Raw genomic sequence first — 72,089 nt, 5'->3', positions numbered from 1 at the left:
ATCTCTTTATTTTGATTTTCATACATAAACTAATGGGAGTGTGAGTTTGAGAAACACGCTTCTCTTCTTTATTACACTCTCTTACACTCTCTTTTTTATTTAAAAATAATTACCACATGACACTCCACATGACAAAACACTCCACCTTAATAAAAATTAAATAAATTATTAGTATTAGTTAAAGTTAAAGATTGTAGTCCCAAAAAAAGAAATTATTTTTCTAAAAAATAAAATTTAAAATATTTTTCTTACCCCACTCCATCACCTCGTCCCACCGTACATACCTCCAATTACACCCCCACCCCACCCCACCCCCAATTTTTTAAAAATATTTTCGAATTTCTTTCATAAAAAACTTTAAAAAAAGATGCTTACTTCATCTCCCTCCCCCCCAACCCTCCACCCCCCTCCTTCCAATTTTTTTTTAGATATTATTTTTAAAAAAACTTATTTCACCCCACCTAACCCTCTGCTTCTAAAAAAAATTTCTCGTTTTGTCTTAGATGTATAAATATGTTTTTAGGAAAACATTTTCTACCCTTGCTGTAAGATTTTTAAAAAAATAAAATTTTCATTTCAATTATATTCGGTACGCAGGTAGAAAAAAATATTTTCCTAAAAATATATGTATATATCTAATATTTTTTAAAAAAAGTGGGACCAAAGGGTTAGATGGGGTGGGGTAGAAAAAAAGTAATATTAAATATTTTTTGGGAAGGAGTGTGTGATTTTTTGGTGGGGAGGGGCGTTGAAATAAGATTTTTTGAAAAAAATAAAGTTATAAAAGATTTGTTTTGAAAACAAATGGAGGCGGGGGTGGGGGATTATCGAGAGGTACAGGGGAGGAGGTGGTGGAGTGGGATAAGAAAAATATTTTTAATTTTTTTTTGAATAATGATATTTAATTTTTAACATATACTAATAATTATTTATTTTTTATCAAAATGGAATGTCATGTGACAAGTTTCTTTCAAATAAAAGAGAGTGTATTACACACACCACTAAGGTGTGTTTATCAAATTAATAAGTGATAATTTAAGTATGAAACTCACACTCTCAATAGCTTAAGTATGAAAATAAAATAAAAATAGCTTAGATGTGTTATTAACATTTAACTCTAAAAAAAACATAGATGGAGAGTTATAAAAGGAAAAATTACATAAGAAGCCAAATATGTGATATGTATGTGGTATACATAATTATAATATAAAAGAATTATGATTCATAGCAATAGTTAGAATTTTATGGTAAATTTCTCTTTCCCTCTCTCCCTCCCTCGCCCTCCTCTCTCTCTCTCTCTTTGCACTCTTTTTTGCCTCTCTCCTCTTTCTCTGCACTCTCTCACTCACCTCCCTCCTCTTTCTACCTTCTCTCTCGCCTCTTCTCATCTCTCTGCAATACAAATACAAATGATAACAATCAATGATACAAATGGTAACAATCAATGATACAAATACAAATGATAACATAAATACACATGGTAACACATAAATACAATACACAAGGCTACATATGAATACAAATGTACATGAATATAAATACAATTTATTATGAATTACAACAACAATACAATTGTATTCAGTTGATAAAATTGTATTCGTCGATACAAATTATAGTTGGATACAAATTGTATTCGGTTAATATAATTGATACAATTGATTAGCATCAATAAATTAAATACAATAGTCTTTGATGGAACTGTATTTATTAATACAATTAATTTTATTTGTGACATAATTATCAACAGATATATAATTATCGATCAGATATACCAATCAATTGTATCTCTCTCGCCTCTCGCCTCTCGCCTCTCTCTCCAAGATCTCACTCACCCCTCTCCTCCTTCTCACAAACCTCGCTCACCTCTCTCCTCCTTTTAGTAACTAGGTTTTGAGACAAATTAATTGTATCAATTATATTCATTCGTGATACACAATTATCGATCAGATATACAAATCAATTGTATCTCTCTCCTCTATCTCTCTCTCCAGATCTCACTCGCCTCTCTTCTCCTTCTTAGCTAAGAATCGTAATTAAGTAAATTATAGCTAAGGAGTCTAATTATGTTTCTAGTCTTAACAATTTTTGACTCGTAATAAAATGGATAGCAAGAAAAAGATTGTTAGAACTAGAAATCTAAGGTGTACACGGATGTCTAATAGAGTAGGAAGGTGGAATTAAGTAGACTAACAGAGTATAGAGAAAAATAAGATTATAATATAATAAGTAAGAACATTATTGTCACAACCTAATCCATCGGGCCGTGCGGACACCTACTTTAACACTTAGACAGGAGAACCCTTACAGAAATAACATGCGGAAGTTTAACAATTACAAAATAGCAGCCTAAAAAGTCAGGAATACACCATAATTGAATTTTTAAAACTCTAAGGTTTATTATCAGAAATATACTAACACCCATAAAAATACTAGTCTAAACAGATACAGGAGCTTCTAAAGATACAAAGTTTAAATAAAGTAATGACACAACTCCCACCATAAGAAAGGAAGAGTAGAAGCTGTTGGAGAATCATCTTTGTCTTCACTTAAGAAACATCACCGACCCTGTAATCAGACTATGCCAAGTGGCATAGCAAGAGTAGTATCAGTAAAAACAATACGTATTGGTAGGCATCATCGGTCAACCCGATACCCACTGCATAATATAAAGAAATCAACAAGAAAAAAACATGCTCTTAAGGAAATACATCGCCAAACCTTTATGAACAACTCGTACTATTCTCGATAACTTCATTAAATTCATTCAAGCCTAACCCTCATCCCTTCTAGTTGGTCCACTGCCAACTCTAATACAAATTAAGGCCTAGCCCTTCTATCACATATAGGAGTTTTCAAACTATGGGCCACTACTAACCTTGTCTAACAAGTCTACTACCTTTAGCTTTCACACCAACACTTGATCTTAGAATAATTAACATCTCACTTGGAAGAGGTAAACATTTAAGGACCTAAGCTCCTATCTGGTTCGTATTGGCCCGCTTTGGCATGAACTAACCCGCTGTGGAGGCCTCGCCATAGCAGGATTCCTCCTGGCGGAGCGGCCTGGCCGGAGACAGTAACTCTAACTTCTCCCCCAATCCCCTTTTTCACCTATACCAACAGGACACCATCAATATCTGACTCTAAGTCATTAATATTACTAAACCACACATCAACTGCTCTCCATTTGTTTACCTATGACCTCATACCTATGATGCAGACTCATCTAGCAACATTGTATAATCCAAACATGCATATATAGAAGCACATTATCAATTTACCATTTCAAGAACAATATACAGTTTCACAGTGTAAATCTCAAATACAACAGTCAACATGGTAACACTTGGACCTTCGGTCCTTTCATATCGATTATTACACAGAATGAGTATATTCAACTATAATCAGATCAGTTTCTCTTTCATCATACACATAATCAAGATCAATTCACAGATGATAGCCACACAATGGTTCTCTCATGGAACCCATACCCCAACTATTAATTTATCGGCGTGACATCCGATTCAATATATGTGTTAAAATGTGATACCCAATTTAATATATATGTCTGAATGTGACACCCGATCCAATATATATGTCGAAACGTGACACCCAATTCAATATATGTGTCAGAATGTGACACTCGATCCAATATATGAGTCAGAACGTGACACCCTATCCAATATCACAATCACATACTTACGCAATCAAATAACATGTTCATTGCATGTTGTTTTTCACAAATAGTCATTTCATTAGTTTCATTTCATTTTATTTCATGAACATGCATTACTCAAATATTTCACATGAAACCGTCACTATGAACACACACACACACCTATATATATGGATCAATAGCCCCGTACTAGGTCCTCTTTGATTATCACAACATCAACCATATCAACAAGAAGTATTAAGGTTAATAATCAAGAATTATACTATCATAACTAGTCATAGCATAATCATAACCCACATAGTACATTCCTACCATAAACAACAATAACAACATATTCAACCATCTAGACTCCGTGTTCGAAGGCCTAGATATGAAATCTTCCATTAATCTACGATACATTATGCAATGGGAACAAATTTATAACAACTCAACTGAGACACCTAGCATACCTGGGGCCAAGCAACTGTTGCAGAAGTATGATCGCAAACCCTAACTCTTTTAGTGAAACTTTAACTTGTTCTTGATTTAAAATAATAGTATAATACAAAATCAATCACCAATGACCTAAATATTTTCAAATTATATACAAATCTCAAATTCTAGGCCAAACTCATAATTTTTCCACCCAAACTAGGATTTTTCTACCATTAATTCACCTAACCTACCAATTTCATGGTAACATTAGAGAATTGAGATAAATATATCAAGAACAACCATTCTTAAGAATAGCCCAAGGTCTTACATCCTAAAATCCTCATGAAATCAGATTTTTTTTCCACCTTAAAATGAATTCAAACCATCCCCTAAGGCCATAATTTTATTTTCTAAGGACTAAGGAATCAAACGAGTGTTAGATTGATGGATGGACTTACCTTGAAGAAGAAAATCGATGGAAAATTGAAGAAATCACCCCTTCCTTGCCCTAGCCCGACCTTGGACCAGTTTCGAGAGTAAAATAACGTTTTAGGTCTGAAAATAACATTTAACTGCATAGTCCGCCTTGGCGGTCCCGCCACAGCAGCTTCAGCATAGACAATGCTTAGTAAAAAGGCATGACTTTTTATTCCAAACTTCAAATGAGGCAAATTTGGTAGAGTTGGAAGAGTTTTAATTTGATAGATCATGTGACACCTAATTCATTATAGCCTGAGAGTTATGGTCATTTGAGGTTGACCCTAGTTTAAACTCAAGTCTGAAACTAAATCGAAAAAACACTTTCAACTTAACTTGGAGATAGGGACATCTTATGACCTTAATTCACAACTAATACACTCACGTACCAAGAAATTGATTCTAGTCTTATGACGAATGAGATTCGTATATTTTCACCACAAATATTTTTAGTAACGACGGATAAATCGTTATAATTATAAAAAGAAAAATAATATAATGTGATCATTCAAAATCGAACGTTTATGTGTTACGTATCAAACTGAACTTTTTGATATTGAATCTACTTTCAATTATTAAGTATCAAAATCAAACTTTTAAGAATACCGAATTGAATAGTACCAAACGTCCACCCACCCCTATGCTAGCCTAACTCTTCTTGGTTCAGTACAAAAAAGATTTTAGCGAGTTTAAAGGTTTTGTATAAGTAGTGCAATTAGAAGTAAATCTGTTTTTAAATTAGATGAATTCAATATTTAAATTTTTTAGTATTAAAAATATTATTTATAATTTTAAAATTATGAGCTAAAATCTATTTATTAAATTAATAACTTTTCACCATTGTAACTTCAATTGAAACAACACGTCTGTGCCTGCAAATTGCAGTTATTTAATGTGTAATTATTAATTCATTTTCTTCCAAAAAGAAAAAGAAAAAGAAAAAGGTAGAAGATAATTAAAATAAGAAATTGTAGTAATTAAAAAACAGAAACTTTAAAGTGCAAAGTCCACTAGCCACACGCTGCCTACTATTGTAAAGCCTAAAAGCTTCACTAGTATATGTCTATTGGTGTTTTAAAATGTGGGGGTGTGAGGCTAAGTTCATGGATCTATGGATAGCATATTTCGTGTATATTTAATTTTATGATTTTATTATTTTAAAAATAAGCAAAAGTAAAATAAATCTTAATTCTGCAAAATGAATTCAAATAAATCATTAATAATATAGAAAAAAAATATAAGTATTTGAGATTTTAAAAAAATGATAATAGTCGAGATAATTTCTAAAATAAATTATCATTCATTTGATCATTAAATTTTGGTATGGTATTCCGAAATTTACATATTGAAGAAAAAACATAGGTAAAAGGTATAAATGCACTCTCGAATTTGTCACGAAAAGTTAGTTACACGCTTAAATTATTGTGACGATCTATTACACATTTGAATTACTTAAAAGTAAATTTATTTCTACCCTCAAAGCTGACGTGGAAATAAAATTAAATACAAAATAAATAAGGTGCATTTGAGTCAAAATAACGTCAATTTGTTTCCCCACCCCCACCCTTCTCCTTCACGCTACTCTACATTTCTTCTCCTCTATTTTTTCTTATCACAAACACTCTTTTTCTTATGGCTAATGAGCAAAATAATTTTTTAATGGAAAATTTTTAAGAGAAAAAATAGAAAATAAGACTGAAGGATAGAAATCCACTGCAAAAATTAGCGAGGTTGTTCAATTAATTAGGTTCATTGCTCGAAAATATTTTCGACGAAATATCTAAAATTGGTCAATTCTTACTATTCCCATATCAAATTCGTCAAGTCAAGCAGTGATTATTCAATTTATTTTTGTCTTTTTGTTGATTGTGAGCATATGAAATAAGAAAATTCTTAAATTTTTCTTTTTCTGTGTAAAAGTTTCTGAGTTTTGCACAAAATCTATTTTTTTAGTGTATGTCCATAGATAATTTATGGTGCGCGGGCTTGATTTGTAATTTTGATGTGAATGCTAAAATTTATAGTTATGATTGTGATGAATTTCAATAGTGGTGATATGATTCCAATGGTGAATTTAGTCAACTTTATTATTATTGTTATCAATTTTTATGATGACAGTGGCTGTGAAAGATTCCGATGGAGAATTTAGTTGTGAGTGGAGAAATCTACGGTGGTGAAGTGAATTTGATGATTATGGCAACAATGGTGGTGATTTATTGGTGAGTTTATTGGTGTACCAGGAAGAAAAAGCAATTGGGTGACATGAATTATTTTTTTTGAAATCTGACATAATTATTGATGTGACAGTGACATGGTGACGACGTGATGCGAGTATGAAATATTTTCTCATTATGTGACTGATTGAATGTGTGTCAGGGTTGAAATTTCACTTTTAAGTAATTCTAGTGTGTAATAAGTCGTCACAATAATTTAATCGTGTAACTGATCATTCGCGACAAGTTCGATAATGAATTTATGCCTTTTCTCAAAAAAGATTGACATGTTAGCTTTTAGATAAGTCACATGTAAATGTTAGATCTCCACTTTCAAATCCTAACATTATAAATTTAAGACATCCAAATCAAGTCATTTATGTTTCCCATAATTAAAATATAATCATTTTCAAATTTGGGTTTGTTTGGGGGAGGAAGCATCACAACTAAAGTTTGATATGACAATTAATATGAAAATAAAATTGGATACGAGAATTTTACGTGAAAACCCCTCTAACTGATAGAGGGGAAAAACCAAGGGGTAGAAGGATCTCACTATTAAAATATGAAATACATTGCTCTCAAATACAAAGAGAAAACAACAATTAACACTTCTCTTACAAGGAACAACTACTAAAGAGGACACTCAAGACTACAAAATTTATCTTGGTGTATAACTCTCTGTCACGACCCAACCCCGTAGGCCGTGACTGGTGCCCAAATTGGGCACCCAAACGTACCCTTATCCCAAATTAGCCTTTTAACCGAATAAACATAGGTAGTGATTAGGAAAGATTGCTAAATAGATCACAAAAATAGATGTAGGCACGAGGGCCAATAGGTCATCACGAAACACACTCAACCCAAAACATATATAAAAAACCCACAACATAACTCTGTCTACAAACCTCTACAGATGATAGCATAGTCATATGACAGGACAGGGCCCCGTCGTACCCCTGACCAACAAATCCAAATATACAGAGATAAAGTCAGTACCAAAATACAAGCTCCGAACAAAGGAGCACTGTCAACGACGCAGCAAATATCCTAAACAGGTGGATCAGCAAATCGAACTTCGGTACCTGCGGGCATGTAACACAGCCCCCGAAGAAAGGGGGTCAGTACGAAAAATGTACCGAATATGTAAAGCATGAACTGTAATAAATAAAATCATAATCTGAATAGTATGTGCAGAAAACGATATAAATGTTCAAAATTTCAAAATACTTATCATAATCACAAACCATATATGCAAAGACATATGTCATATCCGGCCCCATGCCATGGGACTCGGTGAACAAAACGTGGTCGCCCTCCCGTCATTGGCGCCACAGCAAAGCATAACACCAGAGTAGAAAATATCTCCGTAACAGATCATATCATATCAGATCATATCATATCATGTCAGATGGCCATATCAAATCATATCACATCATATCATAGGCATATATGTACATGGCACAGCATAACTCCGTGGCACAACATACACCACAACCCATGTACATGTCATACCTGCCCCCTCATGTCGGGGCACGGCGGAAAAAATGCAGAGAAGTACGCTTGATAACATATCCTGGCCCAGACTCAGTGAAAGAGTGGTTACAGTATGCACGAGTAGAGTAGTGAGAAACTAAATGCAATTTAAAATATAAAAACATTTATAGAGACTCAATAGCTTAATCCTGATGACAAGTCATATAAAAGAAACTGAGCTATAATCATAGTGTACTTCTTTCCTATGTTACGATGGTCTATGTCAAAACAGTCTTTCAAAAATCATTTTCCATATTTCGAAACATAATATGGGGATCAATTGAATAATTGAAATAACTATCATTTAAAAATCAAGATAATAGTTATTTCAAGTAACCTTCGATTGTCTTTATGAATTATACTAAAGCATGAATTATACAAAAATAGGATGGCTAGAATCAAACTCATGTATCAAAATACAATGATATAATTTCTAGGAATTTACGAACATTAGCCATCCTAGCGTCTCTAAAAATATGAGTTTCTTTGAAATTTATACATTCATCGTCCGTTGATTTCATATGGATCATGCCAAAAGAAAGAAGAGATAGGCTTTACATACCTTTAGTGTTTATCCACACACAACATGTATATGCTGCCTCATACCAATATTAATACGTTAAGTGTTATGGCTAAGATATGAAAAGGCATAAAACGTTTTTATCGTTAGTAGATTATTTCAAACAAACAAAAAACTGGACAGCACCTCCACTTAAATTCATCACCCTTTTTCGAGTATATAAAAGTAAAACTGGATTTTAGAGTCTAAATGAAAGTTTTAGCTCTATCAAATAGCTTTCCAAAACATCTTTAATCAACCAAAACGGAGCTTTACTCAAGGAGTTATGCTAAATTTACTAACAGCAGTCTCATCCAAAAACGGATTTGCAAAACACAAAATTCTCGGCAGCAACTCCCTTATATTGCTCACTTTTTTTCCACTTTCAAATCAGTCATAAAATTTCCAAGCAACATCAATAATCACACCTTCAAATGCCATGTCAAGACAAGCCAAGACGATATTCAAAAATACTCCAAATCTGTCCATTTTAATACCAACACTAATCATGGGATTTTCTTGCTTCCAAGTCCATTTAATACAAGTTAATATCTTCATTATAACCTTATTGGTAAGTTAAGTCAGCCCACATTTATAACACTCAACAAAAATTCCAATCCACATACAACTACTACATCTTCCAATTATCTTTAATGATTCATAGTGTTAACGTTTTATTGAAACAATCCTAAAACAGCCCAACCAACATATAGTGCAACATATGACCTTCATTACCATTAATCTTCTAATCTCAACAATAACAATAACAACCTATCAAAATATCCCTTAACTACCAACATAAAGATGCTCAAAAACCTCATGAACACCTACCACAAGCCAAACAACCCACCTATAATTTTTACACCTTATTTCATACTATTTTCCAACAATTTTCGTGACCTATTGCAGCAGCCACACACAACCACAACATCATTCATTCATATGCAAGAAAATCATGTTAATATCACCACAAGTTCTACAACAACCCATAACAAATTCAACCTCAACCTTAACCATTTAATTCCTTTATTCTCATCACAAAATCCATAACAATAACAATCCAATACTAAGCAAAATTAATTCATTCTTTTCTACACCAAGCAGCCCCAAACGTCTCCTACCATGCCTCAAAATCAACACCCATAATTTCATTCATTCATCACTCATTTATCAACTCACACAAGCTTCAATTACCTTCAAGATGAGGGAAAAACGAAAAAGAAGATGAAATCTTACCTTAGGCTTTTATGACATAATTTGCTTGAAAACTTGAGGGTTGGTCAAAAACGTTTTTTTTTTGCTTCTCTAATGGATCCATCCTTGCTTCCATAACCTTGAATAATCACCACACTTAATCCCTCAATTTCTTCCTCACTCTCAAGCTTGTCCGCCTCTCTCTCTCTCGTTACTTCTCTCTATTCTTTCTTTCTCAAAAGCTTAGGAAATTTGGAGAAGATGAGGGCTTCTCTCTCTTTCTTGAACATTCTGGAGTTGGAACACGTTTTTGGCTGCTATTTTGGTCAAAATGAAGACCATGTGTGCTGCCCAAGGTGACTAGATGTCCCCTACTAAAGGATGGGCCAATTAGAATTGGCCATGTGGCAGTTGAGACTACTTTTCATCCCACTATTTAATTTAATTCATCTCAATTAATCTCAAATTCCACTTAATAATTCAACTATGGTTAATTAATCCCTAATCTCGATTAATATTTTTATATCAGTAGAAATTTGAAAATCGTTCGAGCCATTTTTAAAATTCGGAATTAAAATTTGCAGCCAGCACCTTTGTTCAGTAAAACAGTCATATCTCTTGATACCGATATCGAATAAATTCCCACAACCTATGGTTGGAAAGATAATCCAATTATATACAACTTTTATTTTATAAGGTTTCCCAAATTCCTGAGCCATGATGGCGTTATGGTCTCCCCAAGTCAGATTGCCCAAAAACATAATTTAATAACATCTTTTTGGAGGGCTCACACTTGGATTTGGCTCAAGGGTCCTCCTTGAGTTGTGTTTAACTTCACATACATTATCTATATAAATTATCATATGTCCTTTTTATAAAAATCCATTAAGTGGGTTCCACTTCAGCTCACGGTTAAGCCATCTATAGACATAGTAAGACAAAATTTCTGGGGTGTAACATCCTTCCCCCCTTTGGAACATTCGTCCACGAATGTTAAATTGATTCTAAATTCTCAATATTTTCTCAAGTGTTCTCATAGTTAATTATGCCCTTCACATACCTCCTTCATTTGTCTAATTGCTTTAGTTCATTATAACGCATTCCGGGTTCTACGAGTAAAATGAAATTTCATAGGGAGTAACATTTTTGTACTCCAATATACTTGCTTTATTCTGCTGTGATAGTCCGTAGTCTGAAATCATCGACATCATGTGTCACTTTCTGACTTTCTCTTGAAGATCTTTGACTATCATTTGCTTTTACTTCTTGATCTCGATCTTTGGGTTGGCTATCAATTGGCGCTAGGATTTCCTCATATTATGACCTTACCATCATCCAGTAACCAGTAAACCACTTGTTCTGATTGTCTTGGGTAAATCATTTCATAATTTCCTTTACCTTAACTTGCAATACTTTAGGCATATTATCTTGATTCGTTTCTCTATTTATGACTCAAACTTTTCCATTGTCCCTTTACTCAAATTTGCTCTTAGCTCTCTTGCCACGCATCCTATTGTAATCTTCACACGAATATGTGTAGGTGCGTAAATCAGCCCACAATTATCTTAACGTTGCCATACTAGTCTGTATGCAGACCTTATATTTTCTCTTACCTCTTTCAGTTAATATCAGGGTTCAACTATGGCTTTTGCCCTCAATACTAATTATATCTCTGTAGTTTTGCCTCAACCTATCTTATACTTTTCTTTGATGTATCTAATATATTGCAATCACATTGTTGCTACTAAATTCTTATTCTTTTTATTTCTGGGAAAATTTGGGCAGAATTTCCTCTGTATTTCATAGTATCCCAAAATTTGCACGCATAAAATACCAACAATGCCTCACAGGACCAACATATATATATTCATATCATATCATATCTCAGCCACACAGGGCGCCCAATATCAACAACAGTATGAAAATGATAGACTTACCTCGTATGTCCAACTCGAACTGCATCCGTTACACTTTCCTATCTACTTTTCCTATCAATTTTTAACTTTACATATCAATCATGTTACAATATTCTTACCTTATCCAGCATGCCTCCTTCGCACCATTACTTACCTGTATATTGTGTAGCTTCCAATATCATCAGTCACTTTCTTTTATCGATGCCATTTTTCAACTGATATTAAAGGTTAGAAAAAGAATTGCATGTCCTATTATTGGGCTCTATCGCACGATCTTAGTTATGAAAGAAATGAAACATCCTAAATTTCCTGTAGCCTCCTATTTATAGATGTGGTGCACCACACACCGATAAACAAAACTCTACTAGACACGGTCTGTAGACATTCCAAAGACCAAACCGCTCTGATACCACTTTTGTCACGACCCAACCCCGTAGGCCGTGACTGGTGCCCGAGTTGGGCACCCAAACGTACCCTTATCCCAAATTAGCCTTTTAACCGAATAAACATAGGTAGTGATTAGGAAAGATTGCTAAATAGATCACAAAAATAAATGTAGGCACGAGGGCCAATAGGTCGTCACGAAACACACTCAACCCAAAACATATATACAAAACCCACAACATAACTCTGTCTATAGACCTCTACAGATGATAGCATAGTCATATGACAGGACAGGGCCCCGTCGTACCCCTGACCAAAATATCCAAATATACAGAGATAAAGTCAGTACCAAAATACAAGCTTCGAACAAAGAAGCACTGTCAACGACGCAGCAAATATCCTAAACAGGTGGATCAGCAAATCGAACTTCGGTACCTGCGGGCATGTAACACAGCCCCCGAAGAAAGGGGGTCAGTACGAAAAATGTACCGAATATGTAAAGCATGAACTGTAATAAATAAAATCATAATCTGAATAGTATGTGCAGAAAATGATATAAATGTTCAAAATTTCAAAATACTTATCATAATCACAAACCATATATGCAAAGACATATGTCATATCCGGCCCCATGCCATGGGACTCGGTGAACAAAACGTGGTCGCCCTCCCGTCATTGGCGCCACAGCACAGCATAACACCAGAGTAGGAAATATCTCCGTAACAGATCATATCATATCAGATCATATCATATCATGTCAGATGGCCATATCAAATCATATCACATCATATCATAAGCATATATGTACATGGCACAGCATAACTCCGTGGCACAACATACACCACAACCCATGTATATGTCATACCTGCCCCTTCACGTCGGGGTACGATGAAAAATGCAGAGAAGTACGCTTGAGAAGGCGATTAGACAAATAGAGGAGGTATGTGAAGGGCATAATTAACTATGAGAACACTTGAGAAAATATTGAGAATTTAGAATCAATTTAACATTCGTGGACGAATGTTCCAAAGGGGGGAAGGATGTTACACCCCAGAAATTTTTTGTCTTACTATGGCTATAGATGGCTTAACCGTGAGCTGAAGTGGAGCCCACTTAATGGATTTTTATAAAAAGGACATATGATAATTTATATGGATAATGTATGTGAAGTTAAACACAACTCAAGGAGGACCCTTGAGCCAAATCCAAGTGTGAGCCCTCCAAAAAAAAAGATGTTATTAAGTTATGTTTTTGGGCAATCTGACTTGGGGAGACCATAACGCCATCATGGCTCAGGAATTTGGAAAACCTTATAAAATAAAGGTTGTAGATAATTGGATTATCTTTCCAACCATAGGTTGTGGGAATTTATTCGATATTGGTATCAAGAGATATGACTGTTTTACTAAACAAAGGTGCTGGCTGCGAATTTTAATTCTGAATTTTAAAAATGGCTCGACCGGTTTTCAAATTTCTACTGATATAGAAATATTAATCGAGATTAGGGATTAATTAACCATGGTTGAATTATTAAGTGGAATTTGAGATTAATTGAGATGAATTAAATTAAATAGTGGGATGAAAAGTAGTCTCCACTGCCACATGGCCAATTCTAATTGGCCCATTCTTTAGTAGGGGACATCTAGTCACCTTGGGCAGCACACATGGTCTTCATTTTGACCAAAATAGCAGCCAAAAACATGTCCAAACTCCAGAATGTTCAAGAAAGAGAGAGAAGCCCTCATCTTCTCCAAATTTCCTAAGCTTTTGAGAAAGAAAGAATAGAGAGAAGTAACGAGAGAGAGAGGCGGACAAGCTTGAGAGTGAGGAAGAAATTGAGGGATTAAGTGTGGTGATTATTCAAGGTTATGAAAGCAAGGATGGATCCATTAGAGAAGCAAAAAAAATGTTTTTGACCAACCCTCAAGTTTTCAAGCAAATTATGTCATAAAAGCCTAAGGTAAGATTTCATCTCCTTTTTCGTTTTTCCCTCATCTTGAAGGTAATTAAAGCTTGTGTGAGTTGATAAATGAGTGATGAATGTATGAAATTATGGGTGTTGATGTTAAGGCATGGTAGGAGACGTTTGGGGCTGCTTGGTGTAGAAAAGAATAAATTAATTTTGCTTAGTATTGAATTGTAATTGTTATGGATTTTGTGATGAGAATAAAGGAATTAAATGATTAAGGTTGAATTTGTTATGGGTTGTTGTAGAACTTGTGGTGATATTAACATGACTTTCTTGCATATGAATGAATGATGTTGTGGTTGTGTGTGGCTGCTGCAATAGGTCACGAAAATTGTTGAAAAATAGTATGAAATAAGGTGTAAAAATTATAGGTGGGTTGTTTGGCTTGTGGTAGGTGTTCATGAGGTTTTTGAGCATCTTTATGTTGGTAGTTAAGGGATATTTTGATAGGTTGTTATTTTTATTGTTGAGATTGGAGGATTAATGGTAATGAAGGTCATATGTTGCACTATATGTTGGTTGGGCTGTTTTAGGATTGTTTCAATAAAACGTTAACACTATGAATCATTAAAGATAATTGGAAGATGTAGTAGTAGTATGTGGATTGGAATTGTTGTTGAGTGTTATAAATGTGGGCTGACTTAACTTACCAATAAGGTTATAATGAAGATATTAACTTGTATTAAATGGACTTGAAAGCAAGAAAATTCCATGATTAGTGTTGGTATTAAAATGGACAGATTTGAAGTATTTTTGAATATCGTCTTGGCTTGTCTTGACATGGCATTTGAAGGTGTGGTTATTGATGTTGCTTGGGAATTTTATGACTGATTTGAAAGTGGAAAAAAAGTGAGCAATATAAGGGAGTTGTTGCCCAGAAATTTGTGTTTTGCAAACCCGTTTTTGGATGAGACTGCTGTTAGTAAATTTAGCATAACTCCTTGAATAAAGCTCCGTTTTGGTTGATTAAAGATGTTTTGGAAAGCTATTTGATAGAGCTAAAACTTTCATTTAGACTCTAAAATCCAGTTTTACTTTTATATACTCGAAAAAGGGTGATGAAGTTAAGGGGAGGTGCTGTCCAGTTTTTTTTTGTTTGTTTAAAATAATCTACTAACGATAAAAAAACGTTTTATGCCTTTCCATATCTTAACCATAACGCTTAACGTATTAATATAGGTATGAGGCAGCATATACATTTTGTGTGTGGATAAACACTAAAGGTATGTAAAGCTAACCTTTCTCTTTTTTTGGCATGATCCATATGAAATAAACGGACAACGCATGCTTAAATTCCAAAGAAACTCTTATTCTTAGTGATTTGGGTTTTATGTGTTTTGCGACGGCCTATCAGCCCTCATGCCTACATCTATTTTTTTGATCTATTTAGCAATCTTTTCTAATCACTACCTTTGTTTATTCGGTTAAAAGGCTAATGTATCTAGGAATTTACGAACATTAGCCATCCTAGCGTCTCTAAAAATATGAGTTTCTTTGAAATTTATACATTCATCGTCCGTTGATTTCATATGGATCATGCCAAAAGAAAGAAGAGATAGGCTTTACATACCTTTAGTGTTTATCCACACACAACATGTATATGCTGCCTCATACCAATATTAATACGTTAAGTGTTATGGCTAAGATATGAAAAGGCATAAAACGTTTTTATCGTTAGTAGATTATTTCAAACAAACAAAAAACTGGACAGCACCTCCACTTAAATTCATCACCCTTTTTCGAGTATATAAAAGTAAAACTGGATTTTAGAGTCTAAATGAAAGTTTTAGCTCTATCAAATAGCTTTCCAAAACATCTTTAATCAACCAAAACGGAGCTTTATTCAAGGAGTTATGCTAAATTTACTAACAGCAGTCTCATCCAAAAACGGGTTTGCAAAACACAAATTTCTGGGCAACAACTCCCTTATATTGCTCACTTTTTTTCCACTTTCAAATCAGTCATAAAATTCCCAAGCAACATCAATAACCACACCTTCAAATGCCATGTCAAGACAAGCCAAGACGATATTCAAAAATACTTCAAATCTGTCCATTTTAATACCAACACTAATCATGGAATTTTCTTGCTTTCAAGTCCATTTAATACAAGTTAATATCTTCATTATAACCTTATTGGTAAGTTAAGTCAGCCCACATTTATAACACTCAACAACAATTCCAATCCACATACTACTACTACATCTTCCAATTATCTTTAATGATTCATAGTGTTAACGTTTTATTGAAACAATCCTAAAACAGCCCAACCAACATATAGTGCAACATATGACCTTCATTACCATTAATCCTCCAATCTCAACAATAAAAATAACAACCTATCAAAATATCCCTTAACTACCAACATAAAGATGCTCAAAAACCTCATGAACACCTACCACAAGCCAAACAACCCACCTATAATTTTTACACCTTATTTCATACTATTTTTCAACAATTTTCGTGACCTATTGCAGCAGCCACACACAACCACAACATCATTCATTCATATGCAAGAAAGTCATGTTAATATCACCACAAGTTCTACAACAACCCATAACAAATTCAACCTTAATCATTTAATTCCTTTATTCTCATCACAAAATCCATAACAATTACAATCCAATACTAAGCAAAATTAATTTATTCTTTTCTACACCAAGCAGCCCCAAACGTCTCCTACCATGCCTTAACATCAACACCCATAATTTCATACATTCATCACTCATTTATCAACTCACACAAGCTTTAATTACCTTCAAGATGAGGGAAAAACGAAAAAGGAGATGAAATCTTACCTTAGGCTTTTATGACATAATTTGCTTGAAAACTTGAGGGTTGGTCAAAAACATTTTTTTTGCTTCTCTAATGGATCCATCCTTGCTTTCATAACCTTGAATAATCACCACACTTAATCCCTCAATTTCTTCCTCACTCTCAAGCTTGTCCGCCTCTCTCTCTCGTTACTTCTCTCTATTCTTTCTTTCTCAAAAGCTTAGGAAATTTGGAGAAGATGAGGGCTTCTCTCTCTTTCTTGAACATTCTGGAGTTTGGACATGTTTTTGGCTGCTATTTTGGTCAAAATGAAGACCATGTGTGCTGCCCAAGGTGACTAGATGTCCCCTACTAAAGAATGGGCCAATTAGAATTGGCCATGTGCCAGTGGAGACTACTTTTCATCCCACTATTTAATTTAATTCATCTTAATTAATCTCAAATTCCACTTAATAATTCAACCATGGTTAATTAATCCCTAATCTCGATTAATATTTCTATATCAGTAGAAATTTGAAAACCGGTCGAGCCATTTTTAAAATTCGGAATTAAAATTCGCAGCCAGCACCTTTGTTTAGTAAAACAGTCATATCTCTTGATACCAATATCGAATAAATTCCCACAACCTATGGTTGAAAAGATAATCCAATTATCTACAACTTTTATTTTATAAGGGTTCCCAAATTCCTGAGCCATGATGGCGTTATGGTCTCCCCAAGTCAGATTGCCCAAAAACATAACTTAATAACATCTTTTTTTTTGGAGGGCTCACACTTGGATTTGGCTCAAGGGTCCTCCTTGAGTTGTGTTTAACTTCACATACATTATCCATATAAATTATCATATGTCCTTTTTATAAAAATCCATTAAGTGGGCTCCACTTCAGCTCACGGTTAAGTCATCTATAGCCATAGTAAGACAAAATTTCTGGGGTGTAACACTCTCTTTGTATTCTTACTCTCTCTTTTTGGGATGATCTAAATGAGGACAAGAGACCCTCTATTTATAGGAGAATGAAAACGCGTAAAATTATTTTACGCGTTTTCAAAACACGTTTGAAATGTCTAACATTTGCAAAAAGTCATAAAGGGAGGCAACAATTGTTGACCCAAATGTGCAGCAATTGTTGACCCTTTTGTGGAGCAATTGTTGACCATTTATTTTCCTTTCATTGTTGACCATTTGTTTTCCTTTCAGGGTTTTGGGTGAATTTGGTTAGATCAATTAGTTATGATCGATATGCTTAGAGGATACTTAGACTTATGATGGTAATAAAATTTATTATTATTATTATTCACACATAGTAAATAAACATCTAAAATGACAATTGAGACAATTGTTACCACAAATAGAAGGATTCATGATCTTTAGAGATAGGCGTTCGATATTCAATTTGATATTTTTAAGATTCGATTTGATACAATAAATCTTGATTTAATTTGAGGATTTAAGCTCACTCCTAGCCATGAAAGATCGACGATCCTTTTTCCGGACATGATTTTTTATTTTTCAATGTATCATCATTTGGATAGTTTATCCAAAATTTTATACCAACAGGATGAAAAGATATGTCTTGTTTTATAAAATTTAATATTTAATAACTAAGGCACAAAATGACAATTTTGGGATATTAAGAAAGATATATTTATTCGTTAGATGTTAAAACCCAATTTTGGGATGAATCGAGAAAAATTGAATAACCAAGTGCTGGCATAAAAGAAAATATTTTACCCGAACTTTTTTCATAGAAAATATTTTTAAGGAAAAAAGAAAGATGATTTTCACTTATTCTTTTAGTGTTTGATTGATGAATAAAAGTTTATTAAATAGGGATAGTAATATTAGCAAATCAATAGCATTATATTGGAAGCTTAAGTACTAAAGATTGATAGTACTTCTTTCATTTCAAAATAGTTACGTTGTTACATTTAAATTAAGAGTTAATTTAGTTAATTCTTAAAGCTATATTAAATTAGATTGATTCAATATTTTAAAATATATTCAAAAAATATATGAAAAGTACTTTTTTTAAAAAAAAATAAAAAAAACATCAATAATAATTATGAGCCATTAACGTGGGGTTTGATCCCTACCATGTTTATTTTAACAAAAAGGTATATTTAGAGGAGGACATGGACCAAACCTAGCAAACTGCACAACTACAAAATAAAATATATAGAAAGGACTAACCTATAAAAGGTCCCTTCTTCCTAACTAAGCAAAAGATCAACTAACAAAGAAATTGCATTTTTCACCTCCTCCTCATTAAGGGTAATTATCATTTATCTAGTTGAATTAAATCTTTTGCCTCTCTAGGGAGTTATTGAAGAGAGGAGTAGAAGGCTTTATTTCCTTTTTCTTTTCTTTTTTGGTTTCTCAGGTTCTATTTCCACTGGAAGATGCCAACTTAGCAAAAAATTTAGACACTTGATTGGCCTCCCTTTAAACAGTGAGAAGCCTTAACATTGGCATGTATGTACAAGTAGATGGTGTCAATAATTATCCTTTGCAGAACTATAAATAACATTTTTTTCTCATATGATCGAAAAAATACTTTTTAAAATATTAATCAAAGTTTATATCGTTTGACTCTCAAAAAGAACATTGTGACAAGTATTTTAGAACGGATGGAGTAATCTACTCCATTCATTCCTTTTTAATTGTCATAATTTTTTTTAAGAGACAAATAATATAAACTTTGACTAATATTTTAAAATATTTTTTTTTATCATATTAATCTGAAAAAAATTAGAACTTATAGTATTTTTCGTATAGTTTTTAAATATATAAATTTTTATTTTAAAATATCAAATTAATAAAATTTAATTTTACTTTAAAAATTAATCAAAATAACTTTTGTGGTCCGTCTTACGCAACAAACCCTAAATAGTTGTCAAATTACTCCCGCATTAACAACTCAACTTGGCAGCTTTTCATTAATTAATTCTTAAAAATCTTTTAAGAAAAATATTGCACTCAACTTCATAAGTACGTAAATAGAATGGTCAACTTTTGCATCCGCGCGAGTGTAATAAAAACGCCAACTGTTCAAAGTTAGAGAGCTAGGCCAAAATTCATAGGGGTCTAGCAAGGAGATGTTGCCAAAATTTCCTTTTGCTCCAAAATCTAACTCTTTTAACTAGGCTCTTACTCAACATAGCCTTCTAAACTAATTCATTAGGAAAAAAACTTTTCGGATCCATTTGGACATGATTTAAAATTAATTATTTGAAATCAAGTTGACCTGAAGTTAAATTTTTATTTGGATCTATAATTTGAATTTCTTAAATTGTGTTTTTTTTTTCATAAATATGAAAATTCCATAATTTGTGAAAGCTATAAAATTTCTCCAATTCTTATACAATCTAATCAAATGAACAAATCATAGTTCATATATAAGGTATCCAAATATTTCAAGACGTCATATTAATAAATCGCATATCTTCATGTTCCGTTTTATAAATAAATAATTGTGATTACATGTTATTTACAAGCTTTCAAATTCACATAATTTTACAAAAAAATCACTAGTTCAAGAAATCAACAATAGTAATAACTAACAATTCTTTGGTATAATGCTTTCACATTATACGAACAATCTATTCGAGCATTTTTATTTTTATTTTACAAAATTTAAAATGATGAATCCTTATATATATATGTTACCAACATGGATTGTGGTGCGGTAGTGAGACTGCTTCATCTTTAACTAGAGGTCTTGTTCGAGCCTTGGATATGGAAAAAGTCTTGTTGGGAGTGTCACCCCATATATATATATATATATATATATACATACTATACAAAATTCAATTCAAAACTTAAAAGTGGAGTTTCAAATTCTATTCTATGACCTAACGCCTACTTAGTTGAATGGAAACCAAATCTATGACATGATAATAATTTTTTCTCTCATTTCTTGAATAGAAAGAAATTTACTACAACAACAAAAGAAAAATGCTTGATTTGCGGAGATTTAATTATATAGGGGGTTTATTATAACCTCCGCAAAAAGATATTAAAAGTGAGTATTTTATTTTAAATCCAAGTGCATCTATTTGTTAAGATTCTGACGACTCGAGAATCTTAGTTTGATTTTGCAGATAATGTTGTATGTACACATTTTCAAGAGTTACCTAGAAAAATCATCAATGCAGGTAAGCATGACATTCCTCTATTCATATACCTTCGTATAGACATCTAAATTCCTAATAATTTTATCTAGTATGATAGTTATTTTCTTTTCACTCCGCCTGAATTAAATTCAGTTGCTTACTTATCATGCACCGGTAAGAGCTCAGGAGGTGTCTCGGGTGATAAAAAATCAGGGCGAGTGAATTGTTATTAGCTCAATACATTTAGATTGTTATTATTTATCAAAGACGTCTTAGAAGTATAGATTGATACCTTATTCCAGTTGTGCTGATCCGTAGAGTGAGTCTCGTGAAGATTTTGAAAAGGGGATGCAGAGATCAGTGGCATTTCAACCTCGGAGAAAATAAACAATTAGTTAGTAATCCCTTTCAGATATCTAGATCTAGATGGTGGTATTAAATTCAATTATGAGTTTCAACCCGTCGAATTTAGATGTAGGGAAGATAAACTAACTTTACCTTGTTTGTCAATGCAAAGCCAGATATGATGTATTCAAGAAAAGTGATTCTATCCTTAGATCCACAGTGAGAATAGCGAAGACCAACTAGTACCCTCAGAGATTCGTCTTCATTATCGAGCAACATTTATCAGCTGAACTTTTCATTGGAATTAGATGAAAACAAAGAGATAAGAGTGGAGGTCAGCTCGTTTCCCTCAAAGAACTCATCATCATCCGATTGAGGGTAACAAGCTGAGAAACAATCAGCTAAGATCAAAGAAGGATAGAGACCTGAAGAAGAAGCTTAGCAGAGGAAGTGAAGATACAAGCTTCCCTTACAAGATTAGAGAAGATTGATATCTGTCTGGGATTTTTTTGTTGTTTCTTTTCTTTATCATGTTTTGGACTGGGCCATTTTTGGCCCGACTTTTGTATTCCCTTGGACCTGTTTTATTTTCAGTAAATGGGCTCTATGCCCGAATTTTATTATAAAAAAAGAAGGGAAAATTAAGCATATACCTCATAAAAGTAAATTAATTACAAACATATACCCCTTTACATTTATGCCCCCTATCTAATTACAATAATACCCTCTTTCCTTGTAGGTTTAGTTATTTAGCTCATTTTTAATTCTTTTATTTTTTATTTCTCTACTTCTTCTTTTTTCTTATTATGTTTCTTTGTTCATTTAAAATTTTTAAAATTATTGTATTCATTATTTCTTTTCACATCATAATCTGATTTATACTCAATATTTATTTCATATACTTTTTTTTTTTCTCATTTATTTCTTTATTCGTTTATTTTTTCTCTATTTCTTTTTTTCTCATTTCTTTTTTTATTTTTTATACATTTTTTTTCTTATGCACATTATCAGAATAGGTTTTAAAAACACTAGACAATCATGAAGAGCCTCACATTTAACCATACACCAGACCTCTGGTCATTTATCTAGCTTAACAACAACTAGTATATCATATAACATGTCGGAGGCTTGTTTATTATTCACAATACTATTTATCACTAGACCATTGCACATAACAAAGCTATTACCCTTTTTCTGACAATAATTTCACAAAAACCCATGCAATCACTATACACATAATCACATCATATCATGTAGGGAAATACACATCACACCTTAGCAACTATTCAGGCAACACTATGCATATAATCAAAATTTAAGGTTGCATCACACAAGCAAGTCAAACTCACTAATTTAATTCATTTCATGGATGACCATTCATTTATCATCCATACACTTACATAGCCTCTATGGCCAGATACCAATTAGACCCTTCTCGATTCTAGTTTTTTCTTGATTGTGTCCCTTCAATCCCGACAACGACATCAAGTTTATTTCGTTGAGATACCAATTGAAATTCGGAGATACCAATTAGACTCAACCCATACTACAAGCGACAGACAACACGAAAAAAGTGAAGAAATGAAACTACTTTCTGGAATGATTCATAGTTTCCCGAAGATTAGATGTGGATATTAACACACCAATCCACATGAGTCTAATCCACCCCTGCTCTTGCACTGGGAGAGCGGTAACCTGGGCTCTGATACTAATTTTTTACGATCCAACCCACTGAGTCGGGCGGACACTTACTCTAACACCTAGATATGATAAACCTTATAGAAATATTATGTGGAAATTTTTATAAAATACCATTAATAGCCTAAAAGAGTAATAAAATCAGCGTAAATTAACTTAAAACTCCAAGGTTGATTACAAGAAAAATTCTAACATCCCCAATGATACTAATCTAAACAGGTATAAGAGCTTCTAAATATACAGAGTATAAATAAAAATAAGACACAACTCTCACCATAAGGAATGAAGAGGAGAAGTCGTTGGAGACTCATCATCGTCTTCACCTATAAAATATTACTGATCATATAACCAGACTATGCCAAGTGGCATAACAAGAGTAGTATCAATACGTACAACACGTACTGATAGGCATCATCGGTCAACCCGATACTCGCCGCATAATATAAAGAAATCAACAAGAATAAAACATGCTCTTAAGAAAATACACCGCCAATTTTTTATGCACAAACTCTTACTATTTACATTAACCTCATTGAAGTCATTCAAGCCTAACTCACATCCCTTCTACTTGGTCCGCTGTCAACTCTATTACACATCAAGGTCTATCCCTTCTATCATATAGAGGAGTTTTCGAACTACAGGCCACCTCTAACTCTGTCTAACCACTCTACTATCTTTAGCTTTCACACCCACACCTGGCCTTAGAATAATTAGCGTCTCACTTGGAAGAGAAAAATATTTAAGTGGACTAAGGCTCACTTTTTAGACGCACTGGGCCACCATAGTGGGACCTATCTCACTCTAGCGACCTCGCCACAGCAGGATCCTCCCGCCAGGGCGGCCTGCCTAGAGACAGAATCTCTGAATTCTCTCCCAATCCCCCATTTTTCACATGTACCAACAGAACACCATTAATATCTGATTCTAAGTCACTGATCTTACTAAGCCACACATCAAATGATTTTTACTTGTTTACCCACGACCGCATACCTACGATACGGACGCATCTAGCAACCACAACATAATTCGAACCGACATATACATAAGCACATTACCAATTTATCATTTTAAGAGCAATATACAATTTCAAAGTGTAAATCTCAAATACAACAGTCAACATGATGGACCTTTGGTCCTTTCATATTAATTATTACACAGGATGAACATGCTCAATTATAATCGGATCAGTTTCTCTATTATTGTCCATATAGTCAAGATCAATTCATAAATGATAGTTATATAATGGATTCTCTCATGGAACTCATACCCAAATTATATATGTATCAAAACGTGATACCCTATCCAATATATGTATCGAAATATGGCATTCGATCCTATATATATGCCGGAAGGTGACACCCAATCTATTATCACAATCACAGTCCACAACGAATAGTTCACGTACTCACGCAATCAAGTAACAGGTTCATTGCATGCAATTATTCATGAATAGCCATTCAATTAGTTTCATTCTGTCTTTCACTTCATTAACAATATTTCATCAAGCATTCTTTATTCAATGCATCACTTTTCGTAGAGTAAGTTTAAGATTATTGGATTTTACGGTCTTGGGATACTAGACTAATCAGAACAACATATCAATCACTCAACTACAATAATTAAATGCATGGTAAACATCACAACGTTACTCAATCACTATTAAGAATCTCTGTATGATATAGACTAAACCATTACCTACATCCACATGTAATCCAATAAGTTCATGGCATTAGATTTATCAACACTACGTGATTCACATTCACTCTTTATTTCATGACACGCATTACTTAAGTAATTTACAAGAAATAATCAACATAAACACACACAATTATTGTATAAGCCTATCCCTATAGGCATCAATAACCCATAATCCCCAAGTCTCACGATTTTGTTATGACGCAATTATTGTCTACATTTAATCTTACAAGAGTCATTGGCTTTCTAACAAGTTTCACCAAGGTTAACATTTAAATATTTGACCTTTATCACTAATAATAATCATGACCCACAACATACATTCCCACTCTAAACAACAGTTATCATCCAGACTCCGTGCTCGAAGGCCTAAGCATGAAATCTCTCATCAACTACAATATAAAATGCGTGGAAACAGATTTACAACTACTCAATTAGATAAACCTAGCCAACCTGGGCGCCAAGTAGCTATGGAGAGGTATGATGGCTTCAATCCTAGCTTCCAGACAACAGGACGATGAAAGTAGGCCTGAATTCCGCCGATTGAAATCTTTCTCGCTCTAGAATCTCTTTCTCCTTGCTACCCAAGCTTAGAGTAGACTTCTGAGGGTTTTTGGGGTAACCTTCGCATCTTTTTGGCACTTAGGGAAAAGAGGAAAAATAAAAATTCGCGTCTTAAGCTTTTGCCCACGGCCTCTTGCTCTAGCGACAGAAATTCCACTAGAGCTGCGCTGCCGTGGCGGGACTGTCTCGAAAGATTTAAAAATGTAATCACCATATTAGAAATGGTTGAAAAAATGTCTTTTTTAACTTATTGGATCAAATTTGTCCTCCCTAAAATATACACTTAAATAAGAAATGGTTCAGAATTGCCCCACCTTCTACCTATTAGATCAAAAATGTCCTTAACATATTGGATCAAATTTGTCCTTGCTCAAAAATGCACTTGAATAAGAAATAGCTCAAATTTATCTTTTCCTAAAAAATGTACTTGAATAAGAAATAGTTTAAATTTGCCCTTCCTTCTACCTATTGGATCAAAAATGTCCATAACATATTAGAAATGACTCAAAAATATTTCCTAATTCTAATTGTATATATAAATATATTTTTTTTACTTTATTTTGATAATTATTTGATTTCCTTTTGATTTGTAGTTTTTTTTTGGAAAGTTCTTGATTATTCGTCTTGCCTAATACAAGCATCTGCTTTAAATAAACAAAATATATGTACTAATGTGTAAATTGATCCGAATGTATGCTATTTAAAAATATTGTCTTAATTACAGAGAAAGACAAATTTCATAACGTATGCCCACAAAAAGATAAATTTTTGATGAGATTTTTTTCTTTTTAGGATGTCTTTTTAAGAAACAGGGTAAATATAGTAGCACTTGACATAAGTTTTACAAAAGTTAAAAACCAAAATTTTTAAGTAATGAAAAAAAAGATATATAACTAAAATGCTAATAGAAGTAAAATGGATTAAAAAGTCGAGACTCAATTTATTCCAAATTTGAAGGCTGTTTTTTTTTTAAAAATATTTATAAAAATATTATATTTATATATTCTAATAAGATAATTTAAGACCACCCGAAGCGCGGGTATATCAACTAGTAGTTAATATTTGATTAACATATTTTTAGGTAAAAGAAGAACAAATTTAAATAGGTTAAAAATAGTTTTTATGGAAAAATAAGTATTTTTATCCAATAGATAAAAGAATGACATTTTAAAATAATTTATGACATTTTAAGCTTTTTCCCCCGTTCAATATTCCAAAAGAAAAACTAGAAAACGAAGGTGAGTAGAGTAGGAGAATACAATTTCGTTAAGTTTGAGGGCCGTTTTAGCATTTATCTCAAATGCTGATAAGTTGGATTCACATGGGATATATATACGCGCAGAGAGAGAAGAAGCAGGATGAGTGTGAGACTATGGAAGCTCCGAAGTTATTGCTGCTGATTTTGCTAATTACTTGCGACTTGTTTATAGGCAAATCCCTCGGAGATGGCGTCACTCCTGAAGAAGCCAAAGAGCTTAGAGATGAGGTGACCTTATTTCTCTTCTCCTTATCAATTGTTCACACGCAGATCAACAATTTTGAAACTTTGATCTTCAAGTTCAATTATTTATTGCTTCTTTTCTTTCTTTCTAAATGTAGTTGTATAAAGTGTTCTTCGATTGATACGATTAATCTCTGCATAAAATTACTTGTTTTGAGAATCGATTGACAGCTCTTCAATAGGTACTTTTAAAGTTGAAATGACGGAGAAGAAATATCTCATGTTTCATAAAATTGCAATGGGTGGAGGAGAGGCCAATTTAAAATAAAAATGTATTCTTTATAATGAGAAAACTTCCGTTTTGAAGCGGAATTGTTACAGAAGATATCAAAGCATTTGAAACGTGAAAGGAATGAGTATTAAGAGCTAGGAATAGACAGTGGCATGGTGATTGAAGTTTAAGGGTCCAACATCGAACATACTAGTCTATTTTCTCGTTTGGAAATCCGAACAATTGGTACCCTTTTTGTAGAAGGGGAAGAAGTAATTCTCTTTCGTTCTGGCCTCACATTCTTATATCTGCCTATTAATCTTGCTTGATATCATAGTTTGGAAGTAGGGTGGTTAAGGGAACAAAAGTGACAGGAAGTTGGGCAGATAATATCTTGTTCATTTTCTTCTGTTTTGCCTCCCCTTCCGGTTTCAAAATTTCTAAAGTGATTTAAAAATTGTGATGTTTCGTTACTTTTTAGGTGCATGAGATGTTCTACCATGCATTTAATGGATACATGGACCATGCTTTTCCACGTGATGAGTTAAAGCCTTTATCTTGTGGAGGAGAAGACACACTTGGTGGCTATGCATTAACATTGGTAAGAAGACACCTTTTTTGCTGGACTACTAGTTTTTCTTGGTTAACATATAGTTAATGTTCCGATCATGTGCTTTTTTACAGATTGACTCATTGGACACCTTGGCTTTGCTTGGTGACAGAGAGCGCTTTACTGCTTCAGTTGAATGGATTGGTAAAAATCTTCGGTTTGATATTGTGAGTATGGAACTTGTATAAAAACATAATGAACTTAGGAGTGGCTGGTTTTGCTCTTTAATAGACATTGCCTTATGAATTTCAGATCATTAACTTGTTGAAGTTGGATTTAGAAACAGTCATCTGACTTCGTGAAAGTTCTTTTTCGCCATTAAATCCTCTTGAGTGCCATGGAAAGGTGGTCTCAAATATGAATTAGGACCATAATCGTTCCTGTCTATTGATGGGTAATCAAGTACTGTTTAGTGGCCATAATGCTTCTAATGTTGAATATATAAGCTTTACTTGTATGACAAAATCAAATTTAAGAATCGTCAATTAGTTTGACGAGGTTGAACTATAGTTGTGATCTCCCTATGCTTGAAGCTTTTATCAGCTCAGCAAATAACTGACTTGTGTAAATTTAAGTTATTAAGAAATTAGGAATACTAAACAAGTCATTTTTCTTGTAACAGGATAGTCATTTTTATGATAGCTAGCTTTATATTGTAAGCTTAGAATTTGCTGCTTGCTATTTACAGCTCGTTGACATAGAAGCAGCCTCTTTTGCATGCCTCATGGCTCATTCTGGAATTTATCCTTTTAAAACTAGCCTCAATGTTTGATATCTGTGCTTATTTGCTGTGTTTTAGGGAAGACTTCTATTAGAAAAATGATTAAAATGGGACAATTGTTCAAATACACTGAGCACTTCTCTTGCCAAGATTTAGGTTTTGTTTGATAAAGTTGAAAACTAAATACACCAAAATCTGAAATCTATTTGAGTTGTTGAGCTGTAAGAGTTAAGAGGATGAGTTGTGTGAATCTTGATATATTTCAAAACAAAATTGAGGTGTCAATTCGACATGAAACTAAGGTGCAAACTGCTAATTATGAGTATTAACATGTTTGCACTATTCAGATTTAATGTTGGGCTTTTCTAATATATAGAAATGGTAACTATTAAATGGGCATGGAAATTAAAATTAATTTTTATACAAGAGACAGAAGCGAACTTTACTTGAAATAGTATAGGATTAGGTATTGTTTGCGTGACTGAAATATGTTTGATGACTAGTATACTTATTACAGTTTATCCCGAAAAAGAATTTCTAGTCTATTGGTACATTAGAGTTTTTACTGGTGAATTAGGTGAGCAAACAACCCTTTATCCACCACCCTTCGAGGTGGCCCATTGGTTTGGGCTTGGGACTTCCATGTTGGAGGTCTCAAGCTCAAAACCCCTTGCTAGCGAAAGCAAGGGTTTGCCTTCTGGGTCAACCTTGTCGTACCACGCTTGCCTAGTGCGGGTTACCTCTCCTGTGTGGTTTGCGAACTATTGCATAGGAGTTGGGGTTTTATCCTGTGCGCACCCAAAAGGTAGCGGCTGCGGGTTTCTCTTGTCATAAAAAAATAACCCTTTATCCACCTTGTCATAATCTGCTTTGTACCTTCATGAAGAGGGTTTAGTTGAAAGTTCCAATACTTCTAACTAGAATCTAAGTTTTTTAGATAAGAGCGAGAAAAAAACATTGTTCATATACTCTACTTCTAAGTTGCTCGGACTCTTCACTTTTGGTGCCGCACCCATGTTGACACGACATGGATGTGGGATCCATAGCCGATCTGGTCAACTGGTTTTGGGTACTTTGACCAAATTCGAGGGAGAAATTCTGGATAGAGTAAATAAAAACTAAGGTGAAATTGAAGAAAATGGAATACCTTGTATATATAAATTTTTATTGTCACTCCCTTTCCTTTTATCTCCTTCCAGGATTCTCTTCTTAATCAATATTTTCTTCTCAAGTTTTTTGTATAATATCTCATACTTTAGGTTATACTCTAATTTTAGATATTTGAATTATTTTTAGCCGAATTCTCGCACCCGTATCCATATATGGATCCCTATCCCCAAATCTTAAAATTTAGATCATAGAGGATCCAACCTCTAGATCCAAACCGTATCGGAAACCCGCACCTGAGTTCGAGCATCTTAGCTATGCTTTACACCTTTCTGGAAAGGTTTTACCTTGTTAGGAGATTGTTGGAGCAGTATATGGGTAGGAAAATAGACTTACACATGGTGTTCATTGATCCCAAAAAGGCATACGACAAAGTTCCTAGGGAAGTCTATGGAGGTGTTTGGAGTCTAGATGTGCACTTGTGGCCTACATTTGTGCAATTAAGGACATGAACGATGGAGCCAAGGTATGGTAAGAGTAGTGGGAGATGAATCAGAACACTTCCCTATCATGATAGGGTGGCACTAGGTATCGACCCTTAGTCTGTTCCTAGTTGACCTTAGTGGTAGATGAATTAGCATGACATATACAAAGGGAGGTGCTGTGGTGTATGTTATTCATAAATGACATAGTATTGATTGATGAGATGTGTGGTGGAGTTAACGATAGGTTGAAAGTTTGGAGTCAAACCCTAGAATCGAAAGTGTTTAGGCTAAGCAGGACTAAACCGAAGTACCTGGAGTGCAAGTTCAGTAACGTAACACATGAAGTAGAGGTGGAAGTGAAGATTGATACACCAGTCATACCCAAGAGAGGAAGTTTGAAGCATCTTAGTCTATATCCAATGAAACAAAGAGATAGACAATGATATTGCACAACGTATTGAAGCGGAGTGGGTGAAGTGGAAGCTCGCGTCAGGGGTACTATGTTTTAAGAATGTGTTGCCGAGGCTTAAATGCAAGTTCTATGGAGTGGTGGTTAGACCTACATTGTCATATGAGCAGAGTGTGGACCAGTCAAGAATGTACACATCCAAAAAATGAAGGTAATGGAGATGATGATGCTTAGATGGATGTGTGGGCATATGAGAGATAAGATCAGGAACGAGTTTATACAAGACAAGGTGAGAGTGGTCTCCGTTGCGGACAAGATGAGGGAAACGAGGTAAAGATGATTCAGACACGTGAAGAGGAGGTGTACTGATGCACCAGTAAGGAGGTGTAAGAGGTTGGTTATAGCAGGTTTTAAGAGAGGTAGAGGTATGGCGAAGAAGAACTGGGGAAGGTGATTAGACAGAATATGATACACCTTCAGCTTACTCAAAACATGACCCTAGGTAGGAAGGTTTGTAGGTCAAGGATAAGGGTAGAAGGATAGTAGGCACAGTGTAGTCAAAGGCATGCTTTAAGCGTGCTTAAGCCCTGAAGCGAGTCTCAAAAATGTGTTGAGCGATTCGCTTCACTTTATTGCGCTTCCTTGTCATCATCAAGGTTCTAAGGCATACTTTTCCTTGTAAATGAGCCTTTTTCTGAAGAAGTGACACTAAACAATTGATATTTCACTTTATCATAGTTTTTTTTTCAATTTCTTTGGTCATGTATTTGTCATTTATGTTTATAATTATTAGTCTTGGACTAAACATGTATATTTGTATTTTTTTGTCCCTTTGCGTCTTTTTTCATTAAAGCCCATGCTTTATTTGCGCTTTGTGCATAAAATCCCAACAGACCCTAGAGCTTTTTTGAGCTTTTCGCCTTTGATAACACTGAGTAGGCAGCCAAGTGTTTTCGTATTTTTATGTGGGAGAGGCTAGGAGTCGGTCTCCTCTTCTCATCTTCTCCTTATGTAGTCGTATTAGTTAGTATTCACATAGTATCTTATTATTCAATTTTCACTACTACTTGTTGCTTCATGCTTCATCTGCTTTTTGCTCTATTTATTTTGCCATTTTGCTATATGTTTCTTTCAATTTTGCCTTTATTACACTTCTTTTGAGTTGAGGGTCTATCGGAAACAACTTTTCTACCTCGCCAAGGTAGAGTTAAGGTTTGCATACATCCTTCCCTCCCCAGATCCCACTTGTGGGTCTATGCTGAGTATGTTGCTGTTGTTGATGTAATACTTCTAACAAGCATTTGAATTCTTAAGATAAAGAGCAAAAAGAAGTTTGTCCATTCGATATACGTTACTGATTTTGAAGGTTTATGTTTGACATTGAGCTTTTGCCTGGCATCTTTGTGAAATTATTTTTCCATTCTCATTTCTGTCACAACTTTCTGAGGATGAATATCTTGTACCACTACTTTTCTGAGTTTAAGAAATTTTACTATGTATTTGCAGAATAAAACAGTATCTATCTTTGAGACTACAATTCGTATCCTTGGAGGTTTAATTTCTGCTCATCTCATTGCAAGTGACCATAACACGGTATCATATTCATATCTATGTTTTCCTTGAGTATTTTAAAAAGTATTACTTTCTGAAGAACAGATTGTGTCTTCTATGGTTGTTAACTTTAGCTAAGTCGAATACTCTAAGCTACTTTCTCCAAAATATTTTAACCAGGCTCTTTCTAGAACTGCAGGGCATGAGGATTCCCTCTTATGATGATGAATTGCTTCGCTTGGCTGAAGACTTGGCACGGAGAATGTTGCCTGCATTTGATACTCCTACAGGTATGGAATTGAGTTTTGGCGATAGTCGGTATCAGTTGGGTAGAATCAATCTTGTTAAGAATGTTGTGTAATTATTGTGAATAAGTTGTACATCAACTAGGGAGATTATTTTTCTTGTAACTGTGCAATTTTGATTTCGTTCTTAATATTACTATCTAAACACCAATAGCTTGACGGAATAGTTAAGCTAAGCTTTCTGTCAATACTCCTGTCTTCTTTATTTTTTACATGATGTCAGAATCCGTCCCATACTTGTTGTGTTTCTCAATATTGGACCTCCTTTTATGTTTTCATGCTCCGATATCCAATTCTAGACATGCAATGAGGGGTTAGAGTATTCAGCATTTGTTGAATGGATTGTTGTCTCTATATGGTCTAAGCATGAGTATAAGATTTTATCTAAGGTGCCTTCTAATAGAATAAAGAAGGTCTTGGATGAGACAGTGTCCTCTTCTCAGAATGCTTTTATGGAAGGACGACAGATACTAGATGTTGCTTTGGTGGCAAATGAGGTGGTTGACTCAAGAAAGAAGAGAGGGGTTCCGGGTATTTTATGTAAGTTGGACCTTGAGAAAACGTACGATCATGTGAATTGGGAGTTCTTGGATTTCATGATGTTGAAGATGGGCTCTGGAGAGAAATGGAGGAACTGGATCAAGTTCTGCAATTCTACGGCCAGATTCTCTGTTTTGGTAAATGGTAGTCCGTGTGGAATTCAGTGAATTGAGAGAGTAGAGAAGCAGTTAGCGGGGTGGCAAAAGAGGTACTTGTCTAAAGGGGGTAAAGAAGTTCTGATCAATTTGCACTCTTTCTAGCATTCCTACTTACTTCATGTCTCTTCTACAGATTTCGGGCAAAGTGACTGAAAGGTTGGAAAGACTACAACGTAACTTTCTTCGGGACTCAACGGAAGACATTAGGAAGATTCATCTTGTGAATTGGAGAGTTGTCATTTCTCCGATAGAATGGGGTGGACTTGGAGTAAAGGATCTCAAGGTGTTCAATAAAGCTCTGTTAGGGAGGTGGATCTGGAGATTTGGGGTGGAAGAGAACGCTTTTGGAGCGGGGCGGTAACAGAAAAATATGGTATGGTGGCTGGTGGCCAGAGGACTAGGAACATTGTAACTCCGTTTGGGTGTGGTTTGTGGAGGAGTATCGTGAAGGGGTGGGAGGATTTTTGTGGACATATTTCGTTTAAGGTTGGGCACGAAAGCAAGATTAGTTTTTGGGCGCGTAAATGGTGCTGGGAGATCGAGTTGAAGGAAGCCTTTCCTAATTTATATCGCATTTCAAGCCAAAGAGAGATGGCAGTCCAACAAATTGGTAGGTCTCATGAGGGTGTGTTCCATTGGGACTTGAGATTCATAAGGAACCTACAGGATTGGGAGATGGAATTCCACAATTTGATTGAGTTGTTGTATGGGCCCGATTCACCAAACAACTTATCGGATGTATTGAGGTGGCGGGAGAGTGGAGATGGTTTATTCACAGTTCTCTCTTTTTATAAGAGGTTACTAGTGAGAGAGGAATGTTCTTTCCCTCATGATTTCATTTGGATCCCTAGAGAAGGTTAGATTTTTTGTATGGTTAGTGGCCATGGGTGTGATCTTAACAACGGAGAATCTTTGAAAGAGGAGGATCACATATGTTTGTGCTTTATGTGTAAGAGTCAAGGCAAAAATGTAGATCATCTTCTTTTGCATTGTAAGGTGGCTTGCTTGTTATGGAGGGTGGCCCTTAATTGGTTTGAGATGCAATGGGTGATGCCGGGTACGATGAAGGAAGCTTTGCAAAGTTGGACCCATAGAAGGGGAAGAGATGCTCAAGGGCATGGCGCGCTGCCCCATTAGCAATCATGTGAGTCATTTGGAAAGAGAAGAATAGTAGGACCTTTGAGGGTGGAACAAGATTTTGTAAAAATGGGAAGTAGTGTTTTGTCTCTAGTTTTTTTTGGTGTACTTATGAGGTTCCTATTTGTTTAGAGGATTAGACCTCATTTGTTGAGAACCATATTTTGATTTAGGTTCTCTCCTTTGGTATATGACTTGTATCCGGGTTTCCGTCAATTGTTAATAAAAGTATTTACCTTGTCAAAAAAAAATTCTCTCAGTATTCTCCTTATTCTTTATTTCTCACAAATTGTTTTTCCGCCCCTTCCTTCTAGGAATGTCCCTACAATTAAAAGAAATCATTTTTGATAAAGTATACAATCAAAACAAAATTCTAATGCTTTTTAGAGCAGCCTTGACTCTTCACCGCAGATATTTACACTTTTTCTTGCACCCATCTGCTTTCAATCCTCTGGAACAAAGCTTGTTTTTTCTTCAGAACCTTCCATGTGTACTCCTGGTTGCTTTCCCAGCTTGAGTATGTTCCTTCTGACTCTAGAGACTTCACCTGATTTTAGCTTTATCTGGTTGCTCCGCATGTAATCTTCCTTCTGTTCCAGGGTAGCGACATTGTGTTAGTGGCAATTGCCGAAGGTTGATCACCATCTGAATGGAGTTCAGAGTCAACTCCCTCAGTGGTCTATCATAATGGAATGTGGAATCAATTCTGTACCATCCCAGCTAGCACTAGTTTAGGTAGCTCTCAACTACCACTGTCTGCCTCGAATGATTCAGCTTGAAGCCTCTTTCTCAATTACAACCGGGTCATGAAAAGAATACATATCAATCTCGTCAGCAAAAAAAATGCCCATTAATTAGATATTATAGCTTGAGGTGCTTGATAAAGATCCTAGGCTTGTCCATCTTGTGGTAATTGAATTTGGATTGTCATGAGGCTTAACCATCCTGACAATCTCCAGACTCCAGTTGCAGCACCAAAGTAGATCTGTGAGTAGAGTTTTCTGGTACTTGGTTTTGTAGGATATTTTATGACCCACACAAGTATTTTATGATAAGTGTGAATTTGAATCTAACACTTTCCTGTCCTAGTAACAAGATGTTACCTATCTTATAATCTGAATTACTTTTTCTGCAGGAATTCCATTTGGATCAGTAAATTTGTTGCACGGAGTCGATGAAAATGAAAGCAAGGCATATCTTCTTTGTATTCTCCTTTCTCTTAGCTGTGCTGTATAAGATTTCTGTCTACCGTGGTAATATGTCTAGTATGGCACTGGTTGAGATGGAGCAGACATTCTGTATTCAATCTTGCTTCAGATTATAACTTATCAAGAAAATGAATCTGTGACTGTCCTGGTTCTACATGAACATGCGTGTTTTTTTTTCTAGCCTGGTGGATTTGATATTTTGTTCTATGCATAGTTTTAATTGACAATCTTTGAAGATGGAAACATCTTTTGCAGCATCATGCTGCCCTATTCCTTCCAATGAAACAGAAGAGAAAAAACAGAAGTAAAGAAGAGAACACCAGACTCTCTTGAGATGATCCTTTTTAATCTCATCTAACAGACATGAATGGGGCTAGAGCAAATGGCCAACAGACTGCTATTTTTGAATTAAGGATTACTATTCAGTTCTTTTAATAGATTTGACCTGGTTGATGACCTGCATGAGATATGAGAATCAGTATGACAGGAGAAGACATAATTTACTTGACGTTAGGTCATGAAAAGTGATATATGAAAATATTCCGTTTTATTGTCTGGTGGACCATGTATGTTCAAATTTGATGTGTTGTGCATGCCATGGACATTTTACAGATGTCTGATACTCCACCTGCTTTTAATACTTAATCAACTTTTCTTGCCTGAGATATGCACACACATCATCACCCTATAGCCTATACTAAAGCCATATTTTTGGGTGCGTAGATAACATCAACTGCTGGTGGAGGGACACTGACATTAGAATTTGGGATACTCAGCCGCTTAACTAATGATCCCAGTAAGTGTTACTCTCTTGATCTGATGTATCAAATTTTCATTCAACCTCTGATCTTAGTCAGGAGGACCTTTAGTATTTTGTTCAGGTTTACCGAACCTATCACGAATAGTTGTTTATTTCAGCGGAATGTAAGGTAACGCACTTAATCCTTGTTGGAAAGAACACGAATGAGCATGTAATGTTGGAAAAATGAGCATATCTTTGGGAATTCAGTGGATCTTTTGAAGTTTGAGAGTCAGAGTGAGGTTTCAGTTATTGCTGTAATGATGGATAAGGTATGGGTACTCAAACAAAGGGCAATATTAAGAATGTTTACTGTTGGCAGGAAGAGAGCAGGTGACAAAAAGAGAGAGAATATTGTGAGGAAGGGAAAATGACTAAAAAAGTCCAGAATGAATCTGCATATGCCTTGTAGTGGATTATTTTCCATTTTATTACGAAGGTAACGGAAAAAGAAATAATGAGACCGTTCAAGAACTATAGCATTACTGTTAGTACTTTTAAATACATTATAAAAATCATCTGCATATTTGGAGAAGGGTTAAAAATATACTGATACTTGTCTGTTGGTTGCTCTTAGTCGGAACAACAAAAGAACAGCTCTCTCTTAAAATGCTTGTTTAGTATGGTTTCTGTACATCTACGAGTGAAGGGTTATATTGTTTAAGGATCTCTCAAGTGCATCTGAACGGTAAAGAGCATCTTGCACCAAAAATATGCTAGAACTGTTCTTTTTATGACAGTTCAGACTTCAGTGAGCAAATACAAAGGTTGATCTACATTGATTTTCACAGTGCTATTGGTTGGGGGCTTTGGTCTTTAATTGTTACTCTCTAACTTGGTTTTGTAACTGATCTTAGATATTATTTGTATTATCAAAAAGAAAAAAGAAACTCTCTCTTAAAATACTTGTTTAGTATGGTTTCTGTATATCTACGAGTTAAGGGTTATATTGTTTAAGAATCTCTCAAGTGCGTCTGAACGGTCAAGAGCATCTTGCACCAAAAATACGCTAGAACTGTTATTTTTATGACAGTTCTGTGAGCAAATACAAAGGTTGATCTAAATTGATTTTCACAGAGCTATTGGTTGGGGGCTTTGGTCTTTAATTGTTACTCTCTAACTTGGTTTTGTAACTGATCTTAGATATTATTTGTATTATCGGAAAGAAAAAAGAAACAACAAATCTTAGATATTATTTGGGTTCTTCAACAGATTGAGACTTTCCTTTATTTTTGTTCTGGTAGATGACTAGGTATATTGTTTTACTTATTCCCTGAACAACACCATGTAATTTCTTTTTTACTTTGGAAGTTACATGGTTGAAAGAAGTAGGAGAAGAAAAGCCTGGAACTGTTAAGGAGCAAGACTCTTTTTATTTTTATTTTTTATGTGGGGGCGATTTGAGGTGTTTGGTAAGTTAGGCAGGGAGGTGCCCAATTAGATGTCTGGAGTTTTTTTTGTAGTCATCTTAACAGTTAACATTAAAGGTTGTGCACTCATCTGAGTCTCTAAGAATAGTCAACTCTCTCCATTCTGACTTTTTACAGAGATATTTCCGTCATCCATTAGATATCTAGTGTGGAGTGACTGCTAAAGTTTGGACACAAATCTCATCTCTCAAGCCCTCAACTAGCAGACCTTCTAAAATTTTCTGGTCAGCCGTTATATATATATATATATATTGATGAAATAAGAAGGATATCATTAACAAAAAGCATCAAGAAGATGCAAGCATTACAAAGAGATTATCAGCTCCCAGGAATGCAATAAAAAAAGCTATCACAACAATCAACATAGATCTATGGAGCTGATAATTCTAGGAAAGATTCAACAGTAATTACAGAGGAGTGGTTGACCCAGCTAAAAAGACTAATCAAACATCTAGCCTTGAGAGAGGAAATGGGCGTTGGGATACCATCAAAACACCTTTTGTTCCTCTCTATCCATAAGGACCACAAAATACAAGAAGGAACCAAAGTCCAAATCTTTTGATAGACTTCCCAACTTTGCAGGAGCTCCAACACACAAAAGCCTCTCTCAAAGAGCCTGGCATGGTCCAAGTTAGTCCAGAGAGGGAAAAGAACATGTTCCAAAGGTTTGTGGCAATAGTGCAATGAAGAAACAGGTGATTGATAGATTCTGGGTTGCGCAAGCACATGTAGCATCTGTTGGCTATATAGAACTTCCTCCTCATAAGATTATCCTGAGTTACGCAAGAACCATTAAGACTAACCCAGCTGAAACAGATGACTTTTGGAGGCATCTTAGTTCTCCAGATAAGTTTCCAGAGCCACAGATCAATAAGTGTCTTCCTTGAGCTTAGATCCAAGTAGCCTTCTTTGACTGAATAGGAGCCATCCCTGGTCAGCCGTTATATTTCCCCCTTCATTGTGTGTTTGGTAAATTCCGCAGGTAATTCTTGCAGTTTTGCTATGGAAACTTATGCTTATTCTTGTCATAATGAAAATGCAGTTTTTGAGCAAGTTGCAAAGAATGCAGTTCGAGGATTATGGGCTCGCCGGTCAAAGATCAATCTAGTTGGTGCTCATATAGATGTTTTTTCGGGTGACTGGACACAAAAGGTCACATTCTTTTAAAACTAGGATATGCTTAAGGTCACATTCTTTTAAAATTAGGATATGCATTTTTTTACAAGCATTTTGTTATTATGATAAGATGTTCGATTTGACTTGATTCATGATGTCACACAACTTGAAATCCTTATTGCTTTTAATAGATATGACAACAGCTTCACATGTTAACGCTATTAACGATTGTTGCAAAAATCTTGTACGAGTTTGCAAAGTATAGCTGGTTTCACTCGGATAAAGGAGGAACACTGTAGTAGGTTGATGGCTAGCATAAAAGCATCAAATTATGATGATAGGGTGTCCTTATTGCTGAGTCTGACTACTTTGGGTTTGCGCATAGTTGAGAGTCGAGAGAGATGTCGGGATCTTGGTCGCCAGCCCTTCAACTCTTATTCTTGCCCACCGGAGATGATTTTTCAAGTCAGTTTCCTCTTCTGTTTCAATCCACCCCTTGCATCTCTCACCTATTTTCTTCATAATCGATCTGGACCACAGATGGAGGGGTAGCCCTAGAACTCGAATCCAGCACCATTCGAATTGGCGTCTCTTAGGGAATGACCCAGCTGTTGGTAACCACCATTGCAGATTTAGTCGGCTTTCTTGTCTCCTCCAAACTCCCATCAGAACTTGCTCAGCTGCTTTTCTGGATTGGAACTCGAAAAGGAACGTTAATCCGTTCATGTCGTAAACCCTAACTCCTTGTGCTCCTTCCAAGCTTGTTGTGCCCATCATCTATTGTTTCTAGTAGGGGTATCTTCTTTACCAGAAAAATACCCCACTAGACTTCTGTCCAATAGGTCTTCGTCAGCAAAATGAGCTTGTGCCTTTATCATCTCCTTGCCGGCATCATCATCTTCCTCTGCAGATACCTCTGTATCTTTCTGTGTCCATTTGTTCTTAGGTAGCCATTCCATGTAACTCCCTTTCCCTTTGTTTGCAGCAAGATCTGCCTCCCGCCCTCCCTTGTGTATTTATACTCCGTTGTGGTAGTTGGACCTCTTTTAATGAAGGAATTTAGTTTTTCTGCAAGCATTCCCATTCTTCATTAAATGCATTTTCTGGTAGAATAATAATTTCCCTGTTCTTGCCCTTAACTGTTTATCAATGATAAGAATCTTCCATACTTGTTAAATTTTTGAGACAGTAAAATACTTGTGGAATAATCTTTGCATCTCCAAGTTTTGAAAGATTTCCCTGTAGACTCCTGATGATTTACAGAGTCTCCTGCAAATCCAGATAAGAGCCCCTTTTCTCAAAACCATTCTCCTCATATGATATCTACTACTTTCTATCCAATCATTCCATATTTCCGCTTTAGATCTAGATTCAGTAATATCATAAGACTTCCCCTCTGATTGTAAATAAATTCTGTTGTCCATTCTGTTCGTGAGGAACAGAGTGGAGAGATAAAAAAGGAACTAGGAAGAGAAAGAAGAAACATGGGAGCTTTCCGGAGGAGTAAGTCCACCGGAATAGGATTCACAAAGCCCAGATGGAACTTTAGGAGGATGCCTCGGAACAAGTGCCTGAGAATTTTAATGATGATCTTTTAATTCTATGATCTGTTTTTTTGGGGAAAAAGAAAGCAGAAGATTTAAAAAAAAATAGTTATTCAATTATGTTCCACTCCGAACAAAATTCAATTGCCAAGTCTTAACACTCTTTTTTTTGTTGATGAAATATGAAGAATATCATTAACAAAGCATCAAGCAGAAGCACAGATTACAAAAGAAATAAAATATCAGCTCCCAGAAAGGCAAAAAAAGCTATCTAAACATCTAACAAAAAAGATCTATGGAGTTGATAAATTCCAGGAAAGAATCCACACCAAGTACAGGAGAGAAATTAACCCAACCAAAAAGAGTCATCAAACATCTTGCTTTAAGGGTAGGGATGGGAGTTGGGGTGTCATCAAAACATCTTTTGTTCCTCTCTATCCATAAACACCACAAAATACAGGGTGGAACCAAAGACCAGATCTGCTTGATGGACTTCCCAACTTTCCAAAGACTCCAACACACAAAAGCCTCTCTCAGTGAGCTTGGCATGGTCCAAGTGAGTACAAAAAGTGAGAAGAACATGTTCCATAGGTGTTTTGCAACTGTGCAATGAAGAAACAGGTGATTAATAGATTCTGAGTTTCATAAGCACATGTAGCATCTGTTGACTATTTGGAATTTCCTCCTCATGAGGTTATCCTGAGTCAAGAAAGAATCTTTTAGAGTAATCCAACTGAAACAAATAACTTTAGGTGACAACTTAGTTCTCCTAATTAATTTCTATGGCCATTGATTAATTAAGCTCTTCTTGGAGCTTTGTTTAGTAGCCTACTTTAACTGAATAGGACTCATCCATGCTATTTCTCCGGATAAGTCTGTCCCATGCCTTGACTGTTGACTGCACTAGTCTGAATGGTGGCCATGAGACAAAAAAATCTTCCAACTTCCAGTCATTAAGATTTCTCCTTAGGGTCAGATTCCACACATTGTCTTCCCTTTACTGCGAGATGGTCGAGTCTGGATTAGATGCAATCTGGAAAATGCTTGGAAAAGAATTCATTAGATGAATATTTTCAAGCGAAATATCTTCCCAAAACTGAATATGTTCCCCATTTCCACATTAAGTGAAGCATCACTGAAGAATATTTCCCACAGTTTCCTTTTATCTCTCCAAATCCCTGTGTCATAAAAGGTACTGACTTGATTAGAGCACCATTGACTATCACTACCATACTTTGCATGGATCACTTCCTTCCATAAGCCAACTGCCTCTTGATTGTATCTCCAGTGCCACTTCAATAGCATACACTTGTTATGTAAAGCCAAGTCTTGGGTCCCCAATCCTCCATATTGTTTTGGCAAAGTGACTTTGGCCCATTAAACAAGGTGAAATTTGTGGTCCTTGTTGCCTTCCTAGAGAAAGTCTCTCCTGATTTTGTCAAGTCGCTTTTTAACCTCAACCGGTATAGGAAGTAGGGACATAAAATAGGTGGGAATGTTGTCCAAGACACTATTGATGAGTGTCAATATTCCCCCTAAAGAGGTGTTGTTTCCACTTGCCAGGAGGCTAACCTTCTCTCAAACTTTTCCACAATTACATTCCAAACTTGAGCTGATCTATTCGTGACACCCAAAGTCTTTCCCAAGTAGGTGGGAAGAAAGAAGCCGGTAGAGCAACACATGATCTTTGCCATATCTTCCAAGCCAGGGACCCCGTTTACAGGATATATAATTCTCTTGGACATGTTGATGTGGAGACCTGGCAATGCTTCAAAGAGCAAAAGGATGAGAATTAGATATTGCACTTGAGATTTCTCAACTCCCCAGAAAATCAGGGTGTCATCAGCAAATAGAAGATGTGAGATAGAAACTGTTGAACCACAACCATTGCCCACCTCAAAGCCTTTTAGCCAGTGAAGTTGTTTATCCTTCTCCAACTTACTACTCAAACCCTCCATACCCGGAATAAAAAGGAAGGGTGATAGGGGGTCCCCTTGTCTGATGCCTCTCGTGGAAGAGAAAAAACCCACAGGACTACTATTCACTAGTACAGAATACTTTATGGTGGAGAAGTTGTACTTGATCCATCTAATCCATCTCTCTCCAAATTCCATTTGCCTTAGGATAGAAATAAGGAAAGACCAACTTAATTTATCAGAAGCCTTCTCAATATCAAGTTAAAAAAGCAGACCTGGAGTACCACCCTTTTAACAACAAGCACCTGGATTTTTGTCTCCAAGAGGTTTCCTCTGTCCTTGCTAGTTATTGGATCTCTAGTTGTAATTGCAAAATCTTGTTCTTTTCAACTTGAGACCAAACCCTTCCTTCAATTGCCTGTTCTGTCAACAAAAGGTCATCCATTGCTTTACTGATTTTGGAACTTAGCTTACAAAGACCTCCTTGTTCCAGGTAACAAGGTGTTTCTTCAAAAAATTTAATTTCTGGGAGAGTAATCTCCGGGGAGCCATTTACTATAACCTTGCCACCATTGTCTAATCATACCATGAAAACCTTCCTGCTGCAGCCACATGTTTTGGAATTTGAAGTAGGAAGGATCTGAAGTCCAATCACCACTCTCTAGGGCTAAGGGTCTATGGTCAAAGAGAGCCCTTGGTAAAGACACCTGCTTCACAGTTCCAAAGAATTCATTCCATTCAGGGGAAATTAAGAACCTATCAATTCGAAGCCTGCAGAAAGTTCTCTCCCCTAGTCCATGTATAAGTTGCACCATGTAAGGGGAGATCAATAAGACCCATGTGCGACGACCCTCCACGTCATTTTGCCACATAAGTGCCACGTAAGTGCCACATGGAACAAAGTTGTCCATGTGGAAGGATTACATAGGAAGAAGGGTAGTCTTTGGTAGAAGATTCTAGAGATATGTGGAGAATTCCCTTGGAAGACTTTAGAATTTCATGGATTTTCATGGAAGGTCCTTGGAATCTTCTAGCTAAGTAGAGAATTCTAGAAAAGGACTTATTTGTAAATATGTAGGGACTTATTTAACAATAAAATAACTATTTACATATTAGCCCCTAAGTAAGTAATATATATAGAGGGGCATCCATTTGTAAAACTATCAAGCAAAGCAAACAATCTTCCAAGCAATACAAAAGCCTTCTTTAAAACTCTCTTGTGTCTTTCTTCAATCTAGTGTTCCCTTAGCGATCTAGTTTGAAAAGGTTTACTTGAGCTTACAAGATCGTGAAAGAGTCGTGAGTAAGTTGTCGAGTGCCGCACGGAAGTCTTAGTTGAAGTCTAAGTCACGACACATGTCTTGAATAAATTCAGAGAAGTCTTTCATGGCCTTTGATCTCCTGATACAGTTGTACCTCTTATGTTCAAATCTACATACATTAAAGTCACCACCTATGACCCATCACCCTTCCCAAATGCCTCTGACAGCAGCCAACTCATCCCATAGTTCTAGTGTTTTCAGACTTGAGTGAGGCCCATACACCCCAGAGAAACGAAATATGAAATCCAGCTGCAATCATATAGCTGAAAGTGCTGCCCCTGGTAAGAGTGTAAGCATTTTCATTGTCTTTTGTCCAACAAAATAATAATGCCACCTATGGTACCACTTGCTTTCAGTTCAACCCATTTGACCCCCAAATTTGCCTTGCTATTGCCACAGAACAGCACTCTTTTCGTTTCCCGTAAACACAAAATATCAGGCTTCCATTTTTGAATAAGTAGCTTGATGGTGCTTCTATTGCTTATATCATTAAGCCCGCTTATATTCCAGTTGATAATTTTTGCTTTCATTCAGAGAAAGCCTTGTGGAACCTGCCCCTGTCTTTTTGTCTGCAAAATCCAAAAAAATAAAAAGAGAGGAGAAAATCAGGAACATCTGAAATCTTTTGAATTTCATGTTATGGTATCTGAAATATAATTGTTTGAACTACAACTATGTTAAGAATATGTACTTTCATTTTTGACTCCTGTAACTTACTTGCTATTTCTTATGCATATAGTGTAGTACTTCTCTTAAATTGTGTATTCTGTATAATCCTCATGTGATCACTTTTTTCCTCTCTTTTGATGAAGTGATGAGAATGTTATGAATAATCATCTAACAGAAAGTGTAAAGATCCTTTCTTTTCTCAAATATTTTGATCTCGTAACTTGGAAAGAGAGGAACAATAGTAGCTTTGAGAATGTGCAGAATAGCCTTCAGAAGATTAGAATGAATTGCTTAGCTCTTTTCTATTTTTGGTGTAAACAAGATATTTTAGCTAGAACAAAAGACATCTTTGATTTACTAGATTGTCTATAGGCATTAGTTTGATTAAGCTCAAAGCTTTTGTAAGATGTAATACTTTTTTGAAGGGGAACTACACTTTTGGTTTTAGTATACCTGTGGATATTAAGAGGTCGTTTGGTTTGAATACAAGTTATGATGGGATTAGTTATGACGGAATAAGTTATGATGAGATTAGTTATGATGAGATAAGTTGTGATGGGATTATTTCTTATTGAGTGTTTGGTTTGTTACATTCAAAATAATATGCATTGTATAGATTTTAAGAATAAATTATTTGTTTACAAAAATACCCTTTAATGTGAAAAGTGATGTATAAAAAGGGTTTAAAGGAATATTTTTGTCATTTACCTACTTTATTCTCGGATAAGTTATTCCGGGATTACTATACCACCCAAGAGGAGGGATAACTTATCCCGGTATTAATTATTAATTCCGGGATAAGTTATCCTGGACTTGCCAACCAAAGGACAAATTGAGTGGCACTATAATTTAATCTCGGGACTATTTGATGTTATCCTTCACACCAAACGACTCCTAATAGACTAAAGTTACTAGCCTCAAAAAAAATAAATAGATCTCGTAACTTCTCATAAGTGTTTGGCATTAGATCTAACGACTAGTCCTGTTGTTTGTAAGATTATTAGAACCTAGACGTTTCAACGGTTATGGTTGACTCAAAGCTGGATAGCTTAAAGAAACGGTTTTCAACTACACACTGCCAATTTTGATTCTTTAGTCATACTATCTCCACTTAGGATTCGGGAACTTCCATTTTCTTTTTAGCACTGCAACTTAGTATGATTCAGATTGATTCCCTGCATTTCTTTCGCTTTTCCCTTTGTAGTCTAGCAATATAAAATGTTCATTTGTTTGCAGGATGCTGGGATAGGGACGAGTATAGACTCTTTCTATGAATATCTCCTAAAGGTAAATACTCAACTGTACGGAATTACTTTCTATGTGACACAATATAAGTAAAAGAATAAGGGGTCGTTCAGTTGTTGGTTAGAGTTATGTTGGTATTAGTAAAGGAAGGTTTGGTTATGCAGGTATTAGTAATGCAAGGATTAGTTATGCAGGGTTTAGTTATGCTGGATTTAGTTATTCATGTATTAGTTATTCCATGTTCTACCCTGCACAAAAGAATATGTAGATTCTCTCACAACTTATACATGCATTAGTTGTGCGGAAAAAAAAGCTATGAACCAAACATTGTATTAGCAATGTTATGTTTTATGTGGAAAGAGAAAAGACCAACCATACATGGTATAACTTATGCTAGATTCTATCTGGAGATTATTTTTTCCCCAGTTTTGTAACCAAGCAGCGTATAGAGTTATGCAAGTTTTAATACATAAAAATAACTCCTCTCTAATACACAGCGATCCCTAAATGAATAGCACTTATGCATAGTTTCTTTGTTGTAAATCATTAACTCTCATTTCTTATTGGCAACTAGCGGAAAGTAATGATCGTAATAGCTTTTCTACTGCTGATATTGCTTCTAGATATGTTTTTGCTATCATGATTCTGGACTCAGTAATAGAGAAGAATGGGTAAACATGATTCGTGTAACTGGCCTAACTAGTTTGGGTTGAGACCTAGATGATTTATTGATTAATTTTGGACTTCATTAGTTGTTGGATTGCCTCATAAGAATTCTTATCTCATTTAACTCACTGACTGGTTGTATGGCTCTGTTACAGTCTGTAATAATACTTTACTTCAGTAGTTACTTTCTGTTTTCTGGCTGGAAGTTTCACTCTTCGTGACGAATTCTCCCACTTATTTCTGTTCCCACAAAATTTACGGTATAAGGCCCATTTAAAACTCAAGTGAGAATTATTGAAGAAATATAGTCAGGGTTTCTAGCTTTATGTCAAAAAGAGAGAATTGGAGCAGTTTAATTACTAAATCATAACATGGAATTCAGGTTTCTATGGTAGTTTTTTTTTTTTTGATGAATTAAGAGGTTGTAATAAAAAGCATCAAGAAGATGCAAGAAGTTACAGAGAGAAATAGGTGATAACTCCAGGACAACAAAAAACAGTTAGGTTCTGGGAGTTAAAACTTAAAGCAAAAACTCAAGGCGGTTAAGCCATTGAGAGGGAGCTAATGAAATTTAAAAGGGAAATTACATCATTTACAGGGGAAAGGTTTCTCCAACTAAAAAGTTGATCAAACTCTTAGATTTCAAGGAGCAATTAGGAGTTGAAGTCCCATCATAACTCCTGCTGTTTCTTTCCATCCATATACACCAAAATATATTGACTGGTACCATTTGCCGGATTCTCTTGATGGATGAACTAATCATTAGTATACAATACGAGGTTCTATGATGCATGCTATTTTTCAGATGATATTGTGTCAATTGACAAAACTAGCAAGGGAATCAACCAAAAGTTTAAACTGTGGATAAGCATTACCGAGAGGCACATTTAGGATAGGAAGTAAGATAAAATGTTTACATGGAATTTTGACCCCCCATGAGAAGAATGAAATTGAAGTTAGAATAGACGGAATTTCGGTGTGTAAATGCAAACAACCAGACATCGACACTCAGTGTTCTAGGAGAATGGTATGACAGATGAAGATGTAATATGTAGAATTAAAATAGGATAGCTGAAATGGGGAGGAGGTATGGGAATGTCATGTGATGGAAAGTTCTATAGAGCGGTTGTGAAACCAACATTATTATAGAGTGAATGTTTAGCTTCATTAGAAGTGCAGATGTTTAAGAAAATGTGCTTTCATATAATATTGGACTACATTTGATATAAAACAGTATTAGACGAGATTAGAAATGATCACATCTGTCAACAGTACAAGTAGCAACAACAACAACAACATACCCAGTATGTTCCCACAAGTGGGTCTGGGTAGGGTGGGTGTACGCAAACCTTACCTCTACCTTTGTGGGGTAGAGAGGCTATTTCCAAGACTAAAGTACAAGTAGCACATATAGAGAATAAAATAAGAGTATCAATTGAGATGGTCTGGCCATGTTGCAAAATCAAATGCACTGATCTGTAAGTGTGTCACTATGAGAATTCAATGTGTTATATGGAGACGAGTAGACCTAAATCATATGGAGGAATTTGTCTCTAAAGACCTACAATTTCTAGGGATGCAAACTTAGCAAAGAATAATCACAATGAAAAAAGAAAAGATCCATATACATAATAACAATTAGGTGGGGTCGAGGCTTAGTCATGTGATACACCTATAATAGATTCGGTCTTTGCTCGGAGTTCTTTTTAGTTTGTTTATATATCTGTGCGTTAATGTCTGAATAAGCGTGAGATTTAGAGAACCTTTATTGAGAACCCCTGATGTGCCATAAAAGACAAGTTATTGAGCATTTGGATTGAAACAGGACCCACATAGATGACAGAGCAGAATGAATAAAGCAGATTCATATGACTGACCTTTACTAGTTTAGGGTGGAGGCATAGTTGTTGTGCTCAGTTTAGTGGTGAATTATCAATTCTATTATCTTGTGTATGTTTCTTAAAAGTTTATCTTGTCTATTTTTTAACATTCATACCGTTAAATTTAAGGAAAAAAAACTTTTTCATCTTGATTGCCTTTTTGATGATTCCTTATGACTATCCATGTGAAATGAATTATGTACATAAGGAAACTAGAAAATGATAATAACTTTGGGTATTACCATGATTAGAGGGTGTTTAGGTAAGCTTATAAGTCGGACAAACTAATTAATAAGCATTTTTTGGCTTACCTATGCATTTGGTGAACACCAAAAGTTATTATTGGCCAAGTTCTTAAAAATAAGCAAAGCCATAAGTTGGTCACCCCCAACGTATGTATTTTCAGCTTATGAACACTTTTGGTCCTCCATTGATCCTTCTTCATGTAAAGATACTTTTAAATCTACATTTTTTATATATAGCTTCAAGGTTATTTCAGTCATTTTAACGGAAAAAAAAATACTTCTCAGCTCTTTTATATTAAACACACCTACGACTTATCATCAGTTTCAGCAGTTCTATCCAAAAAATGTAATCATTTATTAATAAAATCAGTTCCAGAACTAAAAGTGCTTTTAGCACTCGATACTTATCAATTACTTTTAATCAGCTAACCCAAACGGGCTCTTAGTTACTAATCTCGGTCTTATCTGTATTTACGTTGAACTCAATGATAGTACTCATTCTTTGGACCTAGTTTAACACTAGTATCATCTCTTATTGAAACAAATTTGAAGTTGGAAAAACAATGAACAATTTTAGATTATTAGTTTCAAAAAAATGAATAATTTCAGATTACGTTGGCAGAAATCTAGAGTTGCATGTGTTTTACTATTGGGCAGATGGGAAGCTGTATTAAGAAAGGATCTCCTTGCACTTCCCTGGGAGTGGAGGGGGATGCCGGAGAGGAAAGGAAAGGAAATGATGTTGATAGGATGGTTATTTTCTGACATCTACCTCTAGGAAATTTGGCTATGACATGGTTGATGAGATCAGACAATATTGTTACTATCATCTACGGACTACCTTTGTTTCAAAAACTTTTTTGTTGGCATTATTGTTGTCTTGTAATTGACAACTGGAAGTTTATTTGCTTCTTTGATTTTAACACACTGTCTGAAGTCCTATATATGATTTGTATGTATATTATGGTTTACTTTATCCTAACCTACTCATTCACATTTTTAATTCAGGCTTATTTGCTATTTGGGGATGAAGAATATCTTTTCATCTTCCAGGAAGCTTACAAAGCTGCTATGAACTATCTCTTTAATGATCCTTGGCAAGTAATCTTCCTTTTAAGGCTTGAATTCACTACAGAGAAAACCCTGTGTCTATATAGCATTGCTGTTGAAATTCAAGACAACTAATATAGTCATTGTTTAGGAAGTATATCGATTCAGAACTTGTCTAGATTTGTTTAGTTTGACTATGAATACGTCTTGTAGCATATTTCATAGGATAGTTTAGAATAGTCTCTACTTAATTGTAAAAGAACAATTACTTCCATTATTTTACGCAGAAATAGAGAATTGCAACTCACTTTACTGTACATAGACTAAGGCTCCTATATAGGAAGCCTATCACTTTATTGTACATAGACTAAGGTTTCCTATATAGGAAGTAGGAAGCCTCCTTGTTGAGTCAATAATCAATTCAAGACAATATTTTCCTTGTACCCTCTCATTTTACAAGTTGGTATTCTACAATTCAAAGTCTTGTCTCACCCTGCACCAAGGTTTAATTTTGTATTCTTCTCTAGAACTAAAAGTTCTATGCAAATTTATCTTTTTCAATATGTAGGTATGTAGAGGTAAATATGAATTCTGCTGCCCTTGTCTGGCCTTTATTTAACAGCTTACAGGCTTTCTGGCCAGGTCTTCAGGTAATTTGCTTATGCAGATATTTCATACCCAAGCAAACGATTTCTTTTAATCGTTAGCAAACTAACTTTTTTCCTTCAAATGTTAATTCATAGACGGAACTAAATTTTGTGTATTTGTTGAAAGGTTCTAGCAGGGGATATTGAGCCTGCCATTAGAACACATGCTGCCTTCTTCAGCGTCTGGAGAAGATATGGGTTTACCCCAGAGGGTTTCAATCTAGCTACGCTCAGTGTTCAAGTACTTACTGTTGTCTAAATTCTTTTGATATCTGAAGTTTGTTTAATTGCTAGTTCTTTGATTGATGCCCTACTGTATGTAAATTGATAGAGTTAGGCAGTACCTTTTAGAATGAAATTGTAATGGTTTGACCTTATATGCGCTTAAAAGAAAACCTTCCTTTGTATCGTTCGGTTACCCAACTTAGCCAGTATTGCCAGCAAAAATATAAGGTTAAAAGGTTTTATTTGCCCAACTTTATCAAGATGCCTATGATCATTCTCAAAAAATGAAAAAAAAAAAACACTTTATCAAGATGCCTTTGTTTCATACATCAATAAATTTTATTTGCCCAACTTTATTGAGATGTCTGTTGTCTTTGTCTCATACAACTTTTTTTCAATTGGGCCATTCTGTAGGACACTTGATCGTTATTTTAGCAAGTATTTTTCAGATAAAGTTAGTCATATTTAAGATTAAAAATGGTTGGATTGTTTTAGGGATAGGTCATTTCGTATTGCTGTTAAATATAAGCAGCCAGGCTAACACAATCTTTTTTCGATTTCCCCGGTCTCTTTTTTCATTGAGCTTGTTCCTTCTGTTGTCGCTCCTTGTGCCGCCTGAGCACCTGATTTTTGTTGCGAGGTCTTTTTAGGAGTGGTTTATTTTCTATGCTATTGCTATCTTACCTCAATTTTATTTTGTTGTTTACTTACATTGTAGCAAGGCCAGAAAAGCTATCCTCTGCGTCCTGAATTGATTGAGAGCACATATTGGCTGTACAAAGCTACCAGAGATCCTAGGTCTGCTTGTTTGCTCTTGATGTTTTTTTTTATGCCTACCTTTTTCATTAGCTAATTGAACTCATAACTCATTGGCTGATTGGCACTGCCATTTTAATAGGCTTATATCATGTGAAGGCTAAAATTTTAGGCATGTGCAATTGGATATCCGAGTTACCTTTCTTGCATGAGATTAACATCTATTAGTCCATAGAAGCATGCTCATCACTTATTATTAGTTTTCTTTATTCCAGAAAAATCCAGACGAAGATTCCCTATAAATAAGTATTCCTAATTTCCTATAGGCAGCCCTTGTAGAGTTTCAGATCTGTGATCTTTGATTTCACCAAAGTATTTGTGACAATTTGTTATAGCCTGCATGTTGAATTTGAATGTGTATGAAAGTAACCTCACAAATTAAGATTTACGACTTATCTGAGGCACCAATGAGGTCCAAGTAGATACATAGAAAAAACTCAAGCTCCCACAAAAGGAAGGGAAGTTGGGTCAGTCAAGTAAAGTGTCTATGCCGTATACATCCAGCATGAAGCCAAAAGAGTTCAAACATCTGTATTTCATCCATGGTTCTGCTTTATCTTCAAAGCATCTCTGATCTCTATTTTTATTTTTCTGTCGAAAGGACCAAAAATGCAGGCTGGTGTCCGTGATCTTTGATTTCGCCAAAGTAGTTGTGACAATTTGTTACAGCCTGCATCTTGAATCTGGATTTGTATGAAGTAACCCCACAAATTAGGATTTATTTTTTCTTATCAGAGGCACCCAAGAGATCCAAATAGATACATAGGACAAACTCAAGCTCCCACAAAAGGAAAGGAGTCGGGCAAGTCAAAGAAAGTGTCTATGTCGTATACATCCAGCATAAGCACAACAACTGACATACCCAGTGTAATCCCACATGTGGAGTTTGGGGAGGATGGTGTGTACGCAGCCTTATGCCTACCTTGTGAAGGTAGAAAGGTTGTTTCCGATAAACCCTCGGCTCACGTATATATCCAGCATGCTACACAAAAAAGCCAAAAGAGCTCAAACATCACTGATCTCTGATTTCCTTGTCTTTCCTAAGGACCAAAAGTGTAGGCATCAATATTGTCCTCCAAATCAGTTTTTCCTTTCACCTTCCTTCCTAAGGACCAAAAAGGCCAGGCTGATGTAGTCATCCAAACACTTTTATCTTCCTTTCACCTCCCTTTCTGCCCAGCTTATCATGGTCTCTTTAATGGTCCTTGGGATTACCCAGCATACCCCAAACAGTGTCAAACCATACTCTACTGCTGCTTGGCTATCTGGCAATGTTATAATTGGTGGTTCACATGCCTTACACATGAAGAATTCAGTACAGATGGCTATGCCCCTTTTCTGGAGATTTGAGTGAGTTAAGCAGGCTTCAGGTGTTGCAATCCAGCAAAAACTGGCACTTTGGAGGGACCCTGGTCTTCCAAATGATCTTCATTTGACCATTATCATTTGCCGTTTGCTGATGAAGTTAATCTACTATAGCCTGACTTAACAGAATACGCTCCACTGTTATTGTCCTTCCCTATTTGCTTGTCTAGTTCCAGATAGATTCTGTCTCCTTCCAGCTTTGTAGGCAGCTGAACATCTCTGCTATATCGCAACCTTCAAAATGCCTTCTGAATGACAATTCCAGCCATTTTGAGACCATCAAAGTGTGACACTGTTCTCTCTTCTCCATGCAAAACTTCATAAATCCAAAAACTCATCCTTCAAGGGAATGTTGTCCATTTAAAGTATCATGCCAGAATTGCAACTTTTTCTCATTGCCAATAGAGAAGCTAATGTGTGGTAAATTGGTCCCTTAACTTTCTGATATTCTTCTTAACTCCCACTCCATATGTTTTTATCACAGGCTTTGTAAACGAAAATCCTCTACACTAATATTAAGCGTTGATTACTTGTTGAATCTTCTGATTCCAAGTTATATCAGTCATTTAAGCAGCAGGCTCTTGTTATTAGGCCAAGTTTCTTATTACCCACTCCACACTGCTTGCTGTTTTGTCCACCTTGCTATTCTGGAGGGAAGTAGTTTTCTCACTGTGCCCCTCCCACCAAAAGTTTCTCCTTCACTTATCAAGCTGTTAGAGTGGGTAAAAGTCCCGCATTGGTTGGGGAATGGACTAGTGGTCTGCTTATATGGACTTGGTCAATCCTCCCCCCATGAGCTAGCTTTTGGAGTTGAGTTAGGCCCAAGTGCCATATCTTTATATGGTATCAAAGCCAGGTCCATCTCCGTTTGGGCTTCCGGTCCACACTCAACGCTCCAGATGGGCTTGGGTATGAAGGGGTCGTGTTAAAGTGGGTAAAAGTCCTACATTGGTTGGGGAATGGACTAGTGGTCTGCTTATATGGACTTGGGCAATCTTCCCTTCATGAGCTAGCTTTTGGGGTTGAATTAGGTCCAGGTGCCATATCTTTACACAAGCCTTCTCTCATATGTCAGCAGACTTTTGGGGACAGCATTCATGAGTGTGATTCCCCTCCCAGAGTTATGTATGTCTCTTTTTAATTGCTAGCTTCTTCTCAAACTTCTTTGACCATTTCGGATACCCTCATTCATATTCTTTGCTCCCAGATGATATGTCATGAAGCAAGCTTAAGTAAACTCACTAAGTCACTGGGTATGTCAAAAAGCGAGCTTAAGTTCTCAGGTTTTACATTGTAAATACCAAGTGCAAGTAGCAGCAGACTGTCTGCAACAATGCGTTTGAAGTTATAAAAGAACGATGAACGTTCCTTGTTCCATTAGTATAGTTGAATGTTTCTTAACACTTGAGTTTTTCATGTAATGCATGTCTTAGCTGTGCTCAATTTATCATTTTCTAATCGAGGTAAATTTAACTTGTTGCCAACTATGTCTCAGTCATACACAATTTAGGGTTGGCTATATGAACTGACCATGTTTCTTCATTTAAATCATCTTAGACCAACCGTATACAATATAAAATAATCATAAATTAATTAAATGTTATGACCATAAATACTTTCCCATGCTTGTCAAAATTAATTTGCTTCCAGTTCTCCAAAAATAAAAAGGAGATTCCAGAAAGGATGTGAGAACGATTAATGACTATGCACTGTCTGAGTAAGCTGCATGGTCATTGGGTACGGCCTGAAAACTTCGATCAAGGATTTAAAACTCTCTTTCTTTCTTCATTGAATGCTGTCGCTTCATGGGCAGCAATTTAATCAACACACACAGACTAAGGTTTAGAGCCTTAATTTTCTTCTTATTTACATTAAATCATTTGATGTAGGTATCTTGATACTGGAAGGGATATGCTTGCTAGCTTGCAATATGGTGCTCGATGCACTTGCGGATATTGTCATATATCTGATGTTGAATTTCACAAACAAGAAGATCACATGGAGAGCTTCTTCTTGGCAGAAACTGTAAGGAACAAGGCACAGTTTTATTTGACCATGTTCTATCTGTGGTATATAAGTTTATTTCTGTGTTTCGTCTAGACGATATGATATGATTATGAGGGACTACTTGAATATATACTATCCTGTCGCTACTCTCTACTCCTGGGTATTATGAAGAGATAAAACATTGGAAAAAGTAGTACAAAAAATATTCCTCAGTTTCAACAATTTAGCGTCGTGTCACGGACGTAGACTTCAACTAAGACTTCCGTGCGGCATTTGACAACTTACTCACGAATCTTTCACGATCTTGTAAGCTCAAGTAAGCCTTTAAGACTAGATCGCTAAGGGAACGCTAGATTGTAAGAAAGACAAGAGAGTTTTTATGAAGAAGGCTTTTGTATTGCTTTTTGGAAGAATGCTTGATTGCTTGATGATTTGCTACAAATGAATGTCCCCTCTATTTATACTACTCCTTAGGGGCTTAAGTGTAAATAAAAATTACTACACAAGTCCTTCCATATTTACAAACTAATCCCTCTTCTAAATTTCTCTACACAACTAGAAGATTCTAAGGACTTTCCATGCAAATCCATGGAATTCTAAAGTCTTTCAAGGAAATTCTTCACATGTCTCTACAACCTTCCACTATGGACTAGCATTTTTCCTATGTAAGGCTTCCACAAGGGCAACTTTGTGACATGTGGCACTTATGTGGCGTGATGATGTGGCGAGTCATCACAGTCGGCTATATAAATCCTCATTTACCATGTTTCCTCATTTATATGAGGATCATGAATTGACAAGTTTTATGTTGGCTTCCAGCCTACTCCAACCCTCCTCCTTTATCCGGGTTTGGGACCAACAAGTGTGAACAAGGTCACATAGGTGGAGTTAAAAAGTAAAAGTACAAGAAAATAAAATTTTCATTTGTTGTTGAATTATTTCTTAATTTCAATTTTAGTCCTTTTATAAGTGCACAAATGTTTTACTTTGAATTTGTGTGTCAAGCATCTTTAGTCCTTTTGCAGCAAAATTCAGCCAAATTGACGAAAACTAGTAGCCCCTCCAGCCTCTCTGATTCTCCAGGCCTTCTACTGCCTCCTTACCCTATAAACCTTGGCTTACACCCTGCAATCTTGACACCAAAACCTGCAAAACGTTGTTGTGAAAGCTCGTGCACTTAGGGTGGCATTGATGTTTAAAGTAGGGTTGGGTTGCCCATCTTTTAGGCATCTATCTTAGTGATATAATTAAGGCAATTATCATTTCTCTTGTTATTTCTACAGTGATCCTTGAAAAGTCATTAAGGGACAGCAAAATCAAGGATACCATATCCAGTACTCTAGTCTGTGGACCTAATATTGTAGACGATTAATGCCTGTTGTTAGTCATCTAAAGCAGTTTCTGTTGACTTAAAATACTAGGTTGAGGTGCTTAACTTTTCTTTTTGATTGTAAACATGTTCCGTGTCCTAACTAGAAATCTACTATTCTTTCTTTATATAGTTAACTAACTAGACTAGCTAAATTGTAGTCATGTTTAGACTGAAAACTTTTTTCTTTCTTGGTTGTGTGCGTACACACTTATCTTTTGTTAACTACTCACTGTTTTTGATGTAAAGGGTAATAAATTTCATTAAAGAGTACCAAGAAGGTACAAGAAAGAGTACAAACTTGAAAATTTCCTTCTACATGTTGAAGGAATGCAAAAGATTGAACATAGAGTTTATATCGGATGCAATATTCTTCCTACACCCTAAGTATAGAGTTTTCAAACATCTAGAATTAACATGAAGTATGTTGTCCCTCCTATCATTAAAACATCTTTTATTCCTTTACCATGATTAAACTACTCACTGTTTTGATGAGTAAAGATGACGTGTTATGGATGATAGTGAGGTTGATCTTATCATCTGATCTTAGTTTAGTACAAGAGAAGTAACCTTCTGGTGTTTATGTCTTATTACTTTTATTTATCTATGAAAAAAAGAAACAAAAGTAATGTTTATTATATTTGAGACTGCTCTCACGTAGAAGTGTTATCTTCATTGACCTGAAAAAATGCATGATTATTATTGACAATCATCTGTAACAAATCTATGTTTCTATCTATCTGTCCATCTATCGATCTAATTGATATTCTACTCTTTTTATCAGGTTAAATATTTGTGGCTTCTTTTTGATTTAGCTGCTGGTCCAGATAACCTGGTTGAAAATGGCCCGTATAAGTAAAACATCTATGGCATTCTTCGTATTCATTATCTTGCATTTCTTTAATGCTTTTTGTGCTTCCCATCCTCCTCTATCCACGCAAAGGAAAAAAGAGCTATATCCAAGGGAAAAAGAAGAAAACTCACCACTTTCTGTTCCAGTTCCTCTATTTTTTTATTCACCATCATCCTTTCCCAACAGAGATGTTTTCACTCGTAATATTTGGCTGTTTTTGTTTTTTTTCTTAAAAGGTATATCTTCAGCACAGAAGGCCATTTATTGCCTGCAACTCCTCAAATATCCTTAGTACGTGAGCATTGTTCATACTTCGGAGCATATTGTAGGAACAGCAATTTGAGACTGAAAACTCATTCACCTGAGAGTGCAGAAACTAATTCCAGTGGCTCTGAAACACGGCATGCAGATTCCAGTTTCTTATCAAGCTCCAGTTATCAAAGTTCCCCACCTGTCTCTGGTTTGAAGGTCAGAAATTTAATGGTAAAGGTTTTTATCACCATTAAAAGTTCGGTTCAATCATTTACAATTTCCTAACATGAGATTCTCCTTGTTTGATTCAGTTTAGCTAATAAGCATGAAAGTCTGGCGAAAAGTTGGACGTAAGTCTTAGGTCTTTTTGTGAGATCCAAGTTGCAAGGCACTGTCACTTCCTTGATAGGATTCCAAATTTTGTACAGCTTTCTCTTCAAGTTGTAAATTTGCAAGCTGAAGTTCTTAAGATTGCATCAAATATGTTCAGTCTAATACTTCCTCTGTCCCATTTTATATGGCATACTTCCTTTTTCGTCTGTCCCAAAAATGATATATCTCTTTATATTTAGAAAAAAGATTAGCTTTAAACTTTCATTTTACTCTTAATGAGATGATTTATACCCACACAATTGTCTATGTCTTGATTTAGACCACAAGTTTCAAAAACAATTCTCTCTCTTATGCGCCATCTGATACTTGTATCCTTCTGGGACTTCATCGATTTGGTAATCTTCAAATCCTTGGTACTTGTTTCCTTTAACCATCTTCAGTCCTCCTTTAGTTTTGCTTCGTAATCTGCACTGGAATCTTCTTCCTTGACTTTATTTATTGGCAGCTTTCTTTTATTCCCTTCCATCTTTATTGCTGGAAAGATTTGATATATTTAAAGTCCTTCCTTGTTGGCAAAACTTCTTTTAATTCCGCTTGACTTACTTCATAATTGAGCAAGTCGACTTTCCGTACTTGACTTGCTTCATATATTTTGAAGGGCTCGAGAGTTTAGTGTTACGTGACAAAGGTTCTCTTTTGTCTGATTTGTACTTTTGGTGTAAACAGAAAGTACCATTTGTATAGATGTTAGATTCTTTGGAGGCTTAAGGTTTTAGTTGTGTCATACTGTGGTGAAATATAACACTAACTTGGCATATATCATAGGTAGACACTTGGATATAACAAATGAAAATTAGAATTATTTTTCAGAATAGGTACGCATTCATATTCCTGGATGTTACTCTCCAGGGAGAAGATGATACTAGCTCATGACAAATTCCTATAAACTGCCAATTTCTCTAGTTATTGGTAGCTCACATTTTTCCTTTTTATAGTTAGCACGATCTTCAGAAATTCAGAATAAAAAATCGGCATACTCCTATATTATGTACTAATGAAACAAGCTCACAGTCAAAAAGGGGGAGGGGAACCTTGCTTGCAAATTTCAGGTTGGACTAAATTCCCAATGTTCTTTAGTAGCAGGGAGCTTGGATGTATTTCATACGCCTACCTAAATTACCATGTTAAGGTCCCTAGTTTCGGATTGAGTCGCTGGACGATTAACTGGAAAGTCAGGCCCAACACTCAGGTCTAAGCCCTTGTTCTTGTTCCTTGACCTGCCTATGATTGTTGAATTTTGCAATTCATTCAGGGAATTGCAGACCTGGAACTTGTTCGAGAAAATTCCAAATCTCTGTGACTTGATAAAATCCAACTTGTTTTATTAATAACGTCAACTTTCTTAAATAGAGGTTTACAGTAGCAAGAGTCCTAACAAATTAGAAATAGCAAAAGTCCTATAACACTGAAATAGTGAGTCCTAATCCACTCAGAGAAGTTTTATTCGACTAACAAAATAATTCAGAAAATACTAATTATTATCTGTCCTATTAATTCTCACGTGTAGAATATTGATTCCCAACAAACACAGCAATAACATACCATTTGTAGTAACTGTTTTTCCTTCTGATCATAAGCTCAAGGTCTCACGGTTTCTTTCTTGCTGGAATTTTGAAATTTGTAAAAGAATGGAAAGTAACTTTATTGATCTAAATGTGTTAAATCCTTTGGATGTGCTAAATGGAAGATTTCACATAAAATGGGGAGAAACTCCACATACTGTACCTTGATTCTATTTTATATGGATACCATGGCTACTGATATTCCCCTTGCTTTTGCCCCCCCCCCCCCCCAAAAAAAAAAAAAAAAAAAACAAAAAAAAGAACTAGCGAGATTTCAATTGGACTAAAAGATTCATTTTCACTCACTATGCTGAGGAAGATTTGTTTTTATGACAGGGACTCTGTCCAGGCCTAACCTATGGACAAAGGTTTGGTATATCATTCATGGCTCCAATGGAGCCAAGTAGTGAAGATGAAAATTCAAGCCAAAGGGAGACAACTGAAGTTCAGAGCCATTCAGTTGAGCTGATTTCAAACCCCGATCCTGAAGTTCCCCTATCGGGTCCTCATAATGATCATGACAATGGCCCGGCTCGTGCGCCCCAAGAAGAAAGTCCCTCTTCTAAACATAAAAGATGATTGGCGACAACCTGTAATGGATTTTAGCCTTTTCCAGTGTGCTGTCTGTTTAAGGACTTCTCAGAGTTGGTCATGATCTTCAAGGTCCTGGAAACTGCAGTCTGGGTTTTGCAAGTATATGGCGATTTGACTGATACCTGTTGGGACTAGAAGATGGTATTTGTTGCAAGTGCTCAATCGTGATTCTTAAATGGTTATTAGGACACATACAGTCATATCCATCTTATACATAGAGCTGGTATCTTGCAAGAACGTTGGAATCAGCTGGTGACTTAAAATGTCTAACAAGGTATACCATGTTTGCTAACCTATTAAATGTTGGGACGAATTGGGCAAGACTGAATTTTTGGTGATCCAGATCAGAGACAGGATGAGAGAGTAATCAATTTTTGTGCATTTAAATATTGCTTACACAAGGTATCGAGTCTCTTATTTTCTCCAAACAATTTAGTTATAGTTTGCCCGATTTCGTGTTGTAATATATTTATCGAATGGACACCATTTTTAGAGTACTTTGGACCACAGGTTTTCTGGTTCTATAGTGCTGCAAATTTGGAATTGTTGATACTTATATCTGAGTCTTAGCTCAAAATTAACTTACTGATTAAACAAGCCAGTTCCAGCTTGTGAATAATAGATTTGAGTTTTAAATTATAAGGCTCGACTGTACAGTGTCCTTGAATTTTATGTCTATAATTTGCTTCATTTCTGGATATTTTATTGATATGCAATGCGATGAGCATTTGAAGAAAAATTGTTGAATTTCTGTTAGTTAGTTATCACTGTGTCAGTTAGTTAGCCATTAGTGTGTCATTGCATTGTTGTCAGTCAAGTGAGCTGCACAATCAGTTAGTTGGTTAATTAGTTGGTTAACTGCTGTCAATAATGACCTGTCAATTGGAGTTCGTTAGTAGGATATTTTGAAGCTCAAATGTGTGTATATAGATCAACAAGATGTACAATTGAGAATTAAGATCAATAAAATTTTCCCTCTTCTTTCTGAGTTTCCTTTCTCCGAGCTTATCAATAGATGATTGAGATCATCTACTCAGTGTTTCACATGGTATCAGAGCTAGCTAAGCTGGCCATAGAGAAGAGGACTTGAGACGAAGAAGACAACAATGGCTACTCTAAAAATAGATCAGAATGATCCTCTTTACATAGGTCCATCGGATGTCTTAGGAGCTATGATGATTCCTATCAAGCTGATTGGATCTAAGAACTACGGAATGTGGAGTAGATCGATGAGAATTGCGCTTTTGGGAAAAAGGAATATGGTTTTGTGACTGGAGCATTTAGCAAAAGCTTGTACAAAGATGAATTACACGAACAATGGGAAACTTGTAATGCCATTGTTCTATCATGGCTAATGAGTATAGTTAGTGAGGAACTTCTAAATGGAATTGTGTATGCCACAAGTGCTTACACAGTTTGGGAAGATTTAAAGAAGTGCTTTGACAAGGTGAATCGAATGAGGATCTATCAACTGTAGAGGGAGATCAACACACTTTCACAAGGTATTGATTTTGTTTCAACTTATTTCACTAAATTGAAGAATCTGTGGGGAGAATTTGATGCCTTAGTGCTCTCACCAAGTTGTGGTGTCCCAAATCTAAAGAGTATTCAGATCATCTATACCAGTTGAGGTTAATTCAGTTTCTAAGTGGGCTAAATGAATCATATGAACAAGCACATAGGCAGATCTTATTGAAAGGCATCACTCCAACTATAAACCAAGCATATGATATGATAATAGAAGATGAAATCCAGCATTCAGCTTGTGTAGTTACTGTGAGTGAAAAATCTGATCCTATTGCCATGCAAGTTAACAGAAGTCAAGATTATAACTCTGGAAATTAAAACTATAGAGGCAGAAAATGTGAATATTGCAATTTTACTGGTCACACTAAGGAGAGTTGTTACAAACTAATTGGATACCCTGCTAATCGAAAACATAGAAAGAAATATGGTTATAATAATAGTAACTCTAAGAGTCTATCTAGCTATATTGCACCTGGAGGACACAACAATCAAGGATATGGAAATACTGGTAATCATGGAACTAATAATTCTTACAATGAACAACACTTAGCTAACAACATTGCTAGAGATCAATTGGATCAGACTCAAATAGCTTCAACAAGTCATGAAGTGAACAATGCCTTTGTTGCCAAATCACACGGATTCATTGATGGAGAATATAAATAGATAATGGACTTGCTGAATAAGGATACTAAGAAGATGAAACAGGTCAATATGATAGGTATGGCTACTTGTTTATCATTCAATATTTTTTCAAGGAATTAGGTAGTAGACTATGGTGCTTCTCATCACATAATAGTAGATAGAAAATTATTGACAAACAATAGATGTATAGATAAGTCCCAAAGAGATCAGGTGAATTTACTAACAAGAGATAAGGTTAAGATATTTCACTTTGAAGATGCATGTTTTTTTGACAATGAAACTGTGAAAGAAGTAATGTTTGTTCCAGACTTCAAACTCAACCTGTTGTCAGTCTTCAAAATCACAAGACAGTTATCTTGTTTTGTTTTATTTTATCCTGACTTTGTATTTCATGACCTTTATAGTGGCAGGGTGAAGGAAATTGGTAAAGAATAAGGGAGTTTATATATTTTTACAAATGAGTGTAGAATAAAAAAAAGAGGTGGAGCTCAGAACCATCAGAAGATAGCTGCTGGAGTTTCCATGCAGGACTGTGATCTATGGCACAAAAGGCTAGGCCATCCTTCACCTTATGCCTTGAAGTGTTTACATTTGTTGCATAATAGCCAAAAAGATGCTTGAGGTTGGCCATTGGAGTTGAAGTTTTGGGAGCTTTAAGGAAGATCACATTTGCATATAGGCACCTATATTTTGTAGTATTTTGGGACGTGTATACAATTTATGGTTTGCTTGTGTATTTGTATTTATGTACGTATTTCTGAGAGTTGTAACTTAAAGATTGTTGCTTGTTTTGTAAATTTTGGGGTATGTACATTTCTAAATTTTATGAAGTACTAAATTACCCTTTGGAGTTAGAACATTTGAATGAAACATAAATTATCGTAATTCATGATTGTCTCGAAAGATATTTTTTAAAATAAAACTATTTTGAGAAGTTGCCCGTCCTAAATTGAAATTTTTATTTGATTTAATTGAGATGGAAAAAAAAAAATATTAAGTTGGCTAACAACTTACACCTTTCATTTTTTTTGATCATATAAATGGGCCTTACAGAAAGTTATAAATATATATATATATATTATGTTTTTTTATGTCACGAATTTAATACACGTTTTTTTTGTAGTAGCATCCTCCCTGGAGGGTCGCTACATGGAAAGAGTCCATAAGAACTGTTGTTCTCCAAGACTCCAACTCTAAGTCACTTAAGAGTAATAGGGTGTCTTTGTTATGCTTCAGTAATTCCCAAAAGTGACAAGTTTTTAGAAATAGCCAAAACTGCTATTTTGATGGGATATTCAGACACACAGAAAGACTATTTGTTGATGGATATACAGACAAAAAGGCTCTTTGTTAATAGAGATGTTATCTTTAAAGGGCACAGTTTTCCATTTGTATCTTCACAGATAGTTCAATAAGCAAAAAATGTCTTGTCTACCGATTGTTATGATGAACTTGAGCCCTTACACATACCACTGTAGAATTCTCAGCAAAAGAATGAGCAAAATCAAGGATTGTATTGATGATAACAAAAGAGTAAAAGTATCCTTTATATAAGAGTGAGTTGTAGAGTCCTAGGCTAACTAAACTTAGAGTTATACTACAATAAAAATACAATGAGATTAATTACAAATTAACTACTACACGTTCATAAAAGCAGCCTAGTCATAATTTGACTCTAACTTATCCAACAGTGAGTCCTACTATAACTTAACTCTTTTAGTAAGTCTTTGACATCCGTCAAGACTCCTATTAGTTGGACTATGTTATTCAACCCATTCCTTAGATTCATCTTGATCTGTATCTTCAACACTTCCCCTTAAGATAGTGAATGGTGGAATAGTTACTCCTAGCTTACTTCAAAAATTAGCAAAGACTTTCTTTGTCAATGCTTTTGTATGAATATCAACTAGTTGATCCTTGGAAGTCACAAACTAAGTAAGAAATTGACCTCTGGCCATCTTTTCTCGAACAAAATGATAGTCCATCTCAATATGTTTGGTTCTAGCATGCATAACTAGATTGACTTTCATGTACAAGGCACTCAAGTTATCACAATACAGTGTAGGAACTGACTTGAGGTACACCCCAAGATCATGAAGTAGATATGTGATCCATGTCATCTCTGCTGCAGTGAAGGCTAATGCTTTATACTCAGCTTCAACACTTGATCTTGGTACTGTGGTCTGTTTCTTGGAAGTCCATGAAATACAATTTGCACATAGGTAGATGCTATAACCTATAGTTGATCTCCTAGAAGTGGTGCAGCCTCTCCAATCGGCATTTGAATATCCATACAACCTATAAGGTGATTGTGAAATAATTCTAAGTCCAAAGTGTAGAGTACCTTTGATATACCTTAGAATCATTTTGACTCTTTGCAAATGTTCAATATTGGGACTTTGCATAAATTGGCTTGCTAGATTCACTGCATGAGTGATATCAGGTCTTGTGAGTGTCAAATATTGAAGACTCCCTACTATCATTCTATATAGAGAGGTATCTACAAGACTTCCCACAGCTTCATGTAAGCCATGCTTTTGAGCTAAAGAAGTAGCAACAATCTTTGCCAAAGTCATATCAGTCTTATCTAGTAACTCAGTAGCATACTTACTCTGACTTAAATGAATTCATCCTACAAAATACTTGACCTCTACTCCTAAAAATAAGTGTAAAGGACCAAGATACTTTATAGAAAACTCCTTCCCAAGTTGTAGAACCAACTCTGATACATGTAATGGATTACTTCCTGTTACAATAATGTCATCGACCTATAACAAGAGGAAAATTGTACCTTTGTGAGTTTGCAAAGTAAACAGGGAATGATCTGCCTTACTACAAAAGAACCCAAGATGTAATAGATGGATGCTAAACCTGTCAAACCAGGCTTTTGGTGCCTGTTTAAAACCATACAGTGCCTTCTTTAATAAACAGACATACTGAGGATACCTCAGATCAACAAAGCTAGGAGGTTGACTCATGTATACCTCCTCTTGCAAAAATCCATGTAGAAATACATTTTTAACATCTAACTGCCTGATGTTTCACTTAGAGCTAACAACAATGGATAGAACCACCCTAATAGTTGTGGCCTTAACCATAGGGCTAAATGTTTCTTCAAAATCTATCCCTTCAAGTTGTGAGAAACCCCTGGAAACAAGCCTGACTTTGTATCTCTCTATAGTTCCATTTGCCTTCAACTTGGTCTTAAACACCCACTTAGAACCAACTAAGTTTATACCAACATATTTGGGCACAAATATCCATGTCTTGTTGTTATGCAAAACACTAATTTCCTCCTGCATAGCTGCACGCCAATGGGGGACTTTAATGCTTCTTTAGTAGTTTTTGGTTCCCTCAAAATATATTCTTTGTTGTTAGCAACAAGTGATAGATGGCGTTTCTTTGCCTTGTGTTTGGTGATCATGTGATGTCCTTGTGGTGCAAGAGGTGTTATATCTTCAGGTAGTTGATTTTCAGTCATATTCCACTTTGAAAGGTCAACTTCGAGATGTATCCCTGGCCCTGGTGGATTGGTCATAAGTACAAGTTTAGAAAATGGTGAATTAGCACTATCAACATGTTCCATACGACTATTATCTGATCCTATATCACCATCATCTGATCCTACATTTGAAAAGTCAGTAGCACTAGCATCATTATCAGATATAGGTGCTACAATATGATTAGTAACACTATCACTAGCAGCTTGTGAATTAGGAATAACACTGTCAACCCATTCCATACCACCATCATTAAGAGGTATAGATCTTGGAATGTGATCAGCATCCTGTGTAGTTGGATCACCCTACATTTCTCTTGAACTAGAAATAGTTTGTGCCTGCACTTTAAAAAATTCAACAAAAGTAACCAGATGAGGTGAGACATTAATGTTAGTCTGGGGTTGTTTTGGAGACACAAAGGGTAATGTGTTCTTATTAAAGATAACATGTCTGGACACATACATCCTCCTTGTTAAAGGATGATAACATCTATAACTTTTGTGCAAACTACTATAGCTTATGAACATATAAGGATAAGTCTTTGGACTGAATTTCTTACTGCCCTTGATATATGGGAAACACCTACAACCAAACACTTTTAAGTTGTTGTAATTAGGTTGCTCACCATGTAACTTAAAAAATGAAGTCACCATTTTTAAGACTGAGGAGGAAAGTCTGTTGATGAGGAACACTGCAGTAAGAAAGGCCTCAACCCATAGAAACAAAGGAAGATTAGCATGAATTAAAAGAGTCAAATCAGTCTTAATAATATGCCTATGTTTTCTTTCTGAAACTCCATTTTGTTCAGGTGTGTTGGGACATAAAATATGCCTGACAATACCACAATCTTCCAAATATTTAATAATTTTTTTTTGAGGAATTCACTACCTCCATCACATTGAAATATCTTAATCTCTTTCGAAAACTATTTTTTTATCATTTTCTAAAATTTTACAAACACTTCAAAAAATTCAGACTTTATTTTCAGTAGATAAAGACAAGTATACCTTGTGTGGCCATCTACAAACACTACATAACATTTCATATGCTGAGAGAATTCAATAGGACAGGCAGATCACAATGTTTTTTCAATAAAAGTTCCTTCTCAATTTTATTCTTCAAACCAAATAAAAGTTTACAACTTTTTCTCAACTGACAACTAGAATAGACAACATGAATTTTATTCCAACTACTAACATTTATACAACTATTGCTACTTAAAATTTAAAGACTTCAAACTAGGGTGTCCTAATCTAGTATGCCACATGTTGTTTGACGTGTTCTAATCATGTGTAGAAGTCAAGCTATGAAGGTTGTTGTCTTCTAAAGCATATAGTCCAATTCTCTTAGATTCCTTGGCCAGTAACGTCCTTGTCTTCTTGTTCTTTACAACAAAATTAGTTTCATCAAATTTAATAGTGCAACAATTATCCTTTGCAATCTTACTAACGAAGAGTAGATTCTTCGTAATCTTAAAAACTACAAGAACCTCCTGTAATTTTAGACCTGATTTAATTGTATTTTCAATATGTGTTATGTCTAGTTGTGATCCAGTGCCAACAATGATTTTATCAGATCCACTATAATTTTTAAGATCAAACAGAATACCTGAGTTATTTGACATATGGCTACTGGCTCCTGAGTCTACATACAAGGTATCATCAGTGGCAGATGTATTCTGCAAATTGATACCAGTTAATGCTTGTGGTAGTTCATCAGTAGATTGGTACGAGTAGTCCCATTTGTAAAAATACTTAAGAGCAGTATGGTTATTCCTACCATAAATTTGACAAGACTCAGTGTTATTTCTTTCCTTGCTCGAAGAACCTGTTCCATTCTGGTGGTTCTAAGAACCTTTCCTTGTCCAGCAGGCTTGAAGCCTCTTCCTCTGGAGTTGAAGTTATTGTTTTCTCTTCCCCTGCCTCCTTGGGCAGAGAATGTCATGTTAAGATTTTGTGGTGGCACTTCTTCTTTATCCTCCTTCATATTAAAACCCCTGAGAGCATTAATAAATTATAAGGGTGGGATATAGTGCCTTACCTAGCATAACAGTCCTGAAGGTCTTGTACTTGAGACCTAAACCTCTAAAAAAGTTAATTACTTTGCTATCTTCATCCACAGGTTTGTGAATGGCTGCAAGACAATCACATATACTCTTGAATTACTTAATGTATTCATCAATATTTTTAGTTCCTAGCTTAACACTTTGCAGTTGTTTTTTGAGATGAAACTCTTTATCTTTTGTTGCTTGAAGATATGCTTCTTTCAAATATTTCCATATCTCCTTGGCAGTTGAGCAGCCTACAATCAGGTACATGTTTTTTTCTATCAAGGTGCCTGAGATCCAACTCCTTAGAAATATATCTTTCTCTTCCCAGTCGTCAATGCTACCATTGTCTTTTGCATCCTTTTCAACAGCTACAGCTTTCTCAACAGTCTTTCTAATAGAACAGGTACTCTGAGTTGGTTCAGTGGCTATGATGAGATAGGTTAGTCTCATCACCTGAATCAACTACATCATTTGTTTCCTCCGTATGAGATAATTTATTTGCTTAAGTTTAATAGAACAAGAGGCAATGAGGTGATCAAGAGAAAAGGTGGATAGTGTATTGATGGATGGACCTATTATAATTTGGACGCGAGATTTTGGTTTAGATTCAATACTTTAAATAGCATAAGAGCTTTATGCTCTAATACCATGTAGAATTCTCAGCAAAAGAATGAGAGAAATCAAAGATTGTATTGATGATAATAAATGAGTACAAGTCTCATTTATATAGGAGTGAGTTGTAGAGTCCTAAGCTAACTAAACTTAGAGTTATACTACAACACAAATACAATGAGATTAATTACAAATTAACTTCTACACATTCATAGAATCAGTCTATTCATAATCTGACTCTAACTTATCCAACAGGGAGTTCTACTATAACTTAACTTTTTTAGTAGGTCTTTGACAGTCGTCAAGACTTCTATCAGCTGGACCATATTGTTCAACCCATTCCTTAGATTCATCTTGATACGTATCTTCAACAACTACTTCCTTTAATTTCACCTCAGGGAAGTCCAGTTGCTTAGACTTCACCATAATCATTATCAGATATGCCTCGTGATGTTGTTGTGCATCATAGTAGTGAGGAGATTGAAGCAGATCATTCCAACACTGACAGACAATAGGATTTACCAGTTTCTTCAGTTCTATCTGCACCATCAGCTGACGTTTTATCTAGGAAAAATTCAAGAACAACTAGATCACCTATATGGATGAAAGATTATGCAGCTCCTAAGAAGAGTCCAAGTAGCAGATATCCTGTAGCAAATCATCTTTCCAAAAATTACATTACTCCACATTATCATAGTTATTTGGCAATGTTTTCTGCTTTGATGGAACCACAGACCTTCAAGCAAGCTACTAAGGATGACAGATGGATTCAAGCTATGAAACTGGAAATTCAAGTACTTGAGCACAGCAAGACTTGGATAGTGGTTGACTTGCCTCAAGGAAAACACAGTGTTGGTTCAAAATGGGTCTATAAGATTAAATATCAAGCAAATGGTGAGGTGAAAAAATTCAAGGCAAGACTGATTGCCAAAGTTATAGTCAACAAGAGGGGTTAGGCTATCATGACACTTTTTCTCCTGTTGCAAAAATGGTCACAGTCAGGTGTATTATTGCCTTAGCTGCATCAAAATGATGGGGTTTATACCAAATGAATGTGTACAATGCCTTTTACAAGGTGATTTAGATGAGGAGGTTTATATGAAAATGCCAGAAGGATTCAATAATTTAGGCTCCAACAAAGTTTTAAGATGCTTAAGTTCTTGTATGCCTTAAACAAGCCTCTAGACAATGGAATATTAAACTTACCACTACCTTATTAATACCAGGCTTCACTTAAAGTTTTCATGATTATACTTTCTCTCTTTGAAAAAGCCAAAGGGGATGGTAATCATTTTGATCGATGTTGATGATTTACTCATTACTGAGGATAATGAGGCACTGATTAAAGAGGCAAAAAAGGTGTTTCACCAACAGTTTAAACTTAAAGACTTGGGAGAACTTAGATATTTTTTGAGAATTGAAGAGATCCAAAGCTAGGATCATCCTGAACCAAAGAAAGTATATATTGGAGCTTATTTCTGATAGAGGCTTCAGTGGAGCAAAGTTTGTAGCCACTCCATTTGAGACAAACCAAAGATTGACCTCAATAGAATTTGATCAAACTAATAGTTTCCATGGGATGAGATCTTAACAGACATCTCATTTTATCAAAGAATAATAGAAAAACTGATGTATGCTACTATTATCAGATTTGACATTAGTTATGCAGTTCAGACACTTAGTCAATTCATGCAGCACCCTAAGAAGTTTCATTGGGAGGCAGCTAGCTACGTATAGGGTAGTGAAGTACTTGAAAGGAACAGTTGGCCAAGGTGTTTGGCTACAAGCTCAGCCTACCACAACATTGACATGTTGGTGTGATTCAGATTGGTTTGCATGTCCTAACACTAGAAGATATGTTACAAGGTATATAGTGAAGTTTAGAGGATCTTTGGTTTCATAGAAGTCAAAGAAGCAACACACTATGTCTAGAAATTCAACTGAGGCTGAATATAGAAGCATGACTTCAGCTGTGGCAAAAGTTACTTGGTTACTTGGGTTATTTAATGAGCTCAATGTAACTATTCAGATGCCCATCACTGTGCTGAGTGATAGCAAGTTTGCTATTCAATTAGCAGCTAAACCTGTATTTCATGAAAGGATAAAACATATAGAAATTGATTGCCATTTTATAAGGGACAAGATCAAATATGGTTTAGTTCAAACTGTATATGTTCATACACAACAACAGGTGGCTGATTTGTTGACTAAGGTATTAAGTCATGCTCAGCATTTCCATTTACTCAGCAAGCTTGGTGTACTTAATATACTGCACCCTTTAGCTTGAGGTTGAGATGGAGTGTTGAATTTCTATTAGTTAGTTATCACTTTGTCGGTCTGTTAGCCATTAGTGTGTCACTGTCTTGTTGTTAGTCAAGTGAGCTGCACAATCAGTTAGTTGGTTAATTAGTTAGTTAACAACTGTCAATAATGAGCTGTCAATTGGAGTTGGTTAGTAGGATATTTTAAAGCTCAAATATGTGTGTATATATAGATCAACAAGCTGTACAATTGAGAATTAAGATCAATAAAATTCTCCCTCTTCTTTCTGAGTTTACTCTCTCTGAGCTTATCAATGGATGATTGAGATCATCTACTCAGTTTTTCACAAAAATGAAAAATGTAGAAGTGAGTCGAACATAGAGAGCTTTGCATCAAACCAACCAGGGGTGCACATGGATTAGATTGATTCTGCTTTTTCAAATACCAAATTATTTGTGTTGGATTTTAAATCTATAAACTAAATCAAACTAATAAAATCGGATTGTTTCATACAAACATATAATCAACTTGTGCTTCAATATGGCTGGTTTAATTTGGGTTTTTCCATTATCAAATCAAAATATTTGTGTTAGATTTTTAAATCTATAAACCAAATCAAATTAATTAAACTTGGGTTTTTCAAACTCCGATATTTTAGGGTTTCTTAGGTTTTTGAATTTTTTTGAGTTTTTCTGGTAAAGTATTTATACCAACATATAATTAACTTATGTTTTAAATGTTTCTCCAGTCCTACCAAAAAATAACTATCTAAGGTGTTTTTTACAAAAATAACATTTGATATGAATGATGACACTAAAATATTCAATAAAACTAATAATAAAATCGCATAAAATAAATATTGTAAATAAATAAGTCATAATAAAAATGATCATAATTTAAAAGTACTAAATCATGCTAAAATAAGTCTAATAAGTATTAATTACATGACTAAACATGAAAGAAAAACTAAAATTATGTTATGTATTTTAATTATATTGTCTAAACCAATGTAAAACTAAAGAACAAATATTCAACATTATTGTCATTCTTAGGGTTGAATTGACTTTTTTATTAGCATTAGTATTGATTTGATTTTGATTTGAGCTTTATTAGAGTTACTAATATCTATGGATTATAACCTTTATTGGACCATTCAAAATTTTAAGCCAAACTTGAAATAATATGTTAAAAGATAAAAACTATGAAAAAATTATAAGAAGTATTTATAAATTATATCAAAGTAAATATTTTTATATATAAAATAAATTTCAAAAATTATATATATAATGTCGGTTTGGTTTGGTCTCGAATTGACTTTTATAAGCTAAAAACAAACCAAATCAAGTATAATTAGAATTTTTTTCTCTCAATACCAAACCAAATCGAACCAAATACTAATTAGATTTTTTTCTCAATTTAACTTAACTTATGATTTGATGCGATTTCGCCTTAATTTTGTTCAACCTAAAACCAAGTGTACAGAGAATGTGCAGTAAAACTCATCTATCCTCTTTTTGCACTTTTGTTAAAAAACAAAATCCAGAAAGTAGAAGAAAAGGAAAACAAAGGTAAACCAATGAATGTGTTGGAATTTATATAATTGTCACTTATTAATTAATGTATATTTTCACTTTATTAAATTATTTAAGGGCTATTTGATAGAGTGTATAAGACTAATGCTAAATAGAATGTATTAGTAATGCTTGTATTAGTTATGCTTGCATTAATTATGCAGAGATTATTTTTTATGCATTATTTGGTTTGGTGTGTTAAAAATATCATGCATTGCATATGTTTTTTTACAAATATTTATTGACGAAGATACCCTCCATAAATAAAGTTTGAGTTTTGTATAATTCGCACGATTATACAAATGTTGTACGCAATTATACAAACGTTGTGCGCGAATACAGTTTGAGTTTTGTATAATTCGCGCGATTTATACAAACAATATGCGTGATTATACAAACGCTGGGCGCGAATCGAATTGTATAGCGAAATATACAAACACTACAAATTGTGATTATACAAAAGTTGTGCGCGAATCGAATTGTATAGA

At 35.1% G+C, this 72,089-nt stretch overlaps 3 protein-coding genes across 6 annotated transcripts; 1 reads left to right on the top strand and 2 right to left on the bottom strand.

The window, feature by feature from the left end:
- Positions 1-1,286: 1,286 nt before the first annotated feature.
- LOC129901065 (uncharacterized) lies at positions 1,287-22,085 on the bottom strand. Of its 3 annotated transcripts, XM_055976183.1 has the most exons (4): positions 21,723-22,085; positions 21,517-21,597; positions 12,719-12,804; positions 7,629-7,865 (listed from the first exon to the last, which is right to left on the bottom strand). In XM_055976183.1, exons 1-4 carry the CDS (start codon positions 21,846-21,848, stop codon positions 7,844-7,846), a joined length of 315 nt encoding a protein of 104 aa, XP_055832158.1. In that variant the 5' UTR covers positions 21,849-22,085; the 3' UTR covers positions 7,629-7,843. The 3 variants fall into 3 exon arrangements, with proteins under 3 accessions (XP_055832159.1, XP_055832160.1, XP_055832158.1); XM_055976184.1 differs by lacking the exons at positions 7,629-7,865; positions 12,719-12,804 and adding an exon at positions 1,287-1,392 and having other exon boundaries at positions 21,723-22,081; XM_055976185.1 differs by lacking the exons at positions 7,629-7,865; positions 12,719-12,804 and adding an exon at positions 2,260-2,576.
- Positions 22,086-26,875: 4,790 nt separating this feature from the next.
- Positions 26,876-60,076, top strand: LOC129899054 (alpha-mannosidase I MNS4). 2 transcript variants are annotated; one of them, XM_055973831.1, is made up of 17 exons: positions 26,876-27,012; positions 27,720-27,839; positions 27,923-28,015; positions 32,077-32,163; positions 32,321-32,411; positions 35,397-35,452; positions 36,193-36,265; positions 38,741-38,850; positions 45,502-45,552; positions 49,310-49,398; positions 49,920-50,001; positions 50,126-50,239; positions 50,942-51,021; positions 54,294-54,429; positions 56,565-56,635; positions 56,870-57,101; positions 59,177-60,076. In XM_055973831.1, exons 1-17 carry the CDS (start codon positions 26,899-26,901, stop codon positions 59,417-59,419), a joined length of 1,842 nt encoding a protein of 613 aa, XP_055829806.1. In that variant the 5' UTR covers positions 26,876-26,898; the 3' UTR covers positions 59,420-60,076. The 2 variants fall into 2 exon arrangements, with proteins under 2 accessions (XP_055829806.1, XP_055829805.1); XM_055973830.1 differs by having other exon boundaries at positions 56,870-57,116.
- Positions 60,077-63,537: 3,461 nt separating this feature from the next.
- Positions 63,538-64,182, bottom strand: LOC129900020 (secreted RxLR effector protein 161-like). The gene has a single exon (XM_055975009.1). The coding sequence runs from the start codon at positions 64,180-64,182 to the stop codon at positions 63,538-63,540; it is 645 nt and encodes a 214-aa protein (XP_055830984.1).
- Positions 64,183-72,089: the final 7,907 nt, after the last annotated feature.

This window comes from Solanum dulcamara, chromosome 8 (genome assembly GCF_947179165.1).
Source record: "Solanum dulcamara chromosome 8, daSolDulc1.2, whole genome shotgun sequence".
NCBI lineage: Eukaryota > Viridiplantae > Streptophyta > Magnoliopsida > Solanales > Solanaceae > Solanum > Solanum dulcamara.
The sequence above is the reverse complement of the archived record's forward strand: the minus strand, read 5'-3'. Positions and strand labels throughout refer to the sequence as shown.

Coding starts and splice junctions, on each gene's coding strand:
- LOC129901065 (XM_055976183.1), bottom strand. CDS start 21,848: ATGTTGCTCGATAATGAAGACGAATCTCTGAGGGTACTAGTTGGTCTT. Junction 12,805..21,516: donor ATCAGCACAACTGGAATAAG/GTATCAATCTAT, acceptor ACATGCCCGCAG/GTACCGAAGTTCGATTTGCT. Junction 7,866..12,718: donor TGTTCGAAGCTTGTATTTTG/GTACTGACTTTA, acceptor ACATGCCCGCAG/GTACCGAAGTTCGATTTGCT.
- LOC129899054 (XM_055973830.1), top strand. CDS start 26,899: ATGGAAGCTCCGAAGTTATTGCTGCTGATTTTGCTAATTACTTGCGAC. Junction 50,240..50,941: donor TAGCTACGCTCAGTGTTCAA/GTACTTACTGTT, acceptor CTTACATTGTAG/CAAGGCCAGAAAAGCTATCC. Junction 57,117..59,176: donor TGAAGGTCAGAAATTTAATG/GTAAAGGTTTTT, acceptor TTTTTATGACAG/GGACTCTGTCCAGGCCTAAC.
- LOC129900020 (XM_055975009.1), bottom strand. CDS start 64,182: ATGACTTTGGCAAAGATTGTTGCTACTTCTTTAGCTCAAAAGCATGGC.